This window comes from Chenopodium quinoa, unplaced genomic scaffold (genome assembly GCF_001683475.1).
Source record: "Chenopodium quinoa cultivar QQ74 unplaced genomic scaffold, ASM168347v1, whole genome shotgun sequence".
In the NCBI taxonomy this organism is placed as follows: domain Eukaryota; kingdom Viridiplantae; phylum Streptophyta; class Magnoliopsida; order Caryophyllales; family Amaranthaceae; genus Chenopodium; species Chenopodium quinoa.
Genome location: NW_018744745.1, coordinates 330,266 through 402,354, shown reverse-complemented (window position 1 = coordinate 402,354; position 72,089 = coordinate 330,266). Strand labels below are relative to the sequence as shown.

The window sequence follows — 72,089 nt, the reverse complement described above, 5'->3', positions numbered from 1 at the left end:
ATTTTTGTGGATTTAATCGCATGTTGTATTTTTTTATGCGAGTGAAAAATTTGCGTAAAGCTTTTATATGTCCCATTATATCTTTGGACTTTACAATCATATCATCCACATACACTTCTATTTCTTTATGCATCATATCATGCAAGAGAGTCGTAGCCGTTCTTTGGTACGTAGCTCCTGCATTTTTTAAACCAAATGGCATGACTGTATAGCAATACGTAACCCAAGGGGTGATAAAACATGTCTTTTCTTCATCTTCTTTTGCCATTAAAATTTGGTTGTAAACTGCGTATCCATCCATAAAGGATAACATCGCATGTTCAGCCGTGTTATCTACCAATATATCAATATGTGGTAGAGGAAAATCGTCTTTAGGGCTAGCTTTATTAAGGTCCCTAAAGTCGATACATGCGAACTTGTCCATCCTTTTTAGGGACTGAGACGATGTTCGCTACCCATTCTGGATAATTACATACGCGAATGAAACCTGCGTCCAATTGTTTTTGTACTTCTCCTTTTATTTTTAATGCGACGTCAGGTTTCATTCGTCAAAGTTTTTGTTTTACTGGTTTAGAGATAGGGTTCAAGGGAATGGTATGTTCCGCAATTTCCTTATCTATTCCAGGCATGTCCTTGTATGACCAAGCGAACACGTCTTTGAATTCTTTGAGCGTCGATATGAGGGTCGATCGATCTTCCGGATTCAGAGTTAAGCCAATTTTGACTTCTCTTTTGTTTTCATTAGTTCCTATATTGATTGTTTCAGTTTCTTCAATGATAGGGTTCTTTTGTTCTCGTTCATTCATTAGTTCAACCAACTTATTAATATTTTCATTAGATTGATTGTTATAGCATTCGAAATATTCAATAGAAGGCATATACTCGGAAATAGAGCTCATATTATTATAATCAAAAGAAAGTACATTAAGAGAAGAATCCCTTTTGGGATCTTCGTCCTTAGAACTAGAAATAAAGACTCAGTAATGGCCACAAGGCCTAGATTCTCAGCTTCCCTAGGGTCTATAAAAGATTCGTCGTCCGATTCTTCAAACATCTTCCCTTCGCCTGTGACGATTTCCAGCTTATCGCCTTTGTGATTAGTCCACTTGAAAGATTTCCTCCACCCATGCTCCAAGGTTTCATTAGAAGGGGTGATCAATGAAGTTGGGTCAAAAGCTTCATCTTGGATGGCATTTTGATTGGTCATCGCAGCGACATGATTTTGTTCTAGTCCAAATAGCAAGTTAAATGCTTGCCTCATAGCACTCTGGAATTGGGTATTTTGATTTGACGATACTAAAATCGTCATCCAAGAAGTAGCAATCATGAAATATTTTGAATCTAGGCTTCTTGATTCCTTCCAAAACTAGTGGTTCAAAGTCATATCATGGGTAGTCTTCTCCCTCCCTAATGAATTGTCCATTAAGGGTTTGTTGATAGGATGGAAGTAAAGTGACTATCCCTTTTCTTTTTGTTGTCTCTACGTGCTTTGTTTTTTGCATCGTGAGACTTCAATTCTTCTTTGGTTGGTTTATATCCCAATCCAAAGGAGAAGCTTTTCTTTGGGATAGGAAGTAAGAAAGATTTCTTCATTCCTATTCCTAAAGGCATCCCAAGAAAGTAACTACTCTTGAGTAAGATGTTGTTTACTATCCGGGTGGAATATGGATCAAGATTGAAAGGTTCTTCCATTTCTATTGTGTACATGGGCTCCGCGACAAATCCCCACATGTCCTCTTCATCATTATCGTGGTTTATTTCTAACAGTGAATGATCATTTATTGCTATTTTAAGTGGAGAAGCATGTATAGTCATAGGAAGCCCTTGATAGTTCAACCTAATCATTTGATGAAGTGAGGATGGTATTGCACCAAGCTCATGTATCCAAGGACGTCCAAGTAGAAGGTTAAATGTAGGTTTTATGTCCATAACGTGGAATTCAACCATCTTTTGTATTGGGCCTGTGGTAATTGGTAGCTTAACAGTTCCACACACTGATCTTCTCAAATTGTCATAAGCCCTAATGCTTTGTGTTGTTGATTGAAAATCTTTTTCTGGATTAAGGATTTTGCAGTTCGCAATGGGCACACGTTTACAGCTGACCCATTGTCTACCAAATTTAGAAGGATGTTGTATCCCTTGCACCCCACCGTTAAATATAATTCATTGTTGTGGGTAGTGTCTTTTGATGGCAAATCATCATTGGTGAAAATGATTGACTTGTCAGATTTCTCTCTAGTAAGCAAGCTAATGAGATCTTGAGGGGTTGTGTATGTGCTTATAGACAAATCGGTCAGAGCGCTCATAAGGGAATTCCTATGTTCTTTAGAAGTACTTAGGAGTTCCCAAATGCTAACATTCGCCTTGGATTGGCGAAGTTGTTTGACCAATGGATCTTCCACCTCAAGTGGAGGTGGTATTGTATTTTACATTTGACCTTGAGTTTGATTTTGTGTGGTCGAAGATCCATTTGGTGGTGGTGCTTGGTAAACTCCCCCCGAACGAGTTAGATGATCTATCTCGTTTAGATTAGTTGTAGGACTCATAAACCACCTTTCTTCTAGAGTATTTGAGCGTGCCTCCATTTCAAGATGTTCCATGAGTTGAGCTTGATGCCATTGTTCATCCAACGAGAGATTTGATAAGTCTTGTGACTTCCCCAAGAAATGATCCCAATCAAGAGCTCCATTTGTTTCATTTTGTAAACAAGATGGAGGTGGGACGACGGCATACTTAGAGACATATAAGTCTTGAAAGTCATCGTCCCATAGTCCACATACTTCATTAGTTGCCCCTATAAGTATTGTGGAAAGAGGTTCTCCTATAGGTGTGATATAGCTCAAAGGATTGAACATATCGCTTCCCATATGGTCCTCATTGATGTGAAACACCCCTAAGGGGGATGCATTATTATTAGGTTTAGGCATGGGAATTCTCCCATCATCTACCAAATCTTGTATTTTATGCTTTAAAACAAAGCAACGTTCATTATTGTGTCCATTGCCTCTATGATAAGCGCAATAAGCATTACCATCCCAATTACCAAATCTTATTTCTGGTGGAGTGGGTGGTGTTGGTCCTGTTGGTGCAAGTAAACCTTTTTCATTTAATTTCTCTAGCAATTCTTTATAGCTCACAGGAAATGGAATAAATTTTCTTTCTCTTGTCCATCTTTTCCTAGGATCATTATATTGATTTGTGTTATTAGTATTGCGTGGTGGTCGCAAATACGTCAATAAAGGATGATGTGCTATCATTCCCCTTCTTGTAATTATTTTTGGGTTGATGATGATGATGGGGTTTATTTGCTTTTTCTTTAGCAAGATCATCTTCAATCCTAGTAGCCACGGAATAGACCTTTTGAAAAGTGTCTAAACCAAGGTAACGTAGATGTTTGTTGTACTTTTCATGACAGTTGTCAATGAATTTTTGTACTAATTTGAGTTCGGGTGGCCTTTGGGCAAGGTGGGCCGCCTTTTCTCGCCATCTACCATAGAAAGCAAGGAAACCTTCATCGTCGCCTTGCTTTAGCATTTCGAGTTCACGTAGAGTGGATTTGAACTCTACGTTACTCTCATATTGGGTAATGAAAGCCGAAACTACATCTTCCCATGTTGCCTTGAATTTTGGATCTAGCCTATAGTACCACTTTCTTGCGGTTGGGTCTAGAGATAAAGGGAAAGTCAAAGCATAAAGCTTAGGATCAACTCCCTTTAATGCCATGGTGCCAGTAAAAGACATTAAATGATTTTGTGGATTATTGGTCACCTTAAATATTGGCAAGTCCGTAGCTACGAACTTTTCTGGTAAAGCAAGTCCTGCGAGAGGAGCAAACTTTTTTGCGTCGAAGTACTTGTTCCTCGTTGTAGAATGAAGAACTAGCTTCTCCAACGACTTTTCTTTGACGGATAATTGTTCCATCTTTTCTTGCAAGGCTAAGGCTTCAGCATTTTTCTTATTAGCCTTTTCAATTTTCTTAATTCTTTTCTCCTCGGTTTCTTGAGCCTTTTCCTCTCTCAAACAAAAATCTCCTCTTGAAGTTCTTCAATGGTTGACATTGTTGTTGGACTAAGACTAGTTGTCAAAGAAAAATGGTTTGAAAGGGATTGATCTTTGGATGGTAAACGTAGAAGGCGAGTACCCGGGAGTCTTCTTTCCCAAGATTGGAAACCGGCCCTATAAGAAGTACGAAAGAATAAGTAAACCGATATGCTTGCTTAGAAGGGGAAGAAAGAAAAAGAAAATGATGCAAGATAGATTCGAACGGATAACATCGCCCCTAACAATTCTTGAATAAAGATATCGTTTTGACGAGTCAATTTGTTTTTTGAAAAACCAAAATTGATTCGTACAGTGGGCACGCGCAAGTGATTCAGTTGCGAGCGGATGTCGCGCGCAACAAAATGACTTGCGCTAGGAGGGGTCGTGCAAATCAATGAGTTGCGCGCGCCACCTGCTCGTATGATTTTTTTTTTAATTCGAGCACTTTTTTTTATGTTCCCTTTTTTTTATGCATTGTTCTTTTTGTTGTTTTTTTTATGTTACCCTTCGAATATGACTCTAAATCACGAAGAGACGACTTCGTAATTGGGAACCTAGACCAAACTAAAAAGAAAAAAAAAAGAAGTCTATCCTTACAAGTTGCATATAGTCACATAATCACATAAGCATGCCACAAGTCAAGATTCACGTATTGTCATTCTAAGGTCAAAAGGCTTGGGTGTCCAAGGTACGATATCTTAAGAAACGACGCAAAAATTAATCACTCAACGAGTTGACCTATGACATCGTCCTCCCAACATTTTGTTGGCGATATGGGTGGGATGATTGTTATTGATTTCGGGATAGAAGCCTAGTGTTGGCAACCCCTAGTCAATGAGCCAATCCCAATGTTTGAGTGTGCTATACTTATGCATGATGCAATGTTGCTTGTTTGGTCTTTACTTTTGTGCAAAAGGAAGATATTATGCGCTCAAGTCTCGCTCTCTAACTAGAGATTATCAAAGTTAATTCTCGTTACAACCCATAGGCAACCTGGTGTTGGAAACCTTGGACCATAACTACGAACTAATCATGTAACCACTAAGTCCCCAGTGGAGTCGCTACTGTAAGGAGGGTGATCCCATTGTAAGGGTTACTCTCCTTAAATGCCCTTGGCCGCTTAAAAGCCTAGGACTTTACACTTGTTACGGTGTATTAGGATTTGAATTCCTGACTGTGTTGGGGGACCTTGAATTAGAAATGATTCTATCATACACGCTTTTTTGTAAGGAACAAGTAGGAGTCGCCAATGAGTTTTAGGAAAACCCATAAACCGCGTTCATGCCTTTCTCCCAAGTAGAGTTCAAGGGATATTTAGCATGAATCATAATTTTACCCATGCCCAAATTGGTCTACATGAACCAGAAATGAGTTCGGGAGTGAAGGTACTAAGATAACGTTCCCTTTAGAGGAGAATCGCGATCCTAGCCCTAGTGCGACCTCTACTAGCTCTTCCTTTTGCACAATTTTATCACCAAACAATATATGCAACGTGATACCTAAAACTATGCTAATTGATTTTATTTACACACATCAATTCACGTAAGAATTACATCGTAAGGTCGTTATTCTTATTTAATTAAATTCGTGAGCAGAACAAGAAAATAAACAATATTCGCCTTGGCTTAAGTGATCAACCAACGATTATTTTATTCAATTATAATCTTTATTTAACGAAAGATGCTATATGGAATTGATTAATTAATTATTTTAAAGGTGATCAAACAACACTAATTAATTAATTAAGGTTCTTTTAAACAAGAAAATAAACGTGATTTAACTAACTGCTCGGGAATTTACCACTTCTCTTTGCTAGATCTCTGTTTAGAACACTTATGGATTCCTTCTTGTTGGGGAACCTCCACTGTAGTAACAAAGTATCTAAGGGGTGAGTGTTTAGGACAAGAGGGTTAGGAAGCACAAGTTCACAAGTATTCTGCCAGCGTTTTAGGTTATGTCCTGTGTGTTTAAGCCTCGGATTAGGGTCTTATTTATAGGGAATGATTAGGTTTAGGGTTAAGAGCATTCTACCACAACAGGTTTCGCGCGCAACTGGATGAGTTGCGCGCGGCTGTCACGCGCAAGTGAATAAGTCGCGCGCAGATGATGCGCGCAGTTATTTGTCTTGCGCGCAGCTCTATGGTAAGATTCGATTTTCCAATATTTTGATATTCTGAATCTTTCGCGAGTGCATCTCCAGAAGTTGCGCGGAGTGCTGCGCGCGACTTTGTGAGATGCGCGCGACATTTTCCGCGGCAACTTAAATTTTAACCTAGACGCTCCTAAATCCGTCATTATTGGGTTTTAAGCATGGGCTTAAGCCCTAATATGATCGGGTTTAGTTATTTGGACCTTGTATTGGCCTTGTTCTTTTATTCGGGCTAGTCTCTTTGTGTTTTGTGGCTTAACCAGTAATCCATAAGTACTCTTCACTTTGATCCAGCGCGAAGATGGCTTTATTTATCGTCATTGCACTTCTTGTCGGGACAGGAGGCCAAAAGTAGATGTCTACACTCATCGTCGAATTCAGCGCTCTTAATCCACCACCGTCGAACTCACCGCTCTTAACCCACGAAGTCCCCATGAGAATGGGATTGGAAGAGAGAGAAAAATAATGGGGATAAGGGTGAAATTAATTAAGCTTGAGATTTAACCTAATTAAGGAAATCAGATTTGTGGTTTAATTAGGCCGTTTTAAAAAAAGTAAGGGTATTTTGGTTAATTTTCACCCAAAAAACTTTCAATTTTATAAAATTTTGTTTAAATTAAATAATGGCATATACTTAAGTATTTTATAAAATTTCGTTTAAATTAAAAAAAAATAAAAAATAATTCTCGAAGAAAAATAGAAAGAATATAAAATATGGGAAGCTATATGATTTTGTTTAACAAACCAGACTTTTTCAAATTGTGTACAAGATGAAAATCAATGACATTAATCGTTCATTATGCTAGTTTATAGGTTACATACTTAAACGCCCCTGAATTCTTATTTAGGAATTTCATGATGTTTAACTTTTAAAAAATTTCTTTTCCTTGCAAAAGTTTTTTTTTTCTTTTTTTAATAGAAAAAATATTTCATTAATTAAAAGGCATACGACATCTACAATAGAGACTCGACGTTAACAAATACATAAGATATTGAATAAAATATAATTTTCCTTCATAAAAACTATGATCGTCGAGTAGTTCTTGCACTGCGGAGCATCTCCTGCTTGTATCACTGAAAACTACAGCCTTGTTGGAGAGACAATCTGACAATCCTTTGTAGCCGTGAGGATGTTTTCCTTCTGATTCATCTGTTCGTATTCGAAAACTTGATAACTTTTTCATCAACGAAATAATTTCACGACAATCCATTAGATCTGCTACCATGGATTCAAAACTAAGAAATTTCTCCCTCGAAAAGAGGAGATAAACCTTTTCTTTCGAAAGAGGTCGAAAAACCCTTGTCTTTCGAAGGAGATCGGAAACCCTTTCTTTCGAGAAAGAAAAGTTCCTCCCAAAAGGAGGAAGCATTATTATAAACCTAAAAAAAAACAATAAAGAAACAAGGATTGGGGCTTTCCACCGATTAAAATCGATGGAAGCCCCTTCAAAATTCAACAATGGAGGCTAGGGTTTCGGAGAGAGAAAGGAGGAGAGAGAGTCATGACATTCTATTTAATAGAAAACTTGTTTTCCTTGCAAAAGTTAAGCTTTTATTTGTGGGATTTATGTGGCTAGCTAAACGGTGCTAGCCACGTATAATAGTTTGTGTAAATGATGACAATTTTATTTTTTGCAAGATTAAAGTGAAAAGTATTTTGTCTTTATTTTCAAAGATTTTTCTTATTTGGTATCTAATCCAAAACTGATAATTTTATTTTAAATCACACATGCCTTTTTTTTTTTACAAGCATATGTCTTGTTTAAAAGTATTAGTTTATTTTTATTATAATCACTTCTCATATTTCATTATTTTCTTTGTCTAATCCATCTTTGTAACAAATTTTATCAATTGAACGTAAATATCATTTTTTAAGTTTAATATTAATATCAAAAGATAATATATATATTTTTAAAAATTTGAATCCTACTATCAAAATATAACTTATGGTTTTTTTTTTATTGAAACCATAATTTATGAGTTTTTTTTTGGAAAGAATAATTTAGGGTTTTTTAATTAACTTAAACCTATATCTAAAGAAAATTTTTAGTTTTTACAAAAATGGATAACTTTTTTTTTTCAATAATTTAAATCCTAATAAACCACTATTCGGTGTTTTTACATACATGGCAAAGTTCATAAACATCATTTGTCACTTTTGCTTAGGTGGTGAGTGAATTTTTTTAATTCTAAAATAAAAATACAAATCTAATTTTTCATTGGTCAAAATAATAGCTTTGTTATGTGGCGTGCCGAATATTTTTGAAAAATGCCTACTTTATTTATATACTATTTTTGTGCCCGAAAGATGCCCACATTGTTGATAAAATTTCAGGATAATCATTTTGGCTCGAACGTTAAATACGGTCTTATAATCACTTTTGATGATGAATAATATTTAGACATATGATATCATATCTCTTATTTATATAATAGTGTACTTTTTGTAGATTATTAGTAAACAGATAACTATGTTTTACTAACTTGAAATTTTTAATTAAACTTAAATTATTTTAACTAACTTGAAAGTATATTTACAAAACTAAAATTATTTTTTCTAATTAAAAATTATTTATTAATAAATTAAATATATTATAAATAGATTTTATTTTAAAGAAATTTTTAAATTGGATTTTATGATGGAAATAAAATCGAGTTACAGGATGTTTCTTTTTTTTTAAAGAATTATAGGATTTTTCTTAAAAGTTTGATTAATTTTTTTATATATGAAATATTAGAAGTATATCGATAATAAATCTCTGTATAACATTTTTATCTTAAAAAATCTATCCAAAATTCGCTTACTTAGGGTCTATTCTGATACGATTATTTTCAGTTCAGTTCAACTCCAATAAGTTCAGCTCTGTTCAGTTCAGTTCAGCTCTAATAAGTTCAGTTTAGTTCGGCTCCAATAATCTAGTTCAGTTCAGTTTAGCTCCTAATTTCATTCTCTTATAAAATATTCATTTTAGTTCGGTTTAGTTTATTTAAGCTCTAATAAGTTCAGTTCTTTTCAGCTCAATTCAGTCAATGAGAACAGGCCTTTAACATCGTATGTGTCACAATAATATCTATTTGTCACCTATGTGGCATGTCACTTGGAGAAAAACTAGAATGACAAGTATCGTTGTCTGACTGCAAGACCGGGTTTATTTATTAGTGATATGTCAAGTGTCACGCCACGTAGGCCACAAATAATTATTATTATGAAACTGTAGGGAATATTTCAAGCATTACCCCAAACTTGAACCCCACTGTGATCATACACTTAAGCATGGTGGTGTCCAAAGGGAAGGAAGCTAAAGCAAAAGAGTCGTCAACAAGTTTAGGAACTTGTAAATCGTTCACAGGGTGAAGGTTACACCCCTTAACGATCCAGGAGATCGTTAACTCCAATAGGTCTAGAACCATGACTGAAAGTTCGGGGATGAAGGTACAAATCCAATCTAAAAGAGAAAGAACCTGCCCTAATAATAGGCATCTACGTTATTCTTCTCGTATTCATGTGCGTTTTCCGACTAACATACAATCAATAGGTTAACCATAAACCTGTTTAATCTATGTTGGTTGAATATTAATGCACAAACAAATCTATTATTGGCGATCACTTAAATTATAATCATATTAACCCTAAACAAGATTATTAATTATTTTATTAAGTGTGATTACAAGTACGAATTCCCTTTAAGCATGCATAAAAGGCGTGATCAAGCAATAAATAAATATATATCAAGCAACATGATAATAATCATAAGCAATTATAATCATGTTAATAATAAAGCATAATAATAGCAAGATCCTAGGCATGATACTAACAAGTTTAATAACAAACCCTATCATGTCACTAAACATATAAAAATCAAAGCTTTAGCCCTAACATGATACAATTATGCTATTAGGAAAGACAATAGGAAGCATCACAGAAATCATAATTGATATTAGGAACTTATTGTTGTCACCCTAAACATCATACTAAGAAAAGCATCCTAACATGACACTAGGAATCAAAATAACAACCTAAACATGATTTCTATATCATAATATCAATTAACAACTAAAGCACTTACTTGGATGCCTCGTGATTAGGGGACTTTGCTCCCACCAATCGGAATGCGCCACGTGGGCCAATCAGGTCCTGCCAAGTGTCCCCCAGTTGGAACTGTCAGGGCTTGACACGTGGCACACGCCTATTCGTCCACCTTGGACCTATTATGTCATGACACGTGGCATCCTCCATGCCTAATGGAGAAACCGGCCACCTAGGCCCAACTTCCAAGGGAAGCCCAATCAGCCCAAGGTTAACCTAAACCTAGGATTGGCACGTTTCCCAAGGTTATAAATACCTCCCTTAATCCTCATTAAGGGAGATTACGCACATTAAACACTCTCACCTAGAGAGACCCAATCACTTTTATTTCCGCATTAATTACTCCTTAATCAAGTACTAACTTGACCGTCGGAGGCGGATCTCCAATCATCCGGAGCATCCGTTTGTTTTGCAGGTACAGGCGTCCGGTTCCAGTCTCGGAATTGTAACTCTCCCGCAGGACATCAGAAAACCCCGAAACATCTTGGCGCCGTCTGTGGAGAGAGTACTTCTGAGATGGCATCCACGTCTGTACCGACTCCTGAAGAGAGGTGTCCCCTGGACGACCCTCAAGTTCAGTCGGACCATGATACTGAGGAAGAATTTGAAGTTGAAGCTCACACAGCTTCAGACGGGACCCTAAGGGCCCGAGGCACCCGTCATACCGAAAGGAGGGAACGGGAACCTCTTCAAACTGGACTCAGAGATCCAGCAGGCGCACCGCCTGTTCAGCAACAACCGGCTGATGGGTCTGCTCCCATTACAAGGAACGAACTCATAACCTTCATGAGGGGCTTCAAGGGAGAGATTCAAGAGTTGCTCAACAAGAAGCCTGCTCTGGCCAAGGAACAGTCGGCTAAGAAACCTTCCACTTCAGGGAAGAGGAAGCGAGTTCAAGGGCGAGAGGCGACCCCTCATCCTAACTCTAGGAAGTGGGAGCCGCCTGCCCTTGATTTCACAAAGTACCGCTTTCCAACTCCAGGAAAGAGGAAACCTGTTCGTCATATTCAGGCGGACGGGTCGAAGAAAACATACACAGATGCTCGGCTATTGCTAGAACAGAAGAAGAATGACCGATTGTCAAAGTCGGCCTCTACTTCAAACTTCCAAGACAGTCTACGCAATACCTCGATGAAGTATACTCAGTCGTATCATGAGAGTCAGTCAAGCGGCACCTCCCGTCAGTCCGTCTTTCATAGTGACCAGGCGGTACCAAACTTACCATTTGTACCGCAACAACAATATTTTTTGCAGCCACCTTTGTTTGGTGGGCATGCAGCAAAGAATGTCCAACCTATGGACTGGCAGCTACGGTTGCTTAGACTTGGGGAACAACCGTCGGCCTTTTCCAAGGAAATTGCTGAAGCCGCTAAGCCGGCCAAAGTGAAAAATGTATTAGTAGGCGCCTATGACGGCACTACTAACCTAGAAGACCATTTGATGGCATTCACTAACCTGATGTACCTTCAAGGGTTGGATGATCCCACTTTGTGCAAGTGTTTCCCAGCGACTCTCAAAGGAATCGCACAACAATGGTTCGGCAACCTGCCGACTGGTTGTGTGAATAACTTCAGGACGCTTGCTTACTTATTCACCTCCAACTTTTCCATGAACATACCTGCGAAGAAGACGACCCTTGATTTAGGAACGATTCAGCAGGGCGAGAAGGAGGGGCTTCGTTCTTACATCAGGCGGTTTAACCTGATGAGAATACACATTCAAGGGTTGCCGGATGAGGTAGTCTATACTGACTTTTTCAGAGGCCTCAAAGACGGATCGACATTCAAATTTGATTTGGTCCGAAAGAGGGTGGCGACTCTTCAAGAGGCCTTGATTGAAGCGGAAGCCTATATACAGGCGACTGATCTTTGTAGTACAAAACAGTCGGATGAGAAAAGGTTCGACAAAAAAGAAGGGCGACAGAAACAGTTGTCGAACAAAGACGAGAAGAAAAGAAAAGAGGTCTGGGCGGCTGATTCCTCTAAACAGTCGACCCAGAAGAAGAAAAAAGAATTCAAACCATACTCCCCAAAGTATGCGTTTAACAAGGATAGCCAAGCTATCCTAAAGGAAATCAAGGGACGAATCTCAATTAAGAAGCCGGTCCCCGTGAAGGGTTCTGCAAGCAACCGGAACCAACAAAAGTTTTGTGATTATCATGAAGACGTTGGTCATCACACCAACGAATGCATCAGTCTCATGCGGTATCTGGACCGCCTGGCTGAGCAAGGCGATCTTGACTCTTATGTCAAGAAATCTTCTGGGAACACTTCCTCGAAAAAGCAGCCGGCCAAAAAGAGTCTACAGGCCGACAGCTCTGATACAGATGATGCAGTCGTCTACACCATTGCAGGCGGCTTCGCAGGAGGCGGTCCCACCATTAGGGGCAACAAAGACAATATCAAGCGGCTAGATGTAAATTCCGTTCACCAAGAACGGCCCTCCAAATATTCATTTCCTGAGATTGTCATCACTGAAGAAGATCTAGGAGGGGTAAGGGGGCCGCATGACGACCCTATCGTTATTGAATGTAAAGTGGCCAACCAGAGAGTTGGCCGAATCCTTATAGATACTGGAGGGTAAGCTCCTCACATCTTATCAGTAGCAAATGTCTGTCAAAACTAAAATATCAGACTGATTGCATACATCCGGCATCCCACCCTTTAGTAGGATTTGGAGGAGGAGTCGTCCACCCAGTGGGACGACTGGATTTACCCATCCGCCTGGGTGAAAAAGGGGAAGGACGACACATGGTAGTCCGGTTCCTGGTAGTAGAAGAACTCTCGGCCTACAACATGATTCTGGGACGACCAACCCTGAATAATTCCAAGGCTGTTATAATCCCATCTCTTATGTTGCTCAAGTTTGAGAGGGATAATGGAACAGTCGGGTCCCTAAGGGGAGATCAGAGGAGGGCCCGAGAGTGCTATCTCTCGGATATCAAGCCCACTGTTATGACCGCTGGGTCAAGTGGTGGAAAAACAGACCTTGACAATGTCAAGGAGAGTGCGCCTGTTCAAGAAGCAGGCGGCAAGAAGAGAAAGGCAGCCCAGACAGGGGCCGCAAGAAAAGACAGAAAATAGCAATCATTGGCAGAGGAGCGGTCGGACGAATTCCGCCCTCAACCGGCTGGTGAGCATACGGACCTGATCTTAGATGACTCACGTCCTGACCGAACAGTCAAAGTTGGGATGACTGCTCTGAGAATCCTGGGTGACGATTTGCACAAACTATTGAAAGAATACAAGGAAATCTTTGCATTCGAAGTCCACGAAATGCCAGGCATCAGTCCTAACCTGGCGATACATAAACTGGCTGTGGATCCGAAAAAGAAGTCGGTAAGGCAGAAAAAACGGAACCATGGTGAAGAAAGAAGTCAGGCGGCAGCCGCCGAAGTTAAAAAATTACTTGATGCAGGGTTCATTCGGCAATGTTACTTCCCAGACTGGGTTGCAAATGTGGTGCTTGTTAAAAAGCCGAATGGCACCTGGCGAATGTGTGTAGACTACACAGGCTTAAACAAGGCGTGCCCCAAGGACAGTTACCCTCTGCCAAAAATTGATAACCTGGTTGACTCAACAGCCGGCCATGCTTTGATGAGCTTTATGGACGCCTACTCTGGTTTCCATCAAATTCCTTTATGGAAGAAAGATCAGGAGAAGACGACCTTCGTCACTGATCAAGGTTTATACTGTTACACGGTCATGCCGTGCGGTCTTAAGAATGCCCCGGCCACCTTCCAGCGAATGATAAACACTGTGTTCTTTGATCAGATTGGGAGAAACGTCGAGGCATACATTGATGATATGATTGTCAAGTCTAAGCTTCAGATAGATCATCTGTCGGACCTCCGAGAAACTTTCGCCACACTCAAGTGGCACCATGTCATGCTCAATCCCAAGAAATGTGTATTTGGAGTTGAGTCTGGGAAATTTCTCGGATTCCTTATCAATCAGAGAGGAATAGAGGCGAACCCTGAGAAGGTGCAGGCGGTCATCGACATGCAGTCGCCTCGTACCGTCCGAGAGGTTCAGAAGTTAACAGGTTGTCTGGCGGCCTTGGGAAGATTTCTAAGCCGATCAGGCGACAAATGCTTATACTTCTTCCAAGCCATTAAGAAGAAGGCAAGGTTTGAATGGGGGCCGGATGCTGAGGCGGCCTTCCAGAAATTGAAAGTTCACTTGCATTCCTTGCCAAGGCTGGTCAGCCCTTTGCCCAAAGAAGTACTCTACATGTACCTGGCCGTCTCTGATCATGCGTTAAGCGTTGTTCTTCTTGCTGAAAGAGACGGCTGTCAGCTCCCGGTCTACTTTGTCAGTCATGTATTGAAAAATGCCGAGTTGAGGTATCCCTTAGTGGAGAAATTTGGTCTTGCACTCTTCATGGCTGTTAAAAAATTGAAGCCCTACTTTTTGGCACATGCAGTCGTCGTGTATACAGATCAACCTATCAAGCGGCCACTGACCACCATGGAGTCGTCAGGCCGGATGATCAAATCGGCCATAGAAATTCAGAGCCTCGAAGTTACTTTCGAGCCTAGAAAAGCAGTGAAGGGACAAGCTTTTGCTGACTTTATTGTTGAGATGACTCGTCCCCCTGATTCTCGAGATCCAGACCAAGTCTGGAAGGTATATGTGGATGGAAGCTCTACTTCAAATGGTTGTGGAGCAGGCGTCATATGTCAGTCGCCAGAGGGCGACAGGTACGAGTATGCTCTACGCTTCAGTTTTCAGGCCTCAAACAATGAGGCAGAATATGAAGCTTTACTAGCCGGAATCCGCATGTGCAAGGCGGCAGGGGCACGGAAGAAAGACGCCTGTTCTGATTCACAATTGATAGTGAGTCAGTATAATGGCGAATACGAAGCAACCCATCCGGCCATGATCAAGTATTTACAGGCGGTATGACGGGCAGTCGGATCCCTTGAAGATTTTCTTCTGACTCAAGTGCCGAGATCAGAAAACAACTAGGCGGATGCACTTTCAAAATTAGCATCATCCGCCTCTTGTGATACTCCTCGAACTGTTTTTTGGGAGGTAATGGAGAAGAGAAGCATCGAGGAAGACCCTATTGGAATCCTAGACAGAAGCTCAACCTGGATGGATCCAATCAGGGCGTATCTGACAGACGGTACCTTGCCGGATGATCATCACCAGGCGGCAGCCCTGAAAAAACGGGCAGCCAGTTTTGAAATGATAAAGGGAGAACTTCACAAAAGAGGGTACCTTCAACCCTACTTAAAGTGTGTTACTCCAGAAAAGGGACGAGAGATACTAGACGATCTTCACTCTGGTTACTGCGCTTCCCATATAGGCGGTAGGTCGCTTGCTTAACGGACAAGGCGGCAGGGCTACTTTTGGCCTACTTTAGAAGCAGATGCAATGGAGATGGTGAAAAAATATGACAAGTGCCAAAGGTTTGGCAAACTAGTTCACCGTCCGGCTACTGACCTCACTACCATTCATAGCCCACTACCGTTTGCTAAGTGGGGCATGGATATTCTGGGTCCCTATACGCCTGCTACAGGTGGAAGGAGGTACATACTTGTTGCAGTCGACTACTTCACTAAATGGGTGGAGGCGGAGGCTGTAAAGGGAATCAAGACGAAGGATGTAATTTCATTCATCTGGAAAAATGTCATCACTCAGTTCGGAGTTCCCATGTCTATGGTTTTTGATAATGGTCCCAAATTTGAGACGCCTGTTCTCAAAAGCTGGTTGGGTGACCAAGGAATTGCACACCACTTTGCATCAGTCGGCCGTCCACGAGCAAACGGCCAGGTAGAAGCCTTTAATAAAATCATCTCAGACGGTCTCAAGAAAAAGATTGAACGAGCAGGCGGCCTATGGGCGGATGAATTACCACAAGTTCTCTGGGCCATTAGGACGACTGAAAAAAGGGCGACTGGAGAAACTCCATTCCTCCTAACTTACGGTGCGGAAGCTGTTCTTCCAATAGAACACTACGAGCCGACACTTCGAGTAATGCTATATGACGAAGAGGCAAACTGGGAAGCTATGCGCCTGGCATTAGACTCACTCCCAGAAAGGAGGGGCAATGCTGTCTTGCGCCATGAAATTTACCGCCTGAGAATGACTAGATCATAGAACAAAAAAGTACACAGGCGTTCACTCAAAGTGGGAGACTTTGTATTTAGAAAAATGGAAGCAGTTGGTAGGGCTAATGAGTCTGGCAAATTAACTCCCAACTGGGAAGGACCCTACCGAATCTATGAAGAGGCCAGGGACGGTACCTACCGTCTGGAAACACCAGACGGCCAACCGTTGCGTCGAACCTGGAATGTAGATAATCTTAAGAAATATTTCTTTTGAATGATGTAAATAGTCGAGGGCTACTTAACAAAAAGTTTGATGTTTCATTCAATTATGTACTAAGAGGGGCATGCCTACTGACAAACAGTCGGCTACTCTCCATGTTTAATTTTCATTCTTACCTAAGAGGGGCATGCCTACTGACAAACAGTCGGCTACTCTCCATGTTTATTTTTCATTCTTACTTAAGAGGGGCACGCCGCTTGTTTCATACAACCGGCTACTCTCCCATAACACAGTTCACCAAGAACTATAAAAGGCTCATAGCTAAAATGATCAGACCAGGCGCCAAGCCAACTGATCCAAATATAAATTCAATTCGACCTGTCCCAACATTATAGCAGGCGTCCGACGGCATCCATCCGGATGAAATTCGTCGCAGAGAGCAGCTCCCTTTTGGGTGGAACATTGTTCTATAAAATCATTACACGACACCTATACGACTGTCTAACCAAGACAACCACGTAGCCGTTTCCCGGACAAGGATACCTCTCACTTAACTGACTAATCAGGTCAAACAAGTGTTCGCAGTAACCATCCGTGCCAACCAACCGACTGAACTACTTGGGATAAGAACAGTCGGTCTCTTAAGAGTTAATAGCCAACAAACATTGGCTAATAAAGGGGAATAACCGGTACCCACCGCTTGATACCTCTACTACTCGGTCACTTGGCGACTAGGTAACAATTATGTTTACTTGGTCACTCCTTAAAAATTTAGTATGAAACTAAAAAGGTGTTAATACAGCGCCTGTTCACAATAGATTAAATGTGGCGGGGAACAGTCGGCCTGGACCGACTAGGGTCTCTAGCTTAAAAACAAAAAAACAAACAAGGCAGGTAGGAAACCACCTTCCTACTTGGTTGAAGGAAATCCATTCTTTAAAGTGGCCGACTGATCGCTTAGCCTGGAAGCAGACAACCAGTCGTCCAGGGGCAGAGAGAGGTGGCGTGACTAACTATCTTGTACCTGTCCGCAACTATCGGCCATGCAAAACAGTCGGTATAGTGTGCAATTGGATATCAGAGTATTCGATACTTAAACAAATTTGAAACAAAACAAAAACAAAATATTTTGGCATAAAAAGAAGCCGGTCATTAAAGACCGGCCAAATATTCAGAACCCCGGCCCCCTGGCCGGGTAAATAGAAACAAACGGCACGCAGACGGTGAAAAGAAGACATAAAGCTTAAGAGGGGGGCAGATCTTCAATAGTAGCAGCTGCCGCCTGGTCCGCACTCTTCTTGCTGGACTCGGCTTCAGCTACATCTTTCTTCGATGCACTCCCCCCAAGTGGCACGAGCGCCACTACCGGATCCTCCTCCTATAACGCCTCGTCCTCAGCAGCCCCCAGGATCTCTTGATTATATCTATCAGAACACTGGCGGTACGTTTTTTCCCAGGAGGAAAAGTCGGCATTAGGGAAGAGGCAGCCCCAGGTCAGGCGCTGGATCTGAGCAGAGTCTTCCATCATCTCTCGGACCATATCCTTCTTCTCTTGCTCGGCCTTTTCCGAGAGCTCCTGAGTAAGACTCTTCTCCTGGGTCACCAGGCGCTCCTTAATGTGTGCCAAGGATTTCTCCAAGGTGTCGTAGGAGGACATTTTTTGGCGAAGATGTCTCAGCTCGGCCTTGAGATTGTTGATGGTCGCCTCCAGCTCACTATTTTTCTTCTGGGCCGCCTCTAACTGAGCCTGGATAGCAGAAGTAGCCTGCGCCTGATAATAAAGAATGTCAATTGTCAGAACCTCATTTTGGGCAATTTGAAACATTGCCTTATCACAATTAGAGGCGGCCATAGCTTTTGCAGCCTTTACCTCTTTGTTCTTCCTGTCAAGAGGCTTGCGAAGGCCGTTCACTCGGAGCAGGGCCTAAGTAAAAGGGAACAGGCGTCAGTTTTCAAACAAAAAACAGGCGTCCTGGAATTTAAATAACCAAAAATATGCTAAGTATACCTCAGCGAGGACCCCTGCAATCCCGTCTAGATCAAGGGTGCCGACACCCCTGACCGCCTCCCTCTCAGCCGGAGGGACGACTTTGATCATAGACTTGGCCACCTCGACCAAGTCTGGCTCCTGAGGGCCGGCTGCATCAAGCATAAACAAACGGGTTAGACCTAGTAAAGAAGGGAGCAAGTCTAAAATTCACAAGGACAACTTCATACTTCTAGGTGGCCCGACTGGAGTTTTAGAAGGAATGGACGGCTGTTTCTCAGCCGCCGCATGTTTCCTGGCAGAACCAGGAGAGCTCGCAACAGTCGTCCTCCGGGTCTTAGAGTCCGGCTGTTGGGAAGAAGAGGCTCTTGGAGTGCCCGTGTAAAAAAAAAAAACAAAACAACACTCGGTCAGTATATACATAAACCCAACTCCAAAAAGAGAGTGAAAGGTTCGAAGCTCACCAAGGGCGCCCCCTTGTTGGGGGAGTCGGTAGAGGACTGCTGCATGATGGAGGCCCGCAACATGGCCGCCGCAGTCTTGGAGGCGGTAATTTTGCTCATGGCGTCCGCTGCAAAAACAAATAGCAAAGTTAATAAAAAGTCATAACAGTAATGCATGGAAAAACAAAGTATTCGACAGGCCGGCTACCTCTTGAGCACCGACTACTGAGGCCACAGGCGGCTAAAAAGTACTCGTCGTAGAGCCATTTGAAGCTCGGGACGTAGTGCAGGGGTACTTGCTCTCGTACCCCTGAAATAGAGTCGACCCTCGACTCTACTTTAAAGAGTCCTTTATCTAGGATCTCTTTCTTAGCCTTGGGGGGAACAGGCGGCATGCTGCGGCCGCCTGCAAGAAGGGGCGGATTCCTGTTCCACTTGTTGAAGCGCTTGTTCAGCTCTGTGTCTGAACTCTCAATGATAAGGAAGGTGCTTCGCCAGTCCTTCCACTTGTTTGCTTTACCTCTTGTCATGAGGTAGCCTCTGTGGCTTGTCAATTGATACCAGCCGGTACCGCCTGCCTTAGGGGTCCGGCTGAGGTAATTCATGTGGGCGAAAGCCTCGAAGTTTGGCTCCACCCCGTGCAGTTCGCACCCGGCCACATAGCCGAGTACGTTGACCCAGGAGTTCGGGGCTAACTGCCATAACCCCAACTCATACCCATCCAAGATCCGCTGAACAGCCGGATGTAGTGGGAAGCGCAACCCAGCCTTGATGGCCGCCTCGTAGCAGCCAAAGCAGGCGCCATCATAACTAGTACCAGCCGGCCAGACGACTGTGTCTTCTGGATCCGGCACGAAAACTAAAAAGCCGGGGCCCATTGTGTGGTTCGCAATAAAGCTCCCCACTTTCTCTTGCATGGCCGTGATCCGGCCCCGTGGGACAGTGCAGTAGTAGGGGGTATTTTGCTCTCGGTAAGAGGCGGATGGTTCCGCCCAATTGTCCCCCTTCTGAACTGCGTGAGAAAGCCTCGCCTCTTGTAGGCGACTGTTTTTCTCCACTGTGTCCAGAGAAGTATGACCAGAAGAGCTAGATTCGGATTCTTCCTCTGACGAGTCCGAAGAGGACGACTCCTCCCCTCTCCCAGAGGGGCCCGCCTCCTCTCCTTTAAAAGGAGCAGGAGAGAATGTAGACTTGTCAACTGTAAAATTGAAAGGGGTCACTTTGACTCCTCCCTCAGAACTGTCGGCTTTCAAGCCGCTTTGGTTCACTTCCACATCTGGCGCCTGGTCAGATGTTTCACTAATCGGCACCCTATGGGAGGAGCCGTCTGAGTTCGAAATCCTAGCAGTTCTTTTTGTTCTGGCCATCATGTTCTGCATAGACACAAAGACAGTCGGACTTTGTATAAAGGGCAAAGATGGGTCCGGAAAAGGGCAGGCGGCACTCCTAGTCCTAGATTCAGCCGTCCCCGGTGACCGGCTGATCACTAACCTAGGTCGTGTCGTGTGCTTCCGTGGTGCCATTTCAAAAAAGAATAAAATAAAGAGAAAATTAAGAGTAAGAGAACCGACGGTTACCTGAACGAGTGATGTTGATGGAAATCTGAAAATCCTGTGCAGTCGGCTTGTCAGAGCAGGTGGTAGGCAGAAAGGGTCCAAAATGTCAGAGCAAGTTCAGGGGTCCGAATGTTCTCTCAAAAAGTTCTCAAGTGTGAAAATGACTGAAGTCAACACTCCCTTATATAGGCGAAGTGAGAAGGCGAAGGGTCACTTCCAAAATTCAAAATTTGGGTGGGAGAATCTCTCGGCCTTTCGCCGAGTGACACCTGTAGCAGGCCGTCGCCTGTTACAGTACGACACCTGTCACAGGTAACACGTGACCAGTCACGTGCCACCTGTGAGGGGCAAATGATTAGGGGACTTTGCTCCCACCAATCGGAATGCGCCACGTGGGCCAATCAAGTCCTACCAAGTGTCCCCCAGTTGGAACTGTCAGGGCTTGCCACGTGGCACACGCCTATTCGTCCACCTTGGACCTATTATGTCATGACACGTGGCATCCTCCATGCCTAATGGAGAAACCGGCCACCTAGGCCCAACTTCCAAGGGAAGCCCAATCAACCCAAGGTTAACCTAAACCTAGGATTGGCACGTTTCCCAAGGTTATAAATACCTCCCTTAATCCTCATTAAGGGAGATTACGCACATTAAACACTCTCACCTAGAGAGACCCAATCACTTTTATTTCCTCATTAATTAGTCCTTAATCAAGTACTAACTTGACCGTCGGAGGCGGATCTCCAATCATCCGGAGCATCCGTTTGTTTTGCAGGTACAGGCGTCCGGTTCCAGTCTCGGAATTGTAACTCTCCTGCAGGACATCAGAAAACCCCGAAACACCTCGTACCTCTTTCTAATAACAAAATACACACGTTAGTAACTTCAAGGAAAATATAAAATCAAATAATTAAATTTATTGAAAGAAAGGTTTAGGACCAAATCCTCATAAATATCAAACCTTTCACGTCTAGGGCAAAGACAACTTCGAACTTGGCTAGGTGTGTCTAGATCTTGTGAATGCGGAATTTTGTTTGAAAAAAGGGTGGTTTAGAATAAGAGAGAGAGGGAGGGAGCATATCAAGAAATTCTTGATGAGAGTTGGTTAGATTGATGAGAGTTGATGATTAAAAACGGAGGTTTTAAGAAGCTATTTATAACGAAAATCAGCCGGAATATGATAAAAAAGAATCAGAGTTTCGAAAATAAAACGCAACGCTGTCGCCACACATGCCCCTGTCGCCAAACGACAGGGCTTGTCGTCGAGCGACAGCCTGTAGTGCGGCGCTGCAGTCAGTTTTTCCACGCGTTTTCATATTTTAATAAAATTTAAGCGTACGAGGGGTGAAACTGTAATTTCCTTTAAAACACTTCTTTTATTCTAAATAAAACTCTTAAGACTCAATTATCAATGCTAATCACATTAGGATTCAAAAGAACCTTCTAGAAGATTCTAGAAGACTATAATCAATCCTAATTGCATTAGGAATGATAAATCATAATAGGCCCTCCTCTAGATCATTGGGCCGCATATAAAGATCAAACCGGACCCAGTTTAGTAATTTGGCCATAACTTCCTCATTACTCATCGGAATTGGGCTTATAATATATCGTTGGAAAGCTCTTTTCAAGCCTAATCCAAATACACTATTATTGGACCCTTGCTATGGACCAAACTAAACTGGATTGACTATTTTGATAAAATAGGTTTTCGAAAACAGAGAGAAAGAAGAGAATTTAAAACTAACCGCAACACTAGACTTTTTACACTTTCACTTTATTCGATTATGGACCGACGTGAAAGGTATTCATCACTGGGTTTGATTTTGGGGAGACACAAATAGGTGTCTACAGAAACATATGAGGCTAAGTAAGCGAATTATAGATATATTTTCTTATGATAAATTATGGCGTAGAGTTTTATTATTGATATACTTCTAATATTTCATATATACAAAATTAATTATAATTTTTAATAAATTTCTTATAACTCGGTTCTATTTCCAACTTTTCCATCATAAGATTCGTTTTAAAAAGCTCCTTAAAATAAGTTCCATTTGTTATATATTTAATTATTTTAAAAAATAATAGAGAATATTGGTTTAAAACACCGTATTTGACATTCAAGCAAAAAAAAAATATTTTAAATTTTTTTTAACAATTTAGGCATTGCTCGGGCACAAAACTAGTAAAATATAAATCTAATTTATCATTAGTCAAAATAATATTTTTGCTTATGTGGAATGTCAAACTTGTGCGATGAACGATTTTTTTTATTATCATTTTGCATAATTTTTTTAGGGATACCCAGTCAATTCCCCAGATAAACAAAATTTGTTTATCTGAGGTATAATTGTATGTTCAAGTACCAATGGAGGGGTATATGTGTCTTTTCATGTACACGTTGAGGGGTACATGTGTAATTTCCTCACCAAACAGTAAAAGCAAATAGTAATTGGACAGCTCACCAAAAGTACTGATTAAATGACCCTGCTTTTTCAATATATTTACAAAAATACCACCAGATTAACAAAAATTCGTTTATCTAGCAGATTAACTTATATTTTCCCATAATTTTTAGTTTTTGAAATAATTTTAATACAATATAGTTCTTTTAATAAAAACAGATAAGTTTTTAGTTTTTAAATAATTTAATCTGAAAAAGTTATTATTCGTTTTTTTAACCTACGTGGATAAAATCATAAATCTCATTCGTCACTAGCTTTTGCTTAGGCAGTGAGTAAATATTTTAATTTTAAATAAAGTACAAATCTAAATTTTTTAATTCTAATATAAAATATAAATCTAATTTATGATTTGTTGAAATAATATTTTTCCATATATTACACGTCAAACCCATGCGACAGTTTTTTTTTATTATCATTTTCTTTATAATGTTTAGTTTTTAAAATAATTTTAATTTTAATATCTAAAGATGATTTTTTCTCTCAAAAAAAAATCTAAAGATGATTTTTAGTTCTTAACAAAACAGTCAGTTTTTAAATAATTTCAATCTTAATAAATCAATATTCGTTGTTTTTTTTAACCTACGTGGCTAAATTCATAAATTTCATTTGTCACTTTTGCTTAGGTGATGAGTGAATTTTTAATTCTAGAATAAAATACAAATTTAATTTTAATTGGTCAAAATAATACCTTTTGTTTATGTAGCGCGCCGAATGCTCTAAAAAAAAACTATTTTATTTAGATATATTAGATAATTTTATTTATAAAAAGATCTCTAAGACTTAAGAATCCATTACTACTTTAACTATGAGCAAAACCCAGTTAATATCCTATATTATTAACAAAAACATGTTTATATCACTAAATTTTCTCTCTACTCCCCTCACATGGCCGAACATTATTTTCTTCTGTCTCCTCCATTTCCATGGCCGCTATTTCCATCTCTCTCTTCCCCTCCTATGGCCATGCCCAAAATCGACCACCTTAGCAGCTCTAAATCGGTCGGTTGGCCAAACAAAAGACACCCTATGGCATATACTAGTAGCAAATTATGTAAATTAGGCCGATATACTAACCCCTTAGGGAAGGGGATTTACTCGTGCTTGTGGTGCTCGTAGAGGTGCAACGATCGAATGGTTGTGTTAATGGTCATGTGGTGGTCTGCTAGTGGTACTAGTGACTGTGCGGTGGTTTGCTAGTGAAGCTAATGGTCGTGGGGTGGTCTGGCTAGTGGTACTAGCTAGCTACTGGTTGTTCGATGAGGATAGAGGGGACAAAAAAGGTGTGCGGTTGCTAAATTTACAAAATTACCTTGGTGTGGTATCTAAATTTACAAAAGTACCTTTGATATTAACAAGTTTTATTTATATAGAATATTAACTTGTATTTTTTCTTTTATATCTATGATATTAAGTATGATAAATTTTGAAATAACAATACTTAACCATTAGGTATCAATACATATATAAATTCATAGTCATTATCGACTTTTATAACTATATATTGCCAAACAAGCAAAAGTGTTATTAATAATAAAATCATGGCCTTTCAATGACATAATTGCGTGCCCCTTAACACTCATCGGCAGTGACCCGTGGGTGATGTCTGCTGGCCTATGTATGTGAGAAAGAAGGTTAACCACGTAGAATACTACAAATTGCATAATCTAATTTATAAACATTCAAGTCAAGTCTTTTTCGTCAAACCACCATTCTTGCTAAAATATCTCTAATTACTCCCATGTGTTATCAAATATCTAATTCTTGTAAAATATCTTATTAATTAATTATGGGACCATGCATCTATACTGTTATATTAGCTAGCTTTTGTGGCCTCGTGGATCAATGCCTCCTTTCTTGGTGGGCTCTATTTAAAGTTGGAGAATAGTTGAAGCTTTTGCTAATACTCCAATCCTTTCTTTGTGTGTTCTTACGATGAAGAAAACAATAATGGAAGATATGACTACGCTCATGGTAATTCATTTGTTTCATTCCTCGCTTATTTGTCTTTTTAGTATATTCAATTAGTCAGGTTTATAGATACATTCGAGTGCATAATAGTCATATTCAACTAACATGACCATCCATGTTTTGATTTAATTGTACAGGCAGATGTATTGGCAAACTTTTTAAATGGTTCGAAAGTGTTTGAAATGGAGGTAATAGACCTTTTTTTACCTTATATATATATATATATATATATATATGTATATATCATATCACATATTGTATTTTTGTGTGTAGTAGAAAAATGAATCAGTCACAGTTTTTGGTTTGACATTATTATGTTTTTGCACCATATTTAACTTGGAATGTTTGTTGTGGTCAGATGGGAATTCTTAAGGAACGTCTTGAGAAAAGCTTTAGTGAAACTTTAGAGGAAGACAACAACGTTAGTTACATAGTTGAAATATTACAAAGGACAACAATGGGTGAGACCATACCCAGAGAATTAGTTGATATTTTACATGTGGAAGGTTCATGTCCCATATGTCTACAGGTAATTTTTTTTCCACCCTTTGAATATACTTGCGACATTGATTGCCTCGTTTAATTCGTTCACTTTGAATACTTTAATTTGCAACATTTTCTATATATTTAACGTGACATCAACTTCATATTTATTTCTCCCACTAACCTCACTTGCACTTTATTGTTTTATTAATTTCTCCCATAAGCCATCAAAAACGGAGAACACCCAGTAACCCCACTTGTAAAATTAGTTTATTCATTTTCATGTACTATTCACTTTTTTTCAAAATTATGAGTAAACTCTAGTGTTACAAGTATCTTTTATTATTTTTTTCGTGCAATTTTCACTTGATATATATTGTTGCATGTATATATATATTAGCAACAACATTACACACTTTCTAAACACTTATTGGTTGAGCAGGACTTGGAAGCTGGAAAGAAAGTGCGATGCATGATGCAATGTAATCACCAGTTTCATAAACATTGCATAGATAAATGGCTTGTCTTGAACAAATCTTGCCCCATCTGCAGAAGGAGTATCAATATGTACACCCTCTTCATTTGACAACAAAGAAATCGAAGCAAAGCTTGTAAATTATTTATACGACAAATGATAAATACAATAAGTAACATCTACACCCGAGTGTATATAAAAATTTGTAATGTAAAGGCGACTGAGGTGTACGTTGTTATACACTTTGAACAACTGACTATATAGTTGCATTCTTGTACCATACATGACATCTATTGCGTTTGGAGTTTAGAGAGCTCGGATAAGATAATGTAACTAGTTCTTTTTTTCTTGCTATTTTAGTTCTTTACATTACAATGAATTTATGTATGTTGAGATCTAATCCCAAGAGCTTGTATAGTTAAATTTACTTGTAATTAAATTGTACGCGTAACAAACTAGGTACAAAAAAAAAAGTATCATAGTCTTTATGTACAAGCTTGTCAATATGTCATAAGAAAAATCAGTGCATTCATCACAACTAAGGCCTCATTATTTCATGCAACTTATTTTTACTTTTTTCAAATAAACACTACCTCCGTTTTTATTAGTTGACACGTTTTGACTTTAGCACTATTCACACATCTCTGGTTGACCATGTTTTGTGATTTACCTATGAAGAAAAATATAGTCAAGTGGGTCTTGTTAGATTCGTCACAAATTATATTTTCAAAATATCAATATAATATAATTTTTGCTAATCGGTAATTAAAGATATTAATGATTGAATTTGTGCATTGGCAAACGTGACTAAAGAAACGGAGGAAATAGTTTTTTTTTTTTTTTTAAAAGTAAGTTCATATATGTTCATAATATAAATTTAGATGGATTAAGCTATGTTAGAAGGAATAAAGGTCAAAAACTCACTTAAAATTAAAATAAATTTTTGCACCAAAAAAATTGAGTTAAGCACAAATTTAGGTACTCAATTCTACTTTTTTACCGTTTAGGTACTAAAATTTTTTTGCTTTGCTTTTGGGTACTGAGTTAAGAATTCCGGCAAAAAAAAATAATTCAGCCTAAGAATTCAATACCTTGGTTAAATGAAAGTGGGCCCCACCCGATTAAAAAAATGTGCGGGTCAACCCTTTCTTTTTCCCCTTTCTTATTCTTTATTCCCCCTTTTGCCCCTTAATTCTTTCCATTTCTGAAAATATTCGCTGCGCATAAGTCGAAGAACACGAGCAACTACATTCGAATATGGGGAAAACGACAGCGAAAGCCGCCTTTTTTTTTTTTGAGGTATGCTTACTTACTCATGGTTTTTGTTGTTAATTTGATATAAATTTTGAATTTTTTGCCCAATTGATGATGGTAATTGCGACTTAGGGTTTTGCGTTTTTTGGGTTTTTTTAATTGAAATCAAAATGTCAATTTCTTGTGTTTTTTCGTGTTAAATTTGTTGCTGTGTTGTTTGTTGTTGTATTAAACTTGTGTTGTTGGTGGATATTGATTGCATGTTGATTATTTATGCTCTAAGTTTTGATTTGTTGATCTGTTTTGCGCACTAAAACAGGGGTGGTTTTGGTGAAATTGTGTATGTGTGATTGATGATGTTGTGTGTGTTTTTCTTGTGCAGCAGCAGCAGGGGAAGAACCTAGCAGCAGCTACTGTTTTGATTTTTTTTTTAATCTGGGAAAAACTTGTTGAAGAATTTGTGCCTAAATAGACATGGTGAATGAACCTGTTTTGATGATATTTGTTGTTGGTATACTGCTACAACTTCTGTGTTGCTGATTTTGTTTTTTTTTTAATTGAAATTGAATCAGGGAAAATCGTTTTGGATGAATATTGGTTAAGAAAACATGGTGAATCTACCCTACAGTGATGCTAGTGTTTTGCAGGTGTTTTCATGGCATTTTTTGCCCAAGTTCATTCCCCTTTAAATATAGTAATAACGGCTAGTTTCTGAGTCAAAGTTATGAATTTTTTATTTTTATTTTTAAAATATTAATTTTTTAATTAGGTATGGTTAGTGATGAGTTAGTGGTGAGTTAGTTCGCCTGAAAATCACTTTGAGTACCCAAAAGAAAAGAAAAAAAATTGAGTACCTAAAAGGTGAAAATTAGAAAAATTGAGTACCTAATTGTACTCTTAACTCAAAAAAATTAAAATAAATTTCGTTGTAGTAACATTTTAATTTTATTTGTAAAAATAATTCTGCATGTATTCAAATATTAAAATCTAGAAAATTTTAGGCACAATAAGTTGAATAGAATAATATTTAATATTCTACAATTCATAAAAGGTGCATTCTTAAGTGACAATAAAAAATAAGAGGTAATTTTTTATTTTGTTGAGTACAACATTTTTCATCATGGGACCTGGGGTATGTATTTCATTGTAAAACTTTGACTAGCAAAGTAACAATAGCTTCAATTATATCATTATATAAAAAATTATAATAAAATTGAATATTAATAAATTATTCATTTAGACAATTTCAACAATTACCTACAAAATCATATTTTTCTTCTCCTAAATTCATATATATATATATGTACACAAAATTTTCTCTCTCTATTATAAACTCACAAACAAATTTTGCCTAAATATTCGTGTGCCCTCCAAAGTTACAAATGATATAAAACGGAGTAATACATGAAATTTATCTATTCACTCTTATCATAGTCCCCTTTAATCACCATTATAAAAAATTTGTCTTTAATAAAAAAATAATTCATCCCCTTACCAGAAAATGCAGTATGAGACCGTCTTTTCGTTAGCTGAACTGCTATTCGTCGTTCGCAAATTACAGGATGACGCTTCCATTTTTATGTGTATTGACTATTTTGACCTTGATTGTTTTAATTCCATATAAGGCTCCACCATGACTCACTTTAGCTAGTAAAAAGTTTAATATTATTCCCGACCCCCCACTTGTCTTTAAAAAATCCCAACCCACCAAAAAACCCGATACCACCATTGTACGGTAATTCCGACCAATTTTAAAAAAATCCCGAGTGTGGTAGTTGGGGCCCACTATTCACGATGAGCGACGACAACTTTAATACGCCGGAGCAGTCGTCGGAAGAATCTGTAAGTCGTAGTTTTTAATTTATTTTTTTTGGACTTCCGCCCATTTTTTCTGGATCCCAGGGGGGAGATCCGCCTAAAAAATCCGGAAGATCCTCCAAGGATCCGGAAATTCTAAGCGGATCCCCACATACGCCTGGAATTTCCGGATCCCATAAAGATCTTCCGGATTTTTTAGGCGAATCTCCCCCCTAGGATCCGGAAAAAATGGGCGGAAGTCCAAAATTTCGTTTTTTTTTTTTTTTTTTTGTTTTCTTTCTAAATTCATAACATTATTTTTGCTAATTTTTTTGTGAGTATTATTATATTATCTTAGTTATTATTATTATTAATTATGTTTATATTTCTAATGTTTTTGTTATTATTATTATTATTATTATTATTGTTATTGTTATTGTTATTGTTATTGTTATTGTTATTGTTATTGTTATTGTTATTGTTATTGTTGTTGTTGTTGTTGTTAGTACGATTATTATTATTATTATTATTATTATTGTTGTTGTTGTTGTTGTTGTTGTTGTTGTTGTTATTGTTAGTACGATTATTATTATTATTATTATTATTATTGTTATTATTGTTATTGTTATTGTTATTGTTATTGTTGTTGTTGTTGTTAGTACGATTATTATTATTATTGTTATTGTTATTGTTATTGTTATTGTTGTTGTTGTTGTTAGTATGATTATTATCATTATTATTATTATTATTATTATTATTATTATTATTATTATTATTATTATTATTATTAATATCGAATTTTTTATTTTTATTTTTATTATTATCATTTTTGTTATTATTCTTATTATTGGTATTATTATTATTATTAATAATATTGTTACTGTTGTTGTTAGCATGATTATTGTTATTGTAATTACTATCACTATTGTTGTTACTATTATTTATATTATTATTTTTATTATTATTATTAAGGTTGTTATTATTAGTATTATAGTTTTTGTTATTAATAAAAATATTAGTATTATTATTAAATTTATAATACTAATATTTGCCTCATTTGTTTGGTTTATTGTTAAAGGATTCGGAGGATGAAGAAGGCGGTGACAGGGTGGATTATAGTGCAAATTTCGTGACAGACAAGGTTTTTCGAACGTTTGATGAAGCAGTTAGTTGGGCGGATGCTGTTGCAATAAATCTGGGATTTATTTTAGTGAAATCGTCTTTCAACAGACAGAGGGATGGTCGACCATATCGATATTTAAGATGTGATCGGGGACGCATGAGTAAGCCGAGAGATCTTGAGAACGCAATAAGGAAGGACACGAAAACCAAAGCCAATGGTTGTCCTTTCTACATCAAGATATCTTACAATTTTTTTGACGACTGTTGGTTTATCACGGCGAAAAATGATGTAACTGGGACCCACAACCATCCAATGATTGCGTATCCAGAGGGGCATCGTAAAATAAGCGGGTTAAGCCCGGAAGCGAAGCAGGTTGTGTGTAACATGACCAAGTCTAAGGTAGCACCGCGTAACATCATGGCGACTATTGCCGAGCAATTTCCTCAAGATCATCCAAACATCAGACACATCTACAACTGCCGAAATGACTTCAGAACCGAGATGTCAGATGGTAGAGGAGTTGTTCAACAGTTTCTACATTTGGCTAGACAGAGTCGGTATGTGTACTGGGTATTGTCTGATGATAATGGCGTTTTACAGCACGCCTTCATGGCGCATCCAGTCATGATAGACATCCTACGGACGTACCCGTATGTGATCGGTATGGATTCCACATACAAGACCAACCGATACGGAATGATGTTCTTTGAGATAGTTGGTGTGACACCGACAAATGGCATGTGATCGGTATGGAAACCATGGAACCGTCGACACGGAGCCCTAGAATATGATACACGTCATGCAGCATGATCGTGATCTCCCCAAATGGCATGTGAAACGAGTTCGTGTCTGGCTGCCATCTCTCAACAAAAGCAGAAATCAGGGGCTAGTCAAATCGCCGGAACATGATCCCGGGTAAGTGAGATAGACCACTGCCATCAATCAGTTCCAGGTGCTCCAGCGGAAGACGAGCGCGCCAGTTACCCAACTCAGTACACAACTGTGTCCTGCTCAAACACCGCAGAACATTTCTCTTCTGCCCACCCCATAGATATGCAGCCACGTGACCCCCAAAACTAGGAATGATAGTACCATCCTCAGGCCCACCTGGCATCGGCCCCCGAACCACCCACAACTCAGACGAGCTGGTAGAACCTTCACCTGGTTCACTACTACTACCATATCTCCCATGGTCACCCCTATACACAGCACGGTAATCCTGAGGGTCGTACTCTGAATCTCGACTAGCATGACTAGCTCGCTCATCGTCGTCCTCTTCGTCAGATACAGGAACTCTACCCGACGAGTACATGGGGGCGCTCATGTCTGACTGATGCTCCCCCGACCAAGTACGAGCAGACCCGTACTGCTGCTCACGGTGAAACGGTGCCTCCGAAGGTCCTGCACCACCTAACTCCCTCCTCACTGATGCATTCAAACGTCTCGATCTTGCATGTCGAGCGCCCGAACCCTCAATCTGCATTAAATAAGTAGAAAATATAATTTCATTAATACTTACACACACAACTATGATATCAACCTTGAATCGTTAATATTCCAATTCCAAAATAATAGCAACAATACATAACAATTACAATAAATGAAAAAACAAATTACATAAACATAACAACATTACATAACAATAACAATAAATGAAAACAAAAAATAAATAAACATAACAACAAATAAAAAAAATAAACATCACAACAATGCATAACAATAACAATAAATGAAAAATGAAGTAAATAAACATAATAATAACAACAATACATAAAACAAAATAAATAAAAAAAAACTAAACTAAATATAAATAGCTTCATCAAACAAAAGAAAAAAAAAGAATAAACAAACACAAACAAATTAAAAAAAAATAACCATCACCAAACAAAAGGAAAAAAAAAACAAAACAAAATATAAATAGCTTCATCAAACAAAAGAAAAAAAAAAGAATAAACAAACACAAAAAATTACAAAAAAAAAAACCATCACCAAACAAAAGAAAAAAAAATAAAAAAAAAACAAAAAACAATCAAAGACAAAATACAAAAAAAACAGCTTCACCCAAAAAAAGGAAAAAAAAAAATTCAACAAAAAAAACATAAAAAAAAAACAAAAAAAGAAAACACCTTCAGCAAACAAAAGAAAAGGAAAAAAAAAACGGAAAACCCAGAACTTCCGGAAATTTCAGGCGGAAGTCTGGGTTTTTCAGAATTTTTTTTTCCTTTTACATTACAGCAGCAAAGAACGTAATACCAACCTGCTCGCCGCCGGAAATGCCGCCCCCACGACCACCGTACGTAAGCCTAATGCCTCTCCCGTCCGCCATACCCGGATTCTTGCTTTGATTGGTTTTCGTACGTTCTTCGTTTGATTTTCAAATTTTTGGTTTTTTTTGAAAATAAATTTCTGATTTTTTTTTTCCTCTGAAAATTTTTTTTTTCTGAATTTTTTTTTTTTAAAATTCTTGCCTTTTTTTTAGAGAAAGAAAGTTTGAGAGAGAGTGTCGGGGTTGAGAAATGACTTGTGAGTTTCGTAACTCGGTTTTCCAAGTATTTATATATGAGGGGCAAATTAGGAAATTCAATAAAAAATGCGAGCGTCACCTTGTAATTTGTGAACGACGTTTAACAACACCCTTTCGTTAGTAGTACCATCAGTTTAGAGACCAAAAAAATAATAAATAATAATAATAAAAAATAAATAAATAATAAAAAATAAATAATAAATAATAAATAATAAATAATAAAATATAAAAAAAAAGAGTTGATTCTATAGGTGGGAGTCCTAGTCAAACCACCCCACCCCTCGCAATTTGAACTATAAATTTGGATGGAATTTGTGGTAGGAAAAAATAATAAATAATAAATAATAATAATAAATAAATAAATAAATAATAAATAATAAATAAATAAATAATAAATAAAAAAAAATAAAATAAAAAAAAGAGTTGAGTCTATAGGTGGGAGTCCTAGTCAAACCACCCCACCCCTCGCAATATGAACTATAAATTTGGATGGAATTTGTGGTAGGGTTTTGTTGATATCAAACCAATACCTGATTTTAATAAATGTTGAATTAAACATATTAACTCAAATGGAAAATTATGATTGCATTATACGATTGTCTATACGTGTGATGTCTTCCTATATTATTTAAGGTCTATATGGTTGTTGCCCTTTACTATTATAACTCGCCGTACAATATGGTAGGCTTGATGTCACCTTTACCTAATAAAATAATAAAAGCCTATCTATCTATCTATCTTTGGCCTCCTAACTTGTACAACAAGCTTCTAGTCCATGGGAAGAAATTCGGAACCAAATGCTAATTAAGCACCCTATTATGAGTCTTTACTACTCTCTCTTTCTCATTTTAGGTGCCATTTATTTACTTACACAAGGAACGGAAATAAGGGGGGAACATCACAAACACATGTTCAACACACAAACAGTATGGTCTAATATCTTGGCCAAAAATTGATTATGGTCTTGTGGTAATGGCCCAACATTGACCAATAATTGAGTATGGTCTTGAGTATGGTCTATTTTGTGATCTCTGTAACATGACAAGTTAAACAATAGACAAATGTTTCAAGATCATGAATATCTAGCAAACTTTGGACTAAACAAATTCAAAGGCAAAAATTTGTTGTAATAGTTTATACAGATGAGGAGGTTGAAGGTGACAAAAACTATGAAACTGCTCATATTTCTATATGATGGTACAATCAATTTCTCAATATGGTAAATCAGGAAGATCAACAATACGGAGGAATCAATTCAAGTGTCAATGCTCACAATATGCAAAATACCTCACAGTCTTCTGGCTAAGCTTATGTTGCAGGTACTTATCTTTTGACTTCCTTCAATACTAAATGAATTTTTTATAGTGGTGCAACAGACCACATGTGTTCTTTTTTAGACGTGTTCATTCTTATAATTATCATGTCCAAATTTAATGTACTATACGGTGCTATGTTCATTTTGTATGGCTCAGCTATATATGTTCATTTTGTATGACATGTCATTTTTTTTTTCTTGCCAAATGAGAATGCTTGAAAGTAAAGATATCGTCGCGAGCTTATCTAATTTAAGCTACAGCTTGCTTGATGATTATAATACACTCGGTTAGATATCGTCTCGAGCTTATCTAATTTAAGCTCGCACAAATTCATTCATATAGAGATAAAGGATAACATTATACCAGGCATTAAATGTTTAATCTTGGACCAGCTAAAACTGGATAGTCTAGGCCTTATAAGATGAATCTTTTGTACAACAATGATAAAAAAAATACCATACAAATATGAACATGAACGTTCGATTTTATGATGTTTCTTACTTCAATTGTGTCATTTTTTTTTTATTTATTTTTTTTTTTTTTTTTTTTTGCTGCGATAGATGATAGATTAGTTATGAATTTTTCGGTCCTTTTTTCTTTTGCTATTAGTTAAGGTTTTAAAATAGTTTGGTTTTGTGATTATGTGTGTGGTCTAACTGCTTTGAAGGTGGATTATTACTTGATTTTCGGCTCTAGATGTGTTTTGTTTGTTAAAAAAAAAAAGGGGGGGGGGGGGGGGAGTACAAACAATTAACTAGCTTCCTAACATTCATACAATGAACAAATATCATGATCCTATAGTCACATATACTATACCTTATACAACAATTAAGATTTGAAATAAATGAAATGAAGCATCTTCCAAATTATCATAAATCACATGATTCACATGGCATCAAGAACCTGTTTACATGATCATGTTGAATTAACACCAATGATGATGAACACCAATTTTGTTAGTACTTAATCTTAATGGTGTTTTTGTACATCAAAGAAGTAACAATAACTCCCTCAACTCTTTCCCTTTCCTCATTGCCTCGTAGTCTCATACAATGTGGACAATACGGCATTCTCGAGGAGGGTAGTTTCGTAATTATATCATATCCCTTATCATTGAACTATCATTTCCCAATCATGTATTGGGCTGTTGAATGGGCCTAACACACTTTGGATGGACCTCAAACCCGCAATCAAGACACTGGTAGGCCCAACCCAATCCCTGCTCATCACAATCACAACAGATAAAAGGCCCACCACCAGTACGTTCAGAAACCAAATTAAGCTCATGTTGATGCTTTGCATGAAATGCTGATTTAGGCAAACTCTTTGCTTCCTCATCCATTTGCTTCTCTAAAAACTCCAATCTTGCATCAGTGAAAGGGTAAGCATTTTCTTGGTACAAATTTATCAGATACCTTCCTTGTTTGGTCACGGTTTTACCGTCTGGACCTAAGATGACCAAGCACGGGATCTCTCTCACGTCAAAATGTTTAGCAAGGTCCTTCGAGGTGCTGTCACGAAAGGGTATCGCCAACCATGGCATTCTTCCAAAATAAGAGCAAAAGGATGCCTCATCGCGGTCACTTGACACGAATACTATCTCAAAGTCTTCCTCTTTTGGTAGGTTTTGCTTTATCTTTTGGTAGATTAAGATTAGCTTTGGGATAAATTTGACACAAGGTACGCACCATTGTGCTGAAAAGTATAGTCCTATTGTTTTGCCTTGCAAAGATGTCACGGGTACCTGAAACATTTCAAAGTATCCAAATTTAAATTTGATATATATTTTATACAAGATACACTACTCTTTGATTAAGTCCTACATTAAATTAAATTTACTAACATAGAAAATGTTTATGTTTCATACTATTACATAGTTCATATACCTCATTTCTTTTTGTTAGTTCATGTTACTACGATTATCAAGAAACATGCATGTCACATAGACTCTAAAGCAGACTTCTTTTTCAATAACATAAAATATTATGTTAGTAAATGTATTTGCTTTAGCATAAGTATCTGGTTCTAATTCTATGTCATATCATACTCCCTTTGTCCGAACTCCACCCACTTTTATTGAACATCTTAAAATGATATACCTATTTTATCTAGACACGGGGACTACATTCTTATTCAATACTTATGAGAATGGCATGTATTGGATTTTAGATTAAAATTCAAGATAATGTCTTAGATTTTCAATAATGGTTTACTAACAAATTAAAGGCAAAGGCAAAAGATGAGTGATATACTTACCTGGTGAGACAAAGGATCATTGCTCAAAAGATAGTCTCTATCATGATTAGTTAACAAATTAACTAACGTCTGGTTCTCTTCCTTCTCTTTCTGTTCCTTCAACAACATCTCTAACCTCTCCTTAGTAAAAGGAAATGCTTCGATTCCATATCGATAGATCAGTTCAACTCCATCATGCATTGTAATATCATCTACCTCATAATTAGGCTGCAGGAAAACTAAACAAGGCATGGCTTCCACATTGAAGCTTTGATTTAGGGCTCTTTTTGTCTCTAAATCTGAAAATGGCACCGAAAGCCAAGGCATGGAAGCGCGATAATTGTTAAATGCATCAATATCTTCATCAGAGGATACCAAGACGATCTCTAAATCACACCCCTGGCTCTTTAGCTGCTCATAAACATCAATTAGAAGTTCGTTGAACTTTCGACAAGGAGCAAACCAATTGGCCGAGAAGTAGATTCCTACTACCTTGCCTTGAAGCTCAGATATTTTCACCTATATAGCAAATATGATTGAAGTATAACATTATGATCTGAAAAATATTTAAAGAACTCTTAAATCATAGACATAACAATAGGTATAGCAATCAATATATATGTTTTGTACGTACTAATGTACATACTCTTAGCAATTGAAATATCATACATTTCAAGATCCCTTCAACACATTGGCATTTGCATGATTTATATATAAATATTGACTACAAATTTTCTTACTAATCTACCAATAACACATGTAATTTTGATCAAATCTTTATTATGTTATTCAAAATACATAATTTTTAATATCAATGGTCAAAAGTCATACATTAGCAATAGCAGTAGTCAAAGTATTTTAACTATCTAAAAACAGAGGTAATAAAAATTGACCCATAGTAACAAGATACTTTCTTCGTACGACTTTCTTATTTCATCAAAACATCAAGCATTCAAGATTTCAAGCATTGTATTATTATTGACAAAGCACAAGAAATCACCTATCAACCAACAAATCTAGCTATAAACATAAAGTTGATCATGTAAAGAGTATTGTTGTTAACTCCAAATAAAGTGAGGTGTAAGGCCCCATATCTTAGACATATTCTAGCTAATTTGCTGTACGCCATAAAATGGGAAGGCATCGCAATGAATTAAGCACCAAGCCAAATAGGGTGGGTGGTCCCAAAATTCATGCGTATATATGACAAAAAAAGAACTTACTAATTGGGATTTGATTGTTTTATATATTCATCTCTGTTGTGTCACATTGCCAATAAACCAATAAATGCATTTAACTTAGATGTATCATATCATTTCATTTAGAATAAGACATTCTAAAACAATTATTCATAGACCGTCGGTTGCACTGTACATAACCTCCTTATTATTGCTAAATCTTTCATTTTTTGCAATATTCCAATTTAATTATTTGGTTAACAATAGAGAATCTTAATCGCTAAAGTAAAGTAACATTCCCTTTGTCCCTTTTTGTTTGCTTTATTCACCTTTTATTAATTATAAAATTTGTTAATGTGTATTAAAATAAAAAAAAGTAGAGATGAGTTGTGCCTAAACCCACAACGCAATTTAAGTGAGGAAAAAGTTTCATGATCAGTAATCTTTTAGAAACAAAATGAGTAACATTGTGAAAGCCCTTCTCAAACATATAATCCTATCTTAGAGAGCCCCTATATCTCTCAAAACGCCACTAGTTCTATACATGTCATGTATGTGGTATATCTCAAACAATGTATAGAGCCTCTTGTGAGTAAAACAAGTAATTAATCTCATGATCCATTGGGTAGATCGTTGAATATAAATTTTTATTTAATTTCATTGGATAAGACTCATCATCCCTATGTGTATAGTAAATTAGTAATGTAACTTTATCCTCAAGCACAACAACATTGGGTCAGAGATATATGTATGGACCCTCTTTTCTCACCCTTGCCTTTGCAGCCCACCCCTACCTCGACGCCCCACCTAAAGATGGCACTGGCCCGCGACCTAGCACGGCACGACACATGCACAATGTAGGCCAAGCACGACACGTTACTGTGCGTGTAGGTCGTGGGCCAAGTCTGGGCACCTTTAATTGAAAGAAGCACGATAAGGCACGGTTTAGCACGTGGACCTGAGCCATGCACAAGCAAGCCTTTTGAAAACTTCATTCCAACACGACACAACACATAACTCGTGGACCAAGTCATGGGCCGGACCTAACAAACCCCTAAGCATGAGGCACAACCTAGGGCCATCTTTAACACACACACACAAACACCCCAACCCCCAATTACTTAAGATGACACCTCTCTAAATATGATGCTTAGTTATCACAATTGCATTGGATTATATTCTACTTGATACCTTTTTAGATCTAAAATCTTACAGAATTAGATAAGAATTAAGTACACATGCAATGTGGGACAAATTCTGGTAGCTAGTAATCCTCAAGTACTATTTTATTTTATGGTCTTTGTTGAAAGAACACAATCCAAAAAGCAAAATTTTATAGGTAAAGCATATTTCTAAACGAGTGATAAAAAGCAATAAAGCAGACGTCTCTCTATGGTACACGTGTTACGTACTAGTTGTACCGTACCATTAATTCATTAGTAGTGGTGGCAAGACCTTGTTTGGCTAGCCTGGACCTGAAAATGACTTCCTCACTCTGAACAGAAAAATCAAACAAATCGAGATAAACGTTATGTATGTGCATCTTATATACTATGGCAATTGCCAATTTGTTAGGTGTTAAGAGCTTAGGACAATATGAATCTAATACATTATCATTATAATCTGGCTAGCATAGCATACACACGCCCCGTTATGTCTAGAATTGGGTAGATCAACACTTATTTATGTTCTATGAAATGCATGAGACATCTTAAACTTGTATGTGGATAGGTCATCTGACATTTCAAGTTGTGTTTACTTTAAAAACATATATATAAAAAAAATAACATCAGGTAAATGTATGTGATACAAAGTATATCTCAAACGATGTACAAAGCTCTTTTTAGGTATACCTGATTGTCTTCCTAGTGTCCGACACTTAATTTATTCAATATCCAATCGTTTAATGCACTTGTTTTGAACCCTTTTATGTATGATCTACAACCTTACAATGATTATATCTAATTCAAAATCTTCTAAGACCCTTACTGGCTTTAGTTAGCTGTATATAATTCAAAACGAGTGTTTGATTTCACAAGATAATAAAATCTCTCCATCCAAATAATTGAATAAGTACAAATTAATGTAGTACAAGCCACTGTATACGTGTTATTTTTGTAAAAATTATGATTTGTTATAAAGATTAATAATTTTCCATATCATTTGACCTAAATTCAAACTGAACACCAATTGGACACCTTATTAATCCATATGTCTCGCCACACTAGCAAACTACTAGCATGTATTCAAACTACTTCTAGAATTCCAAACTAGCTTACAATCTCACATTTTAAATTTTCTTGGTAAATTTAGCCTAGCTCAACATACATTTTTATAAATCAATGAAACAATCAAACTTCAAAAGTTATTTGATTAAAATCTTAAGAAAGTGTAATTCCTTCCATCCAGAAAAGCATCCACCTTTATTTTCATAATTATTAACAGAATTTAGCACAGAATTTAGCCACTTGTAATAATACGGAGTATGATACTCGTACGGTTATTTTTCAAAGGTAAAGAAGAAATGCCTTATTTATATCCTAAATACAATGAAATCATGGTACTGATATGAATAGACTAAGTTGATTATTAGGTGTATTGTGTATATAAACGCTGTACAAACCTTAAACAAAACAACTTACATGTTTTATTTATTTTTTGTACAAGAAAAGGGTCATAAATATTTTTTTTTTTTTTACTTAAATGTCTTAAACTGCAATGACCTGTATGTCCAACTGTCTCCTTGAACCGCTACTAGTAATTTAACGCCAAAACAGTTATGCTTAATTTTTTTATTTTATTTTTGTGTTTAGACTTTAGAGAGCTATAAAGGACACGGCGAGAATCGATCCCAATATCTTTTAGATACGGAAGAAAAGTTCTAACCAGTTATTCTTCAGTATCACGGTATGCTTAATTGAGTTTATAATTAATTTAAATTAAAAAACATTGGGCAAAATCTTACCAAAAATTAGGATAGAATAATTTTTAAGAAGAAAATTATCAAACATTTGTAATTAAGTTACTTGGTAATTAATTTTTCTTTTCACGAAAGATCAAACTCAAACCGCATCAAAGAAATAAGGAGTATATATTCTTTCATAAAAAAATAAAAATATAATAAAATAAGAGGCATATATATCCATATTAATTTTTTCATTCAAATATTAGTATGCTTTTTTACGAAGAGTATTCGAATACTAGTAATAATATTACTCCGTGTTTCGGATGAAAACAATCGAATCTCGGAAGATCCTTTTATCTTGAGGGAACTTGGTCTCGGTCCAAACAACGCAGGAGCCGAGGGTTTCCTGCACAACAAATACACGTAAACTAGCCTCGGGGGGGACGCCGAGGAAGGCCCCTCCGATGCTTAAGTCAGTATATTAGAGAGAGAAAGCTGTGCAAGAGTTTAGTTGCTTGAGGCTTTATTGTCTTACCAAGAATTGACCAAATTGTTGGCTTTTATACCTTGGCTAATAAAGGAGGCGGATTGGGCCCGGAAGTCAGTTGGGCTGGGCCAAGCTGATTGGGCCGTTGACTGACCTTGACATGGCTTTGAGGATGTTGATTTTTGACTTTAGCACATTTGGAGAGTTGAACCTTAACCTTGGGCTTTTAATTGGATCATTCAGTGACCAGGCCCAATTGGACTAAATTGGACCCAAACAACTTGCCCCCCAGACCCGATTTGGAAGGATGACGGGTCGGGTTTGATTTAATCAGAAAAGGAGGGAAGTGAATGATTTGTTAATCCAAAAATGTGAATTTAAACCGTAATTAACCCATGATTAATGAGATAACAACAGTTAATGTGGATAATTGCGGAAGTTGGATGGGTAGTGGGCGATTTAACTGCAAGGTCGTGTGTTTAACGGTTACTTAGTGGGGTGCTTGAGAGAAATTGAAACGCAGACTCCTTGAATTCCCATTTCTGGAGATATAAATAGAGGCGCGTCTTCTCTCCCCACTCACTCATCAACACAAACCCAGAATTCTCAAGAACGCTCAAGAGCCCGCATCAAAACTTCGCAAATTCCCCGAGCATTAAGCTTAGAAGCTGAGACTTGTCACTACCAATTCGTAAATCGGCGGCTTTTGCTTCAGATCAAGGTAAATTCCTTTGATTTTATTTCATCTTTCTTCGACTTTGCACTCTTTCCCCTTTTTCGACTTTTTCCTTCGAAATTCGTCAATGGTGAGGGGAGTTAGAGGTGGAGCCCGTGCTCCAAGAAGAGCAAGGCTAATCCCCGATCCCAGGGACAGGATTGGGACCTGGAATGGACGAAGGACAGAGTCTGACCCTGCTGAAGGGGTTAGGGCGACTCCCATTTCTTCGGCTCCTCCTCAGAGAACGGATGAGCCGAGTGCTTCTGGACGGGACGATGAAATTCCCGCTGTCCTTTGGGATATCCTCCCTGGGTTTTCAGAGTGGGAGAATGCCGAAGTCGCTTCGGCCATGATAAAGAACCGCCCCTACTCATGGTGGGTAGAGAACGCCGATCAATATCGATTTGCCGAGCAAATTGAGTTGCACTACGGCATTTTTGAAGCTGATGGATATTGGTGCCGAATGCCCTCAGCATCCGATAGAATCCATCGTCCACCCCCGGGGTATGTGGGGGTGTACACGAGACAGCTTCAGTATGGGCTGAGGTTCCCTTTGGACGTATTCGTTCGAGACTTGCTGATCCATTACAACATTTCCCTGTGCCAGCTGACCCCCACCAGCATCCGAAGGGTAATGACGTACTTATGGGTCTGCAAATTCTTCAGATACGTGCCGAACCTGCACTGCTTCAGAAAGCTCCATCGGCTAGTGCCAAATATTCAGAGTGGGCACGGAAGCCATGGTTCTGGGTGGTATCGGATTGAGTCTCGGCCCCCGTTCCTAACCATGTGGCCGAACGACTCTTCAGACAAGGACTGGAGAGGTCAATGGATTTGGGTTAGGGCGCCCACGGAGCCGAGCCATCCTTATGTTTTCAGCGCTCCCCGGTATCTTGCCGAGCCGGATCCTGATATGGGAAGTTTAGGTCCTCCCGAAGATAGCGGGCCAGACCCGAACCTTAATCAGCAGAACATCTTCGGCAAGCTGCCGAACCGGGGAGGCAGCGGCCGAATGCAGCATATCCCGGAGACTTGGCTCCCCGATACGCACTATGTTTTCCAAGAGAATATGCTGGCAGCTGTCGGCCTCAGCCGAAAGTTTAGGGATGGTAATCTTCTTCGGCTGGGGCCGAGGCCTTTTAATTATCTCTTTTCTTCTTTCATTTTGCTTTCTTGTGATGTGCCGAACTAACTGAATTGACTTCTCCCCTTTTCTTTTTCAGAACGGGACGAGACCAACATCGGCATTGATTACGCTCGCCTTGGCGTCAACCGAGAACGAGTCGTAACTGATCGGGCTCCCCCTATCACTGAACCAAGGCGCCGAGAGGTTCACCTAGACTCTTCCCACTTCCAAATTGAGGCTGTTGCTCTGTATCAGAGGCAGAAGCCTTGGTGGAAGAAGAGGGATCCCTTGTTTCAGCTGCTGGAAGAAGAAGCTGAAGCTGCCCGTACAGCCGAAGAGGTTGCACGGGTTATTGAAGCTTGTGAAGGAGGAGAAGGGTCCTCCAGAGCTGCTGAAGCCGAAGCTGCAGCTAGAGCAGCTGAAGAAGACGAGGCTTTGCTGAAGACCTCGGTGAGTTTTTAGACAACTTTTTTCTTTTTTTTTTTTTTTTTTTTTTTTACTCACACTCTTCTTCCCCCCTGTCTGTTACAGTCTGAAGAGAGTAACAGACACAGAGAAGGCAAAGCTCCTGTTCGTCCCGAAGATCAAATACAAGAGTCTTCAGATTCAGATATGGACGAGCAGCCCCTTCTGAAAAGGCGCCGAAGGATGGCTATCATCGGCCCTCATGACTTTCAGCAGAGGCCGATGACCATCGGCGTCGCAATAAGGGAACCTGAGGAAGGCAATGGATCGCCGAGGGTTCCCCAGCCAACACCCCAATCTCTTCAAAAGACCCCTCCGCCACCTCCTGAGATGGAGGTGGATCAGAGAACTCCCGAACCTAAGGGAGGGGTCCAAGAAGAAATCAAGGAGAGTGCTGCTGAGCACGAAAATAAAGATGCCGTGATGTCAAGTGCTGAAGGCTTCACGGCAGATATCGCAAGAGAGGTTGAGGCTTTCGTCCTCACCCCTGAGACAACCAAAGCTAATCAAGCTCCATCGTCGTCCTTCCCTTCTTTCCAGACTCTGCATTCTGGAGAAATGGGTTTCTCGGCCCCCCGAATTCCAATCCCAGATCACATCTGGGACCTCATATGGGGTCAAAACCGAGAAGGAGCTGCAGCCTACTTCGGCAATTTTGCTGGCATGTCCGAAGTAGACAGGGCAAGGATCTGGTCGCTGAAGGCCACTGCTGGGATGGGCGAATCCAGTAGATCAGTTCCTGACCCAGCCAGGTCTAACCAACTGCTGATGATGCAGGTAATTTTCCTTGCCTTGATTTCTTTCTGAACTCAACCTTTCAGCTATTATTTTTTACTTTTTTAACTTGTGCCCCTGTTTTCAGTTCGTGCACAATCAGACTCTCACTGTAGAGCTGATAGATTCCCTACAAGATAGGGTGGACGCTGCTGTGCACGAAAGGAAGGTGGCTGAAGAGGAAGTTAAGCTTGCTAAGCTGAAGCAAGCAGCAGCTGAAGAGAAGCAGCAGGAGGTTGAGGAGTACGGTAAAAAAGCTGCCGAAGCTCTGAAAACCTTCTGCGATGCTATGGAGATGGAGGTTTTTCCCCCACTGATGGAAGGGGAAAAATTCCTCCAGGAGCATATGGGAGTGGACGTCTCCAAATTCAAGGCTGCTATTGAGAGCCGAATTCAAGAAGGAACTGCTGCACAAGCTGAAGTGCAGCAGCGTCTAGAGGCTCTTGAAGCCAGCCGAATGGCTGCTGAAGAGTTGCTCTTGGCCAAAGACGTCCAACTCTCAGAGGCTGCTGCTGCTGCTGAAGCTCAAAGAGCTAAGCTACAAGAGGCTGAGGATCAGCTCACTGCCAAGAAGGAAGAAATGGTCCAAGTTCAGGCCGAGGCTTCCCGGGTTCAGCAAGAGTTTACCGAGCTGAAAGGCTCCTCCTCCAAGCTCGTCGATGAGCTGAAGAGATCCGAGGAAGACTTGGAGGAGACGAAGAAGAAGTTGGCCGATGCTGAGGCTCTACTCAAAGTCCGTATCTATACCCAAGAAGAGTATGAAATGGGTTTTAGAAACGGGTTCAGAGTGTGCCGAAGGGTCTGCCTTCATGCTGAGCCGAAGCTGGACTGGTCCAAATGTGCTGAATGGGTCCAAGATCCCGAAGACCCTCACATGAAGTATGCCACTCCAATCGAAGCTGAAATCCTTAAGGCTGAGGAAGCCGAGGAAGAAGCTGAGAGGATGGAGTTGGAGGCTGAGCAGAGGGAAAGGGAGGCTCGGCAGAGTGCAAAGCCTGCTTCTTCTGCTGCTGGAGCTGAGACCACCATTGGGCCCAATGAAGCTGATCAGTCTGATCCTCAGGCTGAAGCATAGGAACTCGGGCAGTCGTCTTCAGAATCTTGCGGTTCATCATGCGCTCAACTTTAGACTTGCCGCTTTCTGAATTTTTGCCTTTTGTTTTTTTTTTTGCTTCAGCTTGCCTTATCGTACAACAGCTTATTATATTTTTATTTTGCCTGTACGTATTTCGGCAGCTGTTACTTTCCGCTTGTGGGCGGCTGCCGACTATTTTTGTAATTCAACATTTTTATTTCAAAGAAGTTCACTTTCTCAGCTTTCTTGTGTATATTTTTTTTCTTCGCTTTACCAGTCTTCGCACTTTACTGCTTTCTTTGAATGATCTTTCAAATATTTGCTAAGTGCAGAACTTCGGCTAGCGAGAATCATTTCTGCTGAGACTTCTTTTTGCCGTTTGTACTCGGATGTTTTCAACTTGTGAAAAAACTGACATAAGTATCAAACTTCGGCTGAGCTGAAGGGTATTAGATCAGTTGTGCCATTTCTCTATTTCCCTCTGCCCCCCCAGAAATCTGAAGATGAGGTCTTCTGAATTCTGGAATGGCTGATAATTTTTCTCGGCTAAGCCGAGGATCTTTGAACACTTTGCTTTATTTTCTACATCTGTTTTTAAAGTACTGATTTCCCACCTGAGAGTTTTCACTCTAGAGATGGTACTCTTGTGACACTTTCTTCAATTCATCCAAGGGAACAACTATCCGAAACACCATGCCGGGGCAGCAGTTTATCTGAAGTACGAGGCATCATCATGCAATACTTCAGAGTTGCAACTACCACCCGGAACTGATTCATCCGAAGTACAAGGCATCACTATGCAATACTTCGGGGCTTTATCAGTTCCTATTTTTTAGGCTATGTTTCGGATAAGTCTATGGCCTTTTTGCCCAAAGGAACAGCTTCTCCGAAGTACAAGGCATCACTATGCAATACTTCGGGCTTGTATTCTTTTTTGGCAGGTTTTACAGCTTGCCGAGGTACAAGGCATCATTATGCAATACCCCGGACAGCGCCGAATGAAACCTTGAATTTTTGAAAAACCGTAGAAAGCATAAAGACTTAAAGAATACACGCAATCTGAATGAATACTGGCTCGATGGCCTTTTTGTAAACAAAATCAGTGTACTTACATAGATTGTACTATCCGAAGGATTTACACATAGTATTTTTTGAGCACATCGGCATTCCAATGGTTTTTCAGCTCGGTGCCATCCATTTGTTTGAGTCTGAAGGTACCGGGCTGAAGCTCTTGATAAATTTCATAAGGTCCCTCCCAAGATGCTGAGAGTTTGCCATGAATGCGACTTTTTTGAACAGCTGCAGCATTCCTCAAAACTAAATCCCCAACTCTGAGAGGTCGTTGATAGACTCTTCGGTTGTAGGACTTGCTCATTCTGAGCTTGTGTGCAGCCATCCTTTCTCGGGCTAGATCTCTAATCTCGTCAAGGAAGTCGAGGGACTCTTTCATGAGCTGCTCATTTTCCTCGGCTGAGAAGAGATTCACTCGTAGGCTTTCTGAGCCCACTTCCACTGGAAGCACTGCTTCGGATCCATACACCAGCTGAAAAGGTGAATGCCCCGTTGCCTCCTTCTCGGTTGTCCGGAGTGACCAGAGGGTTCCCGGAAGTTCCTCTACCCACTTGGACTTTTGATCCTCTACTCTTTTTCTGAGAGCGTTAAGGATCTGTTTATTTGCGGCTTCGGCTTGGCCATTACTCTGAGGGTGGCAAACCGCGGAGTAAGCCAATTTTATCCCGAATTGATCAGTGTATCGGCGCAAGGGCAGGTTGTCAAACTGTCTGCCGTGGTCGAACACAAAAACTTTTGGGATGCCGAACCGAGTTATTATGTTCTGCCAGATGAACTGTCTGACAGTTTGCTCAGATATGCTTGAAGCAGCTTCCGCTTCAATCCATTTGCTGAAATAGTCGATTCCGACTATCAGCCACTTTCTTTTGTATGGGGCCTCGGGAAAGGGTCCCAGTATATCCAACCCCCATTGTGCAAATGGAAGAGGATTAAGAATTGGCTGGAGATCTAGGCATGGCCGATGGATTACCGGTGCAAATTTTTGGCATTTCTCGCATTTTCTGACCATGTTCTTTGCATCCGAGATCATTGTAGGCCAAAAATACCCTGCCCTGAGAGCTTTGTGGGCTAAGGTTCTCCCTCCTATGTGGTTTCCGCAGATGCCGAGGTGAATCTCTCGGAGAATATAGTCGGCATCCGTTGGACCCACGCATTTCAATAATGGAGCGGAGAAGGATTTTCTGAGGAGTTGGCCGCCGAAGACGAGGAATCGTGAACTGATCCGCTTTATCTTGGAGGCCGAATTCCTATCCTCGGGGAGCTCGTCCCTGAGTTTATAAGCCAGGATGTCATCCATCCAGCTCGGCTCGAGTGCAGCGCAGCAGATTGATATTGCTTCGGCTACACTCTTTTCTCGGCGCACCTCCACATAGACAGAACGGCTTAACTCAGTCAGAGTTGAGCTTGCAAGTTTGGAGAGTGCGTCCGCTTGAGCATTTTGACCCCTTGGGATCAGCTCTACTTCGAAAGATCTCAGCTTCGCAATTGTCGATTTGATCCTTGTGAGGTAAGCTGCCATTGAAGGCTCTTTAGCCTCATACTCCCCCCGGATCTGATTGGCGACCAGCTGAGAATCTGTCTTGAGGTAGACATGCTCGGCTTCCAACGATACGCACAGGTCTAAGCCAGCAATGGCTGCTTCATATTCGGCCTCGTTGTTAGAGGCTTTGAATGAAAATTTTAGTGCATACTCGAAGGTTTTGCCTTCGGGAGAGGTAATGACGACCCCTGCCCCCGAACCGTTCACGGTGGAGGACCCATCCGTGAAGACGGTCCAGATTTTCCTCCTTGCATCCAGAGTCTCCTGATAGGAGCACTCGGCCAAGAAGTCTGCCAAGGCTTGCGCCTTGATGGCTGTTCTCGGCTGATAACCGATACTGAACTCGGTGAGCTCGAAAGCCCACTTTGCTAGTCTACCGGATTTTTCAACCTTGCCGAGGACTTTCTCTAACGGCTGATCAGTTAGAACCGCTATTTGATGAGAATCAAAATAGGGTCGCAACTTCCGAGCAGCCACCACCACTGCATAAGCCACTTTTTCTAACAATGGGTAGCGCGTCTCGGCATCCGTCAGGGTGTGGCTGACGAAATAGATCGGCTGTTGAACTTTTTCTTCTTCCCTTAGCAGCACCGCGCTTACCGTGGCTGGACTGACCGCCACGTATAAGTATAGGATGTCTCCTACGACTGGCCTTGCCAGTGTTGGGAGTTGAGCCAGGTGTTCACGGAGCTGCTGAAAGGCTGACTTTTGTTCGTCTCCCCATTCAATGCCTTTTGAATTTTGGAGCTTCAGCGCCTTGAAGAAAGGGAGCCCTTTGTCTGAGGCTCGTGAGATGAACCTGGACAAGGCCGCCATTCTCCCGGCTAGACGCTGAATATCCCTTTTTGTCTTCGGCTCGGGGAGGTCTAAAGCAGCTTGTACTTTGGCGGGGTTTGCATCAATCCCCCTCTTGCTGACCATGAAGCCGAGGAACTTGCCTGACTTCACGCCGAAGACACATTTCTTCGGATTCAGCTTCATTTTGTATTTTCTGAGGGTGGCGAAGGTTTCGGCTAGGTCCGTGACATGATCTTTTTCTTTTATGCTTTTGACGATTGAGTCGTCAACATAAACCTCCATGTTTCGGCCTTTTTGCTCGGCGAAAACCTGATCAACCAACCTCTGATATGTTGCCCCCGCATTTTTCAATCCGAAGGGCATCATTCTGTAATTGTACAACCCGGAACTTGTTATGAACGCTGTTTTAGCTCGGTCCTCGGGGTGCATGAAGATCTGATGGTATCCCGAGAATGCGTCCATGAAACTGAGCAGAGCATGCCCGCTTGTCGAGTCGACCAGTTGGTCGATCCTCGGCAGCGGATAGGAGTCCTTGGGACATGCCCTATTCAGGTCCGTGAAGTCAACGCACATCCTCCAGTTACCATTTGCCTTCTGAACCATTACAACATTGGCCAGCCACTCCGGATACTGACAGGGTTCAATGAACCCAGCATCTAGGAGCTTATCGACCTCAGCTGCGATATTCTGGTTCTTTTCGGCGGAGTAGTTCCGCTTTTTCTGCTTAACGGGTCGACTGGAGGGGTCGACATTAAGCCTATGGGAGACGAAGTCCGGATCAATCCCGGGCATTTCTGCGGCTGAGAAGGCGAACACGTCTCCACTGGCCCGTAGGAGTTGGACGAGTGCCGCACGGGTGTTTGGCTCCAGTGACGACCCGATGCTAACACATCTGTTCGGATCTCCTACGGTCAGTTCTATTGACTCGGTCAGGTCATCCGTCTCCATGCTCTTAGAGTTGGATTCCTCGAATTCCGGCCTGCTATCAATATTAGCAGACTTTCCTGACCGCGGCTGGCCATCAGAGTCGTTCGGCTCTGAGGCGGAGTCAGCCTTTTGGCCCCCATCAGATTTCTCGTTGTCTGGGGCTTCATTAGCCGAAACGTCTGAGCCTCTCGGCTTTTTGGCGTTTCGGTCCCGGTGCTTTTCCTCCCCATCGCCACGGTCGCCTCGGCGAGACGTGGATGGCTTGAGGTGATTGCATCGGCGGGCTTCTTTTTGACTGCCCTTTATTTTCTCGGAGCGTCCCTCGTCTGAAACGTATATCATGATTTGATGATACGTGGAGACGACTCCTTGAATGCCGTGAATGAGGGGTCTCCCCATGATCACGTTGTATGCAGATGGAGCATCTACGACCAAAAATTCGGCCATGATATTCCTAGCTGCTCGGCCTTCGCCGATGGTGACAGGAAGTGTAATCTTCCCGTCAGGATACGAGGAAGAGCCGTTGAACCCAGACACCGGGTAGGGTGCGGGGGCCAGGTGCTCGGCTCCCATCCTCAGCTGGTCGAACGCTCCTCGGAAGAGGATGTTCGCCCCGCTACCGCCGTCGACGAGGGTCCGCCAGACGTTGCGGTTGGCGATGCCCAGAATGATTACTAGTGGGTCATCGTGGGGGTATACCACCCCCTCACAGTCTTCGGCTGTGAACAGGATGTTCGGCGCCGGTGACTGGGACTGCCGAAGCTCAGCCTGATGAATCTGATGGGTTAGACCCCTCAGTTGGCGTTTGGCTGTGCCTCGCGAGATTCCCCCGGAAATAACCAGGATGTCGAGGGACTCCTTGCCCTGAGGTCCCTTATCCTTCTTCCGAGCGAAGTTGAGGTCCTGCCGAGAATCTTTTTCAGCTTTTTTCTCCTCGCGCCTGTCCGCGAGGTATCGGCTCAGGTACCCCTTGCGGACCAGATCCTCAATCTGGTCCTTCAGCTGGACGCAGTCCTCGGTGCGATGTCCGGGTGAGTCATGGAACTCGCACCACTGGTCCTTTCCCCTCGTCTGATGCCAGGGAGGCAACGGACGAGGTTTTTTGAATCTCCCCTCGTCCTTCGTCGTGCTGAAAATCTTAGCACGGGGAAGGGAGAGTGGAGTGTATGAATCGTACCTTCCCGTGTAGGGAAAGTGTCTTTCCTTCTTCGGCTCGGCAGCAGAGGACGGTTCTGAGGCCTTAGCCTTCCCTTTCCTCTGCGCCGAGACTTCGGGCTGCTGCCCTTTCGGCTTGTCAATTCTCGGACGAGACTGAGACCTGGATCTGTTCCACTCCTCGGCTCGGATGAACCTATCCGATGCTTCCAAGGCTTCCTCCAGGGTCTGCGGGGGATGCATGACCATGAAGTCCAGGAACTTTCCAGCTTGGAGGCCGTTCCGTAGCGCGAACACGGCCAGGCCTTGATCCAGGCTTGTGATTCCGGATGACTCGTTGCTGAAGCGAGTCAGATAGTCGCGGAGGCTCTCGTCCTCCGCCTGCTGCAGACTCATTAGCTCTGCAGTGGTCTTCTCTCGGCGGTTGGCCGTAGAGAATTTGCTCTTGAACTTGTTGGAGAGGTCGTTCCAACCGGTTATGGAGCCTTCCTTGAGCCCTTTGGTGATCCAGGATTGGGCAACACCTTTGAGGGTCGTAGGAAAGTATTTACACCAGGTAGCCTCAGACCTCGGGTTCAGATACATGTGCCCCTCGTAAGAGGCAATGTGATCCTTAGGATCTGAGGTACCATCGTAAGTAATATGTGCCGGGATTTTGACCGTTGGCACATGCTCTTCCAGAATCCACTTCTGGAAGGGCGAGTTCGATGGAACCATGACCGCCTTCCCCTTGTACCCGGCCTCAGGGACCTCGCTCCCTCCTCTCTCAGAGGTGGAAGTGGTTTTCGTCCCCGGCTGAGACAAGGTTGGGTGGGGTCCGGTATCCTCTGGGAAGGTGAGGCGGCTATGCACACTCACCTCCCTCGAACCCAAGCGTTCGTGAACGCTTTGGCGGGCGAATTCCGGGTCCTTGGAGGGCCCCATGGAATTCTGAGCTTCAGAGTGGTCAGAGGGTTGAGGGTTCCTCCTCCTCTCCTTACTGGAGTTTCGGGTGTCCCCTCGCCACCTCTGGCCGAGTTGTCTATGTGGTGGAACTTGTCCACCCTCATCCTGACCGATCCTCCTTTTCAGGTTTCTCGGCTGGTGATCATCAGGCATCTGGATTGGAGCCCCTTGAGCTTTAAGGAACTCCATGCAGATGGCCACTGCTCTGGCCACTTCCTCGGTGGAGGGTCCGGAGGGAGGAGTCTCCCGCGGATGTGACCTGGATTGCACGCTATGGCGCGGCGGGGAGTTCCTCGCACCTGAGCCACTCGGTCTCGGGGATGGCCCCGGCTGCCGAGTGTGGTGCGAGGTGTTCTCCTCCTGGAGGCTAGGACCTCTTGAGGCTTCCCTTTCCGGAGAAATGGGGGCCTCCGATTCGGAAGAGGCTTGCTCCGGGGAGGGATAAACCGGCTGGCGTTCCCTCACCGTAATCCGGCCTCCTCCCTTCTTAGCCTTCTTGGAACTCTTTCCACTCTTAGTCATGGCGACTGCCGGAGTGTTTGATGACTGACGCGAAATTTAGTAGCGTTCCCCACAGACGGCGCCAAATTGTTTCGGATGAAAACAATCGAATCTCGGAAGATCCTTTTATCTTGAGGGAACTTGGTCTCGGTCCAAACAACGCAGGAGCCGAGGGTTTCCTGCACAACAAATACACGTAAACTAGCCTCGGGGGGGACGCCGAGGAAGGCCCCTCCGATGCTTAAGTCAGTATATTAGAGAGAGAAAGCTGTGCAAGAGTTTAGTTGCTTGAGGCTTTATTGTCTTACCAAGAATTGACCAAATTGTTGGCTTTTATACCTTGGCTAATAAAGGAGGCGGATTGGGCCCGGAAGTCAGTTGGGCTGGGCCAAGCTGATTGGGCCGTTGACTGACCTTGACATGGCTTTGAGGATGTTGATTTTTGACTTTAGCACATTTGGAGAGTTGAACCTTAACCTTGGGCTTTTAATTGGATCATTCAGTGACCAGGCCCAATTGGACTAAATTGGACCCAAACACTCCGTATCAATTTCGGAGATAAATCTTTTGAGCAAACATCTATGCATACTTAAATCTCAACCCTCACAGTTTCTTGGTTGGATGTTTATGGATGAATCTAGAGAGTTTTTAAGGAACATATGTTCCCATAAAGTTTTTGTACTGTCTTGTTCGACTGTTAATTTTAAATTTATTTAGTAAAAAATATTGATAATCATTCTGCTAAACCCTAATCCCTAAATCACAAAACAAATAAATCGTTGCACCATCAAAAAGAGAGTATATTTGTTTTGGGGAGTAAACAACTTTTCAAGATCTTACAAACAAATCAACTACAAGTATATCAAGATTTTAAAACACAAACGAACGTATTCCTTATCATGCTTGTAATTTTACCAAAACATATAATCCAAAAACACATGTTACAAATTGTCATGGAGCCTATTATTTGTGACGGAATTTGATCTCAAGTATTGGATATCAAATGAAAACTGAATAATGGACCAAAAGCTATGAAGAGGAGGTAGTAAAAAATAAATAAATAAATAAATAAATAAGAAGTACTAACCTGGGTATCATCAGAAGTGAGGAGAAAATCACGATCTTTGGTAGCAAAAAGAGATGATAATCTTGAACAACTTATTCCATTATTATTCATTTCATCTCTTCTTTCTCTCTCTACTTCCATAACCTTGTTTCTCTCTCTACAAAAATAAATAATTAATTTGGATTAGATTGAGTATTAATCTTGAAGCGCTTCTACATACATAAACTTAAAATATACAGAAAATATATAAATATAATTAAATCAAAAAGAAGCAAATTCTCGTTATTTAATTGTACCTGAAAATTCCTCGTCAGAAAAAAAATGTACCTGAAAAATTTCTTCAAAATGAATAATAATGGCAATCCTAGTATGCATCACTAACTAACCCCACCATTTATAAAATCACATAACACGTAGCATTCAGTGTTTTATACTCTTTCTTTCTCTCTCCTATGAGATTTATTCTTCTGTTTCTCATCTCTATTGCAATAACTTTAATCACCACCGTTGATTGGGTTGTGTGAAAGGTGAAGTCAATGGTACTTCATCCGTTTTTACAATAAATCTTTCCAATTTTTTTTTTTTTTTTTGGAAAGAACCATTAGTCGGGCAAATTTATTAAAGTAAGTCAATTTCCGCCAAAGTTAGAAAGCTTTGGGGAAAAATCTTTCCACTTGTCTACACATTACTTTGATTAATAATATTATTTAAAATATATTAGAATAAAAATATAACAATAAAATATTAATACTCTCTGCGTTTCGCATTAGTAGAAACTAGGGGTGAGAAAAAATTTCGGGTACTTGGAATTGGAACCGAAACCGGTTAGAACTGACGGGTCGGAAATCGAAATTGGACCCGGTGCTTCCAATTCCCGATAATAAATTAAGGACCCGATTGCAATCGGTTCTAATTCCGATTCTTAATTTTTTGGAACTAGAATAGGTTGGATACCTGGTTATCCAAGATATATTCAACTAAATATATATAATAAAAACAAAAATACTACCTCCGTTAATAGTTATGTGCAACTTTTATCATTTCGAGATGATCGGGGTTATGTGCAACTTTCCATTTTCTTTCTATTTTTAGTAAAAAAAATTAGAAATTACAATATTGCCCTTACTTAAAAATTTTATTTTTTTAATTACTACCCTTATTATACACTAATCTAATTAACCTAAAATTAATCAGATTCTCCTAATCTAATGATTCCCTCCTTTTATTTTCCCAATTTCCCCCCTTCTCTCCTTATTTACTCACATTCCCAACCACCAAAAATTAAATTCTGATGGTTGGTTCTCTCTATATCTTCTGGAGAGTTCAGAAGATGAACCCTACTTCATCTTTTGAGTATTTCTCTCTCCTCTGTTCTTGCGATTTTCTCACTTACTCTCTCCAGATCTACTCTTCTTTTTTCAATCTTTCCCAAACAAAGTCCCCACATAACAATGGTGAACTTGAATCCTTTAAAGGACGCTCTCATGGCAACAAACGACAAAGGAGAGGAGAATCTGATCCTCCACTTCATCCACTGCTTTGAGGTTAGTTCTCCTTTCCCTCGTGAATTTTACGAGTCCAACAAAAAGGGTTTGTATTGTAATTTGTACACTTACAGAGCTCTGGGTCAAGTTCACAAAAGTGTTGAGGAGGAAGAAAGACTAAAGAGGGAGGAGGGTGAAGGTGAGTCCCGTCGTAAGTCGCTTGGTTTCTCTGATGTTGCTGTAGATCTGGTTGCTGAGAGTGGTGAGGGAAATTCTGTAGTCCCAACAAAACCTAGATCTAAGAGGGAAAGGCCACCCTCAAGGGTTCGGGCTACGAGGAAGGCCGCGCGTGTTGCTTTGAGAAGGATGCGTGGGCTCCCTGACGAGGAGGTGATTGTCCTATCTTCTGATGAGGAACCTCCTTCCAAGAAACCTGAAGTGCCCTCTTCTTCTGTTCCTGTTGTGAAGTGCTTTGTGAGGCGGATGAACCCTACGGTTCAACCCTCTGAGTAGCTGCACTCGTATCGATTCCTAACCCTAACTTCTTTAATTTATGTTTTTGAGTCCCTTTTATTTGATGATTGTGTGTGCTTGTGATTTGATATGTGTATGATGGTTCTATTGTGCTCTGAGAAGGATTGTGGTTGGTTAAATTGTGGTTTGATGCATTATGTGAGTCCTTTTTATGTTCATTTACTGCTTCTAATATTGGTGGATGTTGTTGATGACTGGTCGATTTATATTATGGTGGATGATTTTGGTTGACTTGGCCCTGCTGGAATGTATTGTTTATGTTGGTTGCCTTATGTGAGATTTGGTTGAATATGTTCACTCATGATGCATGTTCTGGTTTGGATACTGTTTGGAAGATGTTGTATTCATAGCTTTTGGCTTTTGGGAATTTGATTGTTGAATGATGAGCCTTAATGATGGTTGGTTGTGTTAGCTTTTTGGTATTTGATGTGTAAATTGTTCTCAATGATCATTCTTGTAGAGAACATTGTGTAATGGAGTCCCCTTTACATGCATCTTGTTGTGGATATGATTGAGTCCCCCTTTTTATTTGACTATAGTGTTGAAATGGAATCCAAATGATGAAGGGACTCTTATGAAATACTTTATGAACAAAGGTTTTGCTCCAACAATCACTATATAGTGATTGAGGTTGAGGTAACCTTGTTTGAATTGTTGTGTTTAAAAACAAGTTTTCTCCTCATGGATTCATTAACTTAAGTACTTTTGCCAATTTCATTCCATTCAAAATATGGCTACAAAAAGCCGGTTACATGTGCATCAGAACTAAACCATCACTGCCTTTGATGTTTGTTTCAATTACCTACATACAAAATAAACCTAACCACCTATTGATTGGTACAAAAAAAGATTGAAACAAAGGAGAAATAAAACCTAGCATTATAGACTCCTAAGTGGTTATGTGTGGCAGTGTTTAGTTGTCTTTTGTGTCTCTTTGTAACTAGTCTTCATCTACCTCCATGTCTTCTGATTTTGCTTCATGATTTCCCTGGGGTGCTGGCCTAAAGATTGTGTTCAGATACTCCACAGCTTCCAAAATTATACTCCTGTCCACTTCAATCAGATTGGCAGAATGCCAAGATTCTCTAGTTTTTTCTTCTTCATATGTGGAATTTTGTACTTGTTCCCTCCCTCTGTCTTGAGTATCTTGATCATGCATCTTTGTAATATCATCCAAATGTACTTGTTTACTTCTGGTTTGAAATTGTTTTAAGACTCAATAACCTTTTTAACAAGCTCATCTACTTTCTTAGGAAAAGACTGATATTGCAAAGATTGAATTGATCTGAATAGACCTAAATCCAATACATTCAAATCTGGTGATTGTGCTGGTTGGAACACAAACTGAATGTTGAATCTATGTGCTTGTGTTGCTGAAATGAACTCTTCATCTCTTGGTATTTGATGTGGCCTTGCATTATCCCACTGTATGACCACATTTTTGGGCAAACTTTTTGGCCATTTTAACACTATTTCTGGTATGACCTTGTTTAGTAACATGTGTCTTATTGCATCTCTGTTCACATTTTGAAGTGCTTTAGTGACTAATGTGCCAGCTGCTCTGTTTTTACTTGACTTCTTTTCCCTTTCTTGTTGTGTGAATGGGAATATCCCATACTTCCCATCATGTAGGAGTTTCCCATTTCTCCCACACAGAGGCTTCCCAATAATGGCCATGAACATAGCTTTTAATTTGAATCTTCTTGATTGTTGAGCCATATAGGGATCTTCCTCACTAGGTAGTAGATAGAATCTCCTCTTATCTAGGTTAAGATAAAACCATTTCTCATCAATGTGTATGGCATACTGCATGTCCTCAAATGTGGGGTTCTCATTACCTTGGATTGGGTTTATATGAGACAAAACTCATTTCATTCTTGCAACCTTGTGATCTGATGTCAGTGTTGGCTTACTGCTTGCTGTGTAAAAGTTCTCATCCTTCCCTTTTTCTTCAAATAATGAAGAGTTACATGTGAAATCTTGAGTGCTGCAGCATATGATCTTTGTGTCTGTCTTAAATGTAGTGGGACTGACTGTAGGAATTCATCGGAGAATTTTCTTGGCTTTGGACATGTCCTCCTTATCTTTTTGGACCTGACATCAATCAAATTCCCTTCTGCCATTTGCCCTTTTATATCTGTGAAAATTCTTGTGATTGTTGATTTGTGAACCTTGAATTTGACTGATAATTCCACCTTGTAGCCTCTAGGTAAGTTACCATCTTGCATTTTCAATAGCATTGCATCAACAATCTCTCTATTTTGTTGCATGTTGAGTTGCTTTCTGTTTGGTTGGACAGTCCTTTCTTCAAATGATGATTGAGTTTCATGTTGCTGAGTTTGAGTGTTGTTGAGCATGCTTGACTCTTCTTCTTCTTCCTCTTCTTGCATGTTCTCATTGTCTGAGTTGTATGCCTCAAAGTCTGCATCTTGCATCTGTTCTTCATGCTCAAAGTATAACTCTGTCATTTCTTCCTCTGTGATTAACTGATCAATGTCGAAAAACAGATCTTCATCTATGTCTGTCATGTCTTCTAGTTGCTGTTTCAATTTTCAGATTGCTGTAGATGGTGTGGGGGTGGCTGATGAAGGTTTTTAAGGAGACGAAGCTGCCCTCCAGATTATACAATGATGATTTGAAGACTAATTATGTGGAGCACTAATTTTAATTTAGGTGTAATTTTTTGGGGTTAATGTGGGCTAATCGGGTGTAATTAGTGCTAACTTTTGGATGAATTTGAACATCTTTTGAAAAAACATGGTGTTGTAATTTATGAGAAGCATTGAATGTTTCATGAATAGTGAAGGCTGGTATTTATAAGCTTCTTAAATACTGAATGGAAGCCTTAAATGTTTGAATGTTTGCTACCTTTTTTTAAAAAAGTTATAGGAAATTTTGAAATTCCCAAATTCAAATTTTTTGGTGAAAATTTGGAGGGAGGGGGGAACATACCCTTCCAAAAGAATTAGATTTCCCCTCCATATTTGCAAGTGGGGGGGACCAACTTTCTCTCTCCACTCCTATTAATTAACTCCCTTATCTCCCTCTAATCTTTTCCCTCCATCTTTTGCATTGGTATCCGTTATGTGCTCCAAAGTACACATAACTATTAACGGAGGGAGTATGCTGAATGTATCTAATTAGTAAAATAAAATTAAGTAATAATAATATCTTACATAAATAAAATAGATTAATGCATATAAAAATATAATTATTAAATGCTAAAAATGAAAATAAACCAAAAAAATGTTATAATTTATATTTTATATTAGCAAGTATGTATATAAGTGGGTATCCGGAACCGAAACCAATACCTGGTGGAACCAATTCTAATTCCTAAATTTTAGGACCCCTAGTTGCAACAGTAGGCTTGGCTCATAGTTTAAGAAAATTATAGACTGGGCTTATAGGCTTATAATATAAAGTATTGTTAGTAAGAGATATAAATAATACAATAATAAATAAATAAATTAGTGTGGGTGGGGTTGGTAGGTAAGAGAAATAATAAAAAATAAATAAATGTAAAATTAAAGTGGGGTAAGTGGAAAGAGAAATTATAAAATAATAGTAGGTCCTTTCCAAATATAGTAGTGTTGCAACTAATATGAAACAACCGAAAATGAAAATTATTGCCACTAATGCGAAACGGATTGAGTAAATAATTCATTGAAACGAATCAAATACAACATTACGTCATCATATTTTACGCGTGGAATATGTATTAAGAGTAGTTTAAAACTTATCTCATTCATCTTATGAATAATGTTAAGATTCTAAATGAGAAAAACAAAAAGGAACGGACCGATCCCGAGGGGAGTATTAGCAGTTAAATCACTCAACCTTGAATTCACCTTATACTATGGCGTATATATAAGAATTTTCAATGGCTTCGATGTAATGAATAATGATCAAAGCAATCCTCAATAGTCATAAGTGATTTTTTTAGGTTAATTTTCACTTTAATGCCTTTAGACTTGACATAATTTTACTTTGGTGTCCTATAATTTTAATAAGGAAAAATGGAAACTAATAGTTTCACCTCTGCTCCATCTTCCATAAACAATCCCACCTTTTGAAATTCCGGAAACAATCCCACCTATTGAAATTCCATAAACAATCCCACATTTTACCCTAATCTTCTTTTAACAATCCTTTTCACTTGTAACCGGTTAAACCGGTCAAATTTTTTTATTCTTGATTGTTTTTATTGAAATCTCCTCCCTTCTCACTACCATAGAATCACCGAAATACCACCCACCAAATTAAACCAACCCATCTGGCCACCACCTCACCAAAGTAAACCACGCCGCCACCACCTCACCTTCATTCCAACCCGAAACCACCACCCCAACCACTTCCCTTGACTGCAGCCACAACCTTAGTTGAAACCCTAACCTTCACTAGAATCTCCACCATAGATTTGATTCCAGCAAACCTCCATCAACGAACCAATCAAAGCCCCCAACCCCACCTAAACCAAACACCTCCCTCACCTAAAATCTCCATCACAGAGCCGACATTACCAAACCTCCATCAACGAATCCAAACCCCCCAACCCCGCTTGAACTAAACATCACCCTCACCTAATCTACCACCACATACCTAACACCACCAAATCCATTCAATGAAACATAACCCCCCACCCGAAACCTCAAGAAATTTGATGGAATTGCCCTCATTGATCCAATTCTAGATAATATAAGTATCGCTTCGTTTAGGAATTTAAGACAGAAGATTCGACTCTTCAAATCACCGAATATTTTCGGAGAAGAATCTTCAAAATCTAGTGTTTCGATTGTTAAAGCGTCGGAAGTTGAATTGAAACTATTTTACGTTGATTTTGGTGTTATTGGGTATTAATTATTATGATGATTTTTTTTTTTTTTTTTTTGTAAAATTGAGATAAATTTTTGAAAAAGTGAGCTAAATATTGAAGATTGAAAATGAGAGAGAAAGACTGGGCTGGGATGGGTTGATGGGGAAAGAAAAGGAGAAGATGGGGAAGGGCCGAGAGGCAGTGGTGGTGACAGGTCGGGGCTGGGGTTTTGGTTTTTTTAATATATTATTATATTTGGTTTTTTTTAATTATTAAAAAATAGAATAAACCTATTAAAATATGACAGATGGCAAAAAAAAAAACCCTAATAAAACCGGTTACCAAAACAATTCAACCGGTCAGGGATTGTTAATGGAAGATCCCTATCAAAGGTGAGATTGTTTCCGGAATTTCAAAATGTGGAATTGTTTATGGAAGATGGATCAAAGGTGGGATTATTAGTTTTCATTTTTCCTTTTAATAATTTCAAAATTTAGATTTACTATGGTGCCTTATAGTTTTCACTTAGGGTGTATACTCTTCACTACCCAAGTACACATGAACTTAACTGAACTGAACTTATCTAAACTTAATTGAAACTTATTAAACGTTATTGAATTTATTGAAACTTATTATTATTATTATTATTATTATTATTATTATTATTATTATTATTATTATATCAAAAAACCTACAAAGTCAATCAATTTACAGGAAATTGGTGGGAAGCCAAGATACAATCTGGGCCCCCACCCCTCTAGCTATAGCAAACCCGATCCTTCTGAAAATGTGAGCAGCTACACGAGCACCAATATCCAAGTAACATCTTTCTCTAATTCCCTTAACGAAGAAAAGGAGAAAGGAAGATAACCATATCCAATAGCCTTGCAACGTGCCCCATACTTGTCCCGCTTCCGCTAAGCCGCCGCCGACACAACTCAACCAGGAACGAAGTCAGACAACCTCGATTTGTTATTATTATTATTATTATTATTATTATTATTATTATTATTATTATTATTATTATTATTATTACTACTACTACTACTACTACTACTACTACTACTACTACTACTACTACTACTACTACCTCCGGTCCAAATTACTCGCAACTTTGGGGTATTATTTGTGAGATATAAAATATTTCAAAGTTGCGAGTAATTTGGACCGGATGTTGTATTCTTATTATTATTATATCTTAAAAACTAAAGTCATACAACCTACAATAAATTAGTGGGAAGCCGAGATACAATTTGGGCCCCCACTCCTCTAGCTATAGCATAGCCTACCCTGGTGAAGATATGAACTGCCGCACGAGCCCCAATGTCTTGAGTCTTCGAGAACCTCTGAACCCGTTTCAGCAACGCAACAACCTCCATCTCTAATTCCCCAAGAGAAGAAATGAGAAGGCAATGAAACCATATCCATTCGCTTGACAACGAGCTTCATACTTAACCCGCTTCCGAATAGTCACATCAGCCACAACTCGTCCAGGAACAAAGTCAGCTAGCCATGTATGTCCACGATCCCATGAATAAAGTAACACATCGGCAGGTCTGAGGGCCCGTCATTCCCTCCAACCAATTCTATATGTCAACCTCCTTTCTTGTTGACAAAGTCATACAACCTACAAAATAATTACTGGGAAGCCGAGAAACAATATGAGCCTCCACTCCTCTAGCTATAGCAGCAAATCCTACCCTAGTAAATACTATTGTAGGCGTCGCTTGAAGTGCGCCTACGTAAAAGCATGTGGTGAATATGCTTGGCACTCATAGGAAGTGGGAATTGAAATTATACGATTAGGGACAAGGAAAGTAGGGAGCCGGGCAACAAGTTTTTAAGGAACTTGTAAACCGTTCACGGATCATAAAAGGCAACCACGATAAAGGGACAACGAAGGCAACAACGATTGACCCGTGAAGGTTACACCCCATTCATAATCCATGAGATTACTAACTCTATATGGTTCGGAACCACGAAAGGAGGATCGGGGATGATGGTACGAAGTGAGTCATGGAGTCACATTTGCCCGTATTGGCCTCTACTCGATTTTTATAGTGAAAAGCATTCCTGCGATCTCAAAGGCATGCAAACAGAAATTCAATTTGCTCCAAAATATTATTAAGCTAAATTGGTTTAATATTCATGCAACAAATAATTCTAAAATATTGTGATCACTTGAATTAATAACAAGATTAAAAAGGAACCTAAACCGGTTGTCCAAATTATCTTATTAGGCGTGATTTTCAATTACATATTCCCTTTAAACATGCAATATGGTGATCAATAAATATAATAGAATAAACATTAATATTGGAAGCAACTTAACAATAAATTTTTAGTCAAATCAAATATAAAATAACCCTAATCATGATACTAGCAATATAAAAATAAAATAAGTAATTAAATTAATTAATCACTCACATTCCATGCGTTCCTTTAAATTGCTACATCATGAATAAACTGTTAGTAACTTCAATAAAAATATAAAGCAAATGAAAATTAAATTAAATTAAATAAAAAGTAGAGTTGATTTGGTCCAAACCCTCAGTTATTTGTAACTTTCACGCCTTGGTTTAAGGATGGAACCTCGGGTTAAGTATAGACTCCTTGGAGTGCTTAGGGGAATAATTATGGAAGAATAAAGAGGCTAGAAATTAGGTTAAAGAGGGAGAAGAGAATGATTTTTGGTGTAAGGTGAGAGAGAATGATTATTGGTGCCCCGATCTGCAGAAAGGGGGATCCTATTTATAGGGAAAATGAGCAGAGGGAACACACGGAACCCTAAAAAGGTAAAAACCCTAAAAAAATAACACCGTGACACGGTGCCAGGCATTTTCAGACGGGGGAAGGCACCGTCATACGGGGGAAAATCCGGTGACGCGGTGGACAACTGGAGTGACGCGAGACATATTTGACCTACGGGATGTGAAAACGCGTTAAGGATTTACGCGGAAAAGAAACGAGGAAATTCCATGACACGACACACATACCGTGACACGGCAGTGTCCACCGTGGCACAGTACAGCACACCGTGCCACGGTATGGGAAAATGCAGAAATTACACGGAAAAGGCACCGTGACATGGTGGGAAATACCGTGTCACGGCAGCAGGTACCGTGTCACGGCAACAGGTACCGTGCCACGGTGGAATTTGACGCGAAAGAGCTTTAAAAATGGCACCGTGACACGATGTCTAGTACCGTGTCACGGCACAAGACACCGTCAGACGGTGTAAACTCCCGTGACACGGTGCTTTTGCACTGTGCGCGGTGATTCCAGTTTTTTACCCATTTTTAAAATCATCATACCTTTTGATCAGTTAACTTGGAATAAGGCATATAATATATCATTAGAAATCTTATCAAGTCTACTTTCAAAATCAATTAGAATCAAGTCAAAATAATTTGTATATTTTAAGACATGGCCGTTTTAGTGGAAGGGTGTCGGTTTTAGGCCGAGTTTAGTCTTTTGCTCATATCTTTTTCGTTATAGCTCGGAATTGGGCTTATGATATATGGTTGGAAAGCTTATTTAAAGGCCTATCCAAAAAAAAAATAATTGGATCAAATTTGTATAGACATAAAATCTGTTTCTCTCGGTTTTGCGATGTGGACACGGAAAGTGGAAAATAGGTGATGGTTTAGGGAAATGTGCTTGAAATTGGATTGGTTCATGAAATATATTGGATAGAACATGGATTTAAGCACTCCAAAGATTAAATACTCAACCCGAACAATAATGGCGGTGAAAGGCGTTCATCAATGGGTTTTGTTTTGGGGAGACATTTTTAGGTGTCTACAACTACGTATATGAGCAGCAGGACGGGCCTCAATGGCTTGCGTCATCGAGAACTTCTAAACCCGCTTCAGCAATATAACAACATCCTTCTCTAATTCTCCAAGTGAAGAAAAGGAGAAAGGAATGAAACCATATCTAATCGTTTGACAACTAGATTCGTACTTGACCCGCATCCGATGAACCACACCAGCCACAACCTTTCCAAAAACAAAGTCAGATAGCCTAGAATGTGTCAAAGGAAAATACTTAGTCAAGTCAACACAAACATATTATTATTATGATTATTATTATGATTATTATTATTATTATTATTATTATTATTTTGTTAAATTAATAAATAAAAAATCTTAGTAATCTATTATAATAATAAAAAAAAACATCTAATCGAATCTAACTAATTTTTTGAATTATGATGAATAAAGTAAAATAGATATTTTTTATGTAAGATTTTACTTTTTTGGTTAATTTGGTTAATTACAAATTAATCATTCCTATTTGATGTCCTAAATTTATACTTTTCTTCACAATGGTGCCTAAAATATATATAGACTAGATTAGTTCCCGTGCGATGTACAGATATAACACAAAGAATTTATGAGAATTTTCTATAATTGCGAAAAATTTTGTAAGACATTATATAACTCAAATATATTAAGCCTACCAATAAAAAAAATTAGACAATTGGTCAAATATATAAACCCACAAAATTGAAAATTTGAGGAGCATTTGCCTAAGTAAGAAAAAAAAATGGACTGTTAAAGAAGTTCAAAGTTGAAGGAATTGGAATTTGTCAGTATGAGGAATTAATTCAAGTTAGGAAAAGGATTATTCAACCTCCATTAGTCGATTTTTAACCTTCGGAAAGTTTTTGTTTATATAGTAAAATCAACATTATCCTAAATAAAATTTTGCCGATTTAAAATCTAAATTCATTAAATACCTAAAATTCGCTTCAATTAGAACTCAAATTAATAACCCTATGGGGTAAAAAAAACATATATTGTTGGATTAGGAAATAATAGAAAAACTTTTTTGATCACCAAGTTTAAAGATAACAATTCAATTCAACCAACCATAAAATTTCTCATCAAAATTCAAAACCCTTTAGATTAAGTAATTTAACACCACAAAAAAAAAAAAAAAAAAAAAAAAAAAAAAAAACAAAACAAAAGAAGAAGAAGAAGAAGAAAGTATGTTATTAAAAAATCACATCATCGATGTATTTAATTCGGCGGGAATTTTTTTCCATGAAAAAGCAACACGTGTATAGTTTGGATTAAGTATCTGCGCATAGTTGCTATTTACATGACAAGTAAATAGCATGAATAAGACAAAAGAATGATGGATGACTTGTAAGTATGAACATTGGTATAAAATACCATTAAATAGGTAAATAATTGTACCATTAAATACTTTAATACTATAAAAGTTTTTCTAGTGGTACAAATAAGTATATAAATTCTAGTGGTACAAATAAGTCTATAAATTGTACTCAAATATTGTACCACTGGCTATAAAAAATACTAATAAAATAACCTATACTCTAATAGTATAGAATACATGTATAATTGTACATTAAAAATACCACTATAACCATTAAAAATCACAAAAAATGTTCAGTATCATGTGAATTTACAAGTTGCCCTTCCTGTATGAATCCCAAATAAACAACAGTTATGCGCCTAATTACACTCTGCCGCTTAGAGAGAATAATGATGTCATCGATTGCTATTTTAGTATTAATTATACATTAATTTTTCTTTTTGTAACAAAAAAAATATTCTTTAGTCTGGGTTCAAAAAAAAATATTCTTTAGTCTTATTTTATTAATAAAAAAACTAAAAAAACCTTATCTATTCTATTAACTATTACGGAGTAACTATATTTATTAGAACAAAACATGCTGACATCATTAAGGGACACATGTCAATTTATTATTAAAACTTTTCCCGCCTAAATTATTTTTGACATCATCCTTTTTTGTTTCTTTTTTTCCACATATATTCCAAAACTAATTAAATACGGTACTTCTTTCAAAATTTATTAATGAGATTAATAACTACTTAATCCGTGCAACGCACAGAACTAAACTAGTCAAAGTAAATAAACAAAAATAAAATTTAAACTTTGGTGCTTTAAAGCTTATTATATTTTTCAATTTTATTAACATATGATTAAGTGATTAACCGGGTCTGTTATATTGTATTAAAAAAATAGGGGAAAAAAACTCTTGTAGCCTTGTTGCCAATGTCGAAATTAAAATGTTTTCTTAAAAATACACTTCCTCTGATTTTAGGGTCTGTTCTCATTGACTGAAATCAGCTGAACTTAACTGAAATTAGTAATTAGTGATTTTTAACTACGGATTAGTAATCTTTGATTATTTATTGATTATTTATTACTATACATATGTGTATATACATATGTACATAATAAAATATTTATGGAAAATATACTTTATATTATAATATTTATGGAAAATATATTATAAACATGAAACCCAAAAATATTTTAAACACATATACTATATAATTTAAAAATAAAATAGTATTATGACAAAAGAACACAAAACACTTTGTTGTTTAAATTTAAAAAAAAAATGGTTGGACCGAAACTAAACAGAGCCAACACTCTCTTTATTGTTTTAATACACCATCTTGAAAATAGTAGTCTTGTTTGAAGTCAATTTTATTCGTTTACATGAACTAGGGATTCCATTCACGCACCAAGCTGAAGTCATGGAGCGAAGAGAAGATCATACTATGTACGATCCTAATAGATGAGCAACTATGGATATTGTAAGACAAGAAATAACTTATCAGATATGGGAGTCAGTTCAGAGGAATGTCGAGGTAATGGAGGAGCTTGGTGGGCAAGAAGAAGACGAAGAACTATCCGATTATGAAAATTAGTTTAAGTTGTGTAGTACTCTAATTTTCTCAATGAGTTTAACAGTAGAAATGTGTATCAAAAAAATAGAATCATTTGAACAATGAATTGTATCAATATTATTATTATTATTATTATTATTATTATTATTATTATTATCATCATCATCATCGTTGTAATAAGAGCTTAAAAGAATGAAATTTGGGTTTAAGTCATTTGCGTCGCGAGCAGTTGCGTCGCTCATAGAAGCGACGCAAATACACTATAAATGAGCGACGCAAATGAGCCTTTTTCTACTAGTGGCAATATCATTAGACATAAACTGAACTGAACTGAACTGAGCTGAACTGAATTGAACTGAATTTCAACGTATGAGAACAGGCCCTAAGTTAACACATTTTTTTCCCATTTGACAATAAGTAGATTAATATATCTAATTCTCAAATAGTAAAAATTATAAAATGTTGATATTGTGAAAATATATTTTGCAACGGCTTTAACCAGTCCCCACATGAATGTATATGGTTTATCGTATGTATAAATCACGAAAGTTATTAGTCAAAGTAGGAAGATATGTAAAAGTGTCAAAAATTAAAACTTGTCAACTAAATGGAGGAAATATTAGTTTATTTTTATTTTATGACGAGAATTATATTATCCATTATTAAACAATTTTCTCATGCTTAGCTTTTTCCTTTATAGGTAGATAAAATCAAATTTTATTCAGATTATCTTATATTCAAAATTAAATAGGGGATTCCTTTAAAAAAAAAATGGAAATTCATATTACAAGTTTCTCAAAATATAGCATTAAGTTTAATCACAAATTCTTATATATTACTGGCCATATACCGTGTGACTTGCTATCATGAGGGTTATTTCGTTAGTGTTATAGGAGTTACTCGTCAGTGTTACAGTGTTACTCGATCAACGTTTAATTAAGGGTTAATCGGTTAGAATTACAAAGGATACTCGGTCAATGTTTTAGAGGTTACTTTGTTTATTTACAAGCCGCACACAAAACGCTCTAAAATTTGATAGTATGTAAATTTACAGGAGGAAAAAAAAAAAATCTTTGAATCAGATGTATCATAGTTCAAAAGTCCATAATTTACATACAAAATCTAATAGGAAAAATTGACACCATTAATCCCAACTTTGCTTCATTCGCCAATATTAATCTCAACTTCAGTCTATTCTCTATCACTCCCAACTTTACACCCTATTAATTTTCATCACCCCCAAGTCCTCAACCGGTCATCCAACTTGATGTAGAAGGATACCAGACACGTGCCAACGCGTGATAGGTCCTAAAAATTTTCAAAATAAATAAATTAAATTAAACTTAAAAAAAATTAAAACCCTAACCCCTACCTCATAAGGTGGCAGCCCCTGCTATTCCTGGCTGGCGGCAGCTCCCGTCGTTTTTGGCGGGCGGCAACCTGTACCATTTTCATTTCTGTCTCTTCCCCCTCCCCCGCCGTTTAAAGTCCTTAACTCCTCCTTCCTTCCGTGTCGTTTCCGCCCCCTTCCGCGCCATTAATACCCCTTCCCCTTGTTTCTGCCGCTTCCCATTGATATCCGCCCTCTAATCCCTTCCCCGTCAAATTTAACCACGTCCCTCCCATCCCAACCGATTTCCGCCGCTTCCAAGCTGATTTTTGCTGCTTTCCTGTCAAAATCCGACCATAACCCTCTCATCCCCTTCCCATTCCGACATCCCTCCACCCTTCCCCACGGGTTTCGCCCCTTGCATTCACTTCCCCGTTCAATTTCGACCACCCTAATGCCTTCTCCATCAAATTTCAGCCTCCCCTTCTTTCCCCTCCCCGATTCTTACTGCCATTAACGGTTGCTTACGTTAAGGGTGGCTGCCGTTAAGGTTGGCTGTTTTTTTTTATATTTGACCAATCACGTGGTGACACGTTTGAAAAAAAAAATTAACACACAAATGTTTACCTGATTAACCGGTTGCAGGTCAATTGGGTGTGATAAAAATTAATAGGGTGTAAAGTTGGGAGTGATATGGAATAAACTGAATTTGAGATTAATATTGACGAATGGGGCAAAATTAGGATTAATGGTGACAATTTTTCCAATTTAATATTATTACCCTTTTTTTTAATGTGTATCGTCAAATTACTACAAATGTGATACATTGCTTGAATAAAATCACCAAAAATGCTCTTGTTATATATGTTTATACAATCTCAAATACAAAAAAAATAAAAATGTACATTCATTTGCGTGATGAAAATGAATTAGAAAACTAAGACAAACATCTAATTCATCTAAACAACCATACCATGGCCTCTGTCAAAAAAAAAAAAAAAAAAAAAAACATACCAAAAAATCTGATATGATGTGATATTTGTTGAAAGATTACGAGGATAATATGATGGACGTTGAAATGGCACCTCATCCTCATTATCCATTATATTACCTCTGTTGTGTATTATGTGTAATTAAGACATTAATATATAATTTTATATTAGTGTGTGTTTGGGGAAGAAAAAGGGCAAATTAGAGAGAAATGACACTTAAAAAAAAAAAAAAAATTATTGTACATATTAGTAGCATTATATTTCCTCCGTTTTTTTTTTACTTAACCCGCTTTGACTTTTACACTATTCATACTCCTATTTTGACCGTCTTTTGTAAATAATATGTGAAGAAAAACATATTCATGTATGATCTTTTTGAATTCGTTTCAATAAGTACTATCATAATATATAACTTTTATAATTTTTACTTGTGTAGAATTGAAGCTATTTATCGTTAAAGTTTTGTATTGGCAAGCGTGATAAAAGAAACAGATCAAGTAAAAAAGAACAGAGGGAGTATATAATATGAAATGCAAGTATTATTAAGATGACATTATGCTAAAATATTACTCCTTCCATTTTAAATACTTGTTTTATTTCTCAATGCGTGGTTCGGATACATTGGAGAAAATAGTAAAATATGGATATAGTAGAGTTGGTAAAAGAATAAAAATTTGTAAATAAGTGAATTAAATATTGTAAAAGCTTTCCAAATTAGAAAAATAGAGAAAGTATTTAAAAACAATCGAAAATAAAAAGTGGAGCAAGTATTTAAAAACGGAGGGTGTATTATAATACGAAGTGTAAAGTGATGAAAGCGTATTACTCCGTAGAAAATACTGAAAGCTACTCCATCTGTTTTTAAATACTTGCTCTACTTTTCATTTTCGACCGCTTTTAGATACTTGCTTTGTTTTTTTATTTGAAAAGTTTTTACAAATTTAATTCATTTCACTCATCTAGTGAACCCAACATAAATCATATTTTATTAATTTTATATTCTCTCTCCTCCAATTCTCTCCATTACTTTTGTTTTTTACAATTTTTTTATTGTTCTACTTACCCCACCATCTCCATATATTATTACTTTCTCTATTTTCTTCTAAAACTCCGCACGTGGGGAAATGAAATAAATATTTAAAAATGAAAAGAGTAAAAAAGAAAAAAAAAACAAAAAACAAAAAAAAGGAGAGGGGCACCTGTCAAGTGTTAGAGAGGGCAAACTTGCAAAGTGCCAAAGGAAGTACTTTTTGGTAATTTGAAAAAGGCTACTGTTTCCAGGAAATTTTGAAAGAGATTAACGTTATTTTATGACACGACTTTAAGCTGACTTTTTATTATTTTCAATCGGAGGGCATAGATGGAAGACACGTTACACAAGCCCAATATTGTTGGGTTGGGGTATGGAGAGGGATAGGTGCATCATTTACGGCTTTACGCCGTTATCTTCAACTCTATATGATTGATAAGCCGTATTCTTTTGAGAACATAGTAGAAAAGCACACATCAGAGTAGAACAAAGCATAATAGAGAAAGACTCAATAAGCATACTAACAAACTAAATTAGCAAAGTAGAGTAGATTTCAAAAAAGCAAAGCAAAGCAAAACAGAAAGACAGAACACTGTTGAGACAATATTGCTATTTGCCAAGAAGTTAAATATTCTATCTTGTTCTAGAGTATTAGGAGGTTGCTCCTTAAGTTACCGGTTTTAAACTGTTAGTTGAGACGATTAATACAAGAGGGGGGGTGAATTGTATAGAGTTCCTAATGACTACTTTTTTCGGATAAATAAACAATGCGTAAAGGAACTTAAACAAATACACATATTTTACGAGGAAACCTTCCAGGGCCCAACTGGTAGTAAAACCTCGACCCTACCTTAGGGATTTCAAACACAAAACACTTCACTATAATAGGGCAAACACAAAGTTACAACCTATTAGACACAAACCTTTATTTCACAAGTTCCTCATTGGACTTGCTACTTGATAGGACCCTATTCTACCCAATCTAAGCACCACACTTAGATTCACTCGTACCACCAAAGTACTACTCGTACTCCCAAAGTACAAAACACTCGTACCACCCCAGTACAAAACTCACGGCCTCACCAAGAAGCTTACACAAAACTGTATGTAACACAAACTATAAAATCACCCAAATAACCCAACCAATACAAATATAAGATGCCTATTATGATAGGTAAGCAATGCACGAAATCCGAAACTAATATGATAAGTTAAAAGCTTGGTAAACTTACTCGGTTAAAGCACTGTAATTTCTCCACGCATAAACTCACAAAAACCTAAAACATTTTGCTCTCTACTATTTATACAAGTAACACTTGTATAGAAGGTAGGTTTTCTAAGAAATATAAATATGTTAACTTGACTTATCTTTTTAAACATGGTTTTAGTAAATCAAGTGGAATAAAATCTTTTCTAAAAATAAGTACAAAAGATATTTATTAAGAAGACTTATCTTTCTTAATAAACCGACTTTAGAGAAAAATAATATTTTTAGAAAATCTTTTCCTAAAATCTATCTTTTATTATTTTCCATATTTATTTTATTTACCAAGCAAACTTATCACGTTTCTAATAAATTTCGTGCACTAGCCTACTTACCATATTAACAATAATTTCTAAGAATAAAACCTTAACAATTATTGTTGCGCCGCACTTTGATCAGATGAATTACTTGGGCTCCAAGCATATCAAGTTCCACCAAAGAACTTATTTGCTAGTCTTTGAGTTCCTGTTAGGGAACTTAGTTCTTGTTAGAGAACTCTTCCTCTGATTTGTTTAACTTCTTCAATAAAGATCTTCTTCATGTCTTCTTAGATTCAGATGGTTCTTCAATCACCAAGATTATTTTGCACCTTGACTAATCACATCACACACTAGAGAATCTTTATTAGATGAGTTTGCTTTTAGTTCAAGTTCCTCATCATCAAAACCTTTATGCTTCAACATAAACACTGATAAACTTGCTAACGTAAAAACAAAAATGAACGATAAGAAATTTTTTCAAAAGAAGTAAAACAAGTTAGATTGCTAAAAAACGAGTAAATAAAAATATGACAAAAGATACAAATAATGCATTTCATTAATTAAAGGATAGAGTCAGCTCTACAATTATGAAGTATAAGTTAAACGAGAGGTTACCTCCGTGAAAATACAATTGAAAAAGACGAACCATCTTCAATACTACATGAAAAGAGATAAACTAAACTATCGATTGACTATTAAGCTAAAGAAATCTACAAAAGCTATGAAAAAAGTTTGAAAGAAATGAAATGCTTGTTGTTGATTAATTTGT

At 38.6% G+C, this 72,089-nt stretch overlaps 4 protein-coding genes across 6 annotated transcripts; 2 read left to right on the top strand and 2 right to left on the bottom strand.

Annotated features, from left to right (window-relative positions):
• Positions 1-24,847: 24,847 nt before the first annotated feature.
• Positions 24,848-26,473, top strand: LOC110703587 (NEP1-interacting protein-like 1). Its single transcript, XM_021881368.1, has 4 exons — positions 24,848-24,980; positions 25,115-25,165; positions 25,336-25,506; positions 25,903-26,473. The coding sequence occupies exons 1-4, from the start codon at positions 24,942-24,944 to the stop codon at positions 26,044-26,046; spliced, it is 405 nt and encodes a 134-aa protein (XP_021737060.1). The 5' UTR covers positions 24,848-24,941; the 3' UTR covers positions 26,047-26,473.
• Positions 26,474-28,442: 1,969 nt separating this feature from the next.
• Positions 28,443-30,853, top strand: LOC110703667 (protein FAR1-RELATED SEQUENCE 5-like). Its single transcript, XM_021881460.1, has 2 exons — positions 28,443-29,031; positions 30,065-30,853. The coding sequence occupies exons 1-2, from the start codon at positions 28,984-28,986 to the stop codon at positions 30,851-30,853; spliced, it is 837 nt and encodes a 278-aa protein (XP_021737152.1). The 5' UTR covers positions 28,443-28,983.
• Positions 30,854-34,790: 3,937 nt separating this feature from the next.
• On the bottom strand, positions 34,791-53,351 carry LOC110703604 (probable nucleoredoxin 2). Of its 3 annotated transcripts, none has more exons than XM_021881383.1 (5): positions 53,243-53,351; positions 52,937-53,072; positions 38,789-38,857; positions 36,206-36,703; positions 34,791-35,693 (listed from the first exon to the last, which is right to left on the bottom strand). In XM_021881383.1, exons 2-5 carry the CDS (start codon positions 53,054-53,056, stop codon positions 35,082-35,084), a joined length of 1,299 nt encoding a protein of 432 aa, XP_021737075.1. In that variant the 5' UTR covers positions 53,057-53,072; positions 53,243-53,351; the 3' UTR covers positions 34,791-35,081. The 3 variants fall into 3 exon arrangements, with proteins under 3 accessions (XP_021737075.1, XP_021737074.1, XP_021737076.1); XM_021881382.1 differs by having other exon boundaries at positions 53,212-53,349; XM_021881384.1 differs by lacking the exon at positions 38,789-38,857 and having other exon boundaries at positions 53,212-53,337.
• A 2,791-nt stretch (positions 53,352-56,142) lies between these two features.
• LOC110703666 lies at positions 56,143-56,745 on the bottom strand. The gene has a single exon (XM_021881459.1). It carries the CDS (start codon positions 56,743-56,745, stop codon positions 56,143-56,145), a length of 603 nt encoding a protein of 200 aa, XP_021737151.1.
• Positions 56,746-72,089: the final 15,344 nt, after the last annotated feature.

Excerpts from the sequence above, each read along its gene's own strand:
- LOC110703667 (XM_021881460.1), top strand. The coding sequence starts at position 28,984 with ATGAGCGACGACAACTTTAATACGCCGGAGCAGTCGTCGGAAGAATCT. Across the intron at positions 29,032-30,064 it reads AGCAGTCGTCGGAAGAATCT|GATTCGGAGGATGAAGAAGG; the intron begins GTAAGTCGTAGT and ends TTATTGTTAAAG.
- LOC110703587 (XM_021881368.1), top strand. The coding sequence starts at position 24,942 with ATGAAGAAAACAATAATGGAAGATATGACTACGCTCATG. Across the intron at positions 24,981-25,114 it reads AAGATATGACTACGCTCATG|GCAGATGTATTGGCAAACTT; the intron begins GTAATTCATTTG and ends TTAATTGTACAG. Across the intron at positions 25,507-25,902 it reads CATGTCCCATATGTCTACAG|GACTTGGAAGCTGGAAAGAA; the intron begins GTAATTTTTTTT and ends TTGGTTGAGCAG.
- LOC110703604 (XM_021881383.1), bottom strand. The coding sequence starts at position 53,056 with ATGGAAGTAGAGAGAGAAAGAAGAGATGAAATGAATAATAATGGAATA. Across the intron at positions 38,858-52,936 it reads TCACTTCTGATGATACCCAG|AGTGAGGAAGTCATTTTCAG; the intron begins GTTAGTACTTCT and ends TTTTCTGTTCAG. Across the intron at positions 36,704-38,788 it reads CCACTACTAATGAATTAATG|GTGAAAATATCTGAGCTTCA; the intron begins GTACGGTACAAC and ends TTTGCTATATAG.
- LOC110703666 (XM_021881459.1), bottom strand. The coding sequence starts at position 56,745 with ATGCAGTATGCCATACACATTGATGAGAAATGGTTTTATCTTAACCTA.